Source organism: Cucumis sativus, chromosome 7 (genome assembly GCF_000004075.3).
Source record: "Cucumis sativus cultivar 9930 chromosome 7, Cucumber_9930_V3, whole genome shotgun sequence".
NCBI classification, from domain to species: Eukaryota; Viridiplantae; Streptophyta; class Magnoliopsida; order Cucurbitales; family Cucurbitaceae; genus Cucumis; species Cucumis sativus.
The window spans coordinates 12,703,462-12,775,550 of record NC_026661.2 but is presented as its reverse complement, the minus strand read 5'-3'; the positions used below and the strand labels follow the sequence as shown (position 1 = coordinate 12,775,550).

General features: G+C 33.6%; 4 protein-coding genes, 1 long non-coding RNA gene and 1 pseudogene across 7 annotated transcripts; 5 read left to right on the top strand and 1 right to left on the bottom strand.

Moving 5' to 3' along the window:
* The first annotated feature begins 9,835 nt into the window (after nucleotides 1–9,835).
* LOC101218726 (pentatricopeptide repeat-containing protein At5g65560) lies at nucleotides 9,836–16,548 on the top strand. 2 transcript variants are annotated; one of them, XM_031888918.1, is made up of 3 exons: nucleotides 9,836–12,338; nucleotides 12,444–12,895; nucleotides 13,020–16,548. In XM_031888918.1, the coding sequence occupies exons 1-2, from the start codon at nucleotides 9,998–10,000 to the stop codon at nucleotides 12,764–12,766; spliced, it is 2,664 nt and encodes an 887-aa protein (XP_031744778.1). In that variant the 5' UTR covers nucleotides 9,836–9,997; the 3' UTR covers nucleotides 12,767–12,895; nucleotides 13,020–16,548. The 2 variants fall into 2 exon arrangements, with proteins under 2 accessions (XP_031744778.1, XP_011659080.1); XM_011660778.2 differs by having other exon boundaries at nucleotides 9,837–12,895.
* A 4,342-nt stretch (nucleotides 16,549–20,890) lies between these two features.
* Nucleotides 20,891–24,717, top strand: LOC101218957 (OBERON-like protein). The gene is made up of 3 exons (XM_004149368.3): nucleotides 20,891–21,157; nucleotides 22,116–23,258; nucleotides 23,954–24,717. Exons 2-3 carry the CDS (start codon nucleotides 22,124–22,126, stop codon nucleotides 24,535–24,537), a joined length of 1,719 nt encoding a protein of 572 aa, XP_004149416.1. The 5' UTR covers nucleotides 20,891–21,157; nucleotides 22,116–22,123; the 3' UTR covers nucleotides 24,538–24,717.
* Nucleotides 24,718–25,305: 588 nt separating this feature from the next.
* Nucleotides 25,306–26,232, bottom strand: LOC101220860. The gene has a single exon (XM_004149376.3). It carries the CDS (start codon nucleotides 26,174–26,176, stop codon nucleotides 25,583–25,585), a length of 594 nt encoding a protein of 197 aa, XP_004149424.1. The 5' UTR covers nucleotides 26,177–26,232; the 3' UTR covers nucleotides 25,306–25,582.
* Nucleotides 26,233–43,826: 17,594 nt separating this feature from the next.
* Nucleotides 43,827–54,738, top strand: LOC101218415 (homeobox-DDT domain protein RLT3). Of its 2 annotated transcripts, XR_004218353.1 has the most exons (17): nucleotides 43,827–44,063; nucleotides 44,493–44,637; nucleotides 44,734–44,979; nucleotides 45,098–45,154; nucleotides 45,254–45,470; nucleotides 46,309–46,409; nucleotides 48,494–48,580; nucleotides 48,696–48,827; nucleotides 49,059–49,199; nucleotides 49,917–50,039; nucleotides 50,162–50,608; nucleotides 51,007–51,429; nucleotides 51,541–52,161; nucleotides 53,267–53,371; nucleotides 53,507–53,706; nucleotides 53,779–53,952; nucleotides 54,209–54,738. XR_004218353.1 is itself a non-coding variant. In XM_011660777.2 (16 exons), the coding sequence occupies exons 2-16, from the start codon at nucleotides 44,596–44,598 to the stop codon at nucleotides 54,210–54,212; spliced, it is 2,946 nt and encodes a 981-aa protein (XP_011659079.2). In that variant the 5' UTR covers nucleotides 43,827–44,063; nucleotides 44,493–44,595; the 3' UTR covers nucleotides 54,213–54,738. The 2 variants fall into 2 exon arrangements, 1 of the variants encoding a protein (XP_011659079.2); XM_011660777.2 differs by lacking the exon at nucleotides 53,779–53,952.
* Nucleotides 54,739–57,508: 2,770 nt separating this feature from the next.
* Nucleotides 57,509–58,953, top strand: LOC105436134 (annotated as a pseudogene).
* A 795-nt stretch (nucleotides 58,954–59,748) lies between these two features.
* LOC116405023 lies at nucleotides 59,749–61,133 on the top strand. The gene is made up of 2 exons (XR_004218082.1): nucleotides 59,749–60,271; nucleotides 60,632–61,133. It is a non-coding gene; the product is annotated as an uncharacterized LOC116405023 (long non-coding RNA).
* Nucleotides 61,134–72,089: the final 10,956 nt, after the last annotated feature.

Here is a 72,089-nt window from a genome sequence, read left to right as displayed (position 1 = left end):
AAGCATGTAACAACCAACATCAACATGACATGAAACATCGATCATAACACAATCCATAAAACATGCATACTTATCATATAACATCAGACAAAGAACTACAACACCTCATTATGTAATTTTACCTACCATCATTGCATAATCAATAAATACATGTAGGCTCTTAATTTTACTTTTGATGGTCCAATAGGAGAATCTCTTACCTAAGAGATTCGCTAAAAGTTATGTTCTTTGTCGAGGACAGTCAAAATTTCTAAATTTAATCCGATACTAAACACAATAAGGAAAAAATTTTAAAAACTTAGTTAACAAAATTACAAATGGCTAACTTCCAAAAGTATCCCAATTAACTTAGCCAAAAATAAGGTTGAAACCAATTCAACCTTGATGGAAAAAATTCCACATATTAAATCTTCCAAAATTTGCTATTCAAGGATAAGAATCCAACTTTAATCCAAATTAATTTATCATTAATTTCACTTAAATGGTAAAACCCACGGGAAGCATATGCAATTAGTTATCCTTTACACCTTAGTCTAATTCAATGCCTACCATTCACAAATTAACAGTAAACTTAGACTATACAAATAATTCACCATCACCAACATATCAGAGGCTATGCCACACTCTGACCCACATGTGATCTTACTCACCTTGTGAGATGTGGTATGACTTGAGTATTCTGATGCGTTTAAACACCAAAATGCTTAGTCTTAAGGTCCTTTAGCTTTGCTTAATCTCCTAGCTTCTTAAACTTAACTAAAAAAACATACTTTAGGTATGAATATTTAACACAAAGAAGATATTAAATAACTCCTTTATTAAACTTTACTAAGCATTTTACAAAAACTTTACAGCATTACATAAACACAACTCTTAAGACTTAGAAAGTAAAACGCCTGGCAGCTCTTCTCGCCTAGCAAGCCCTTCATCCTTTTTCTCTAGTCTTAACGCCTGAAACCTAGAAGGTAAACTTTAAAATGTATGTCTAAAAGACTCGATGAGGTTTTATGAAAACCTTTTAGTGAAATGCCTTTCGTAAGCATTATTTTGCCAAATATATCATTTTGCCAAATACATCATTTTGCATAAATTCATCTTCTCATATGAACATAATAAATCGCACAAATATTCATTTCACAATAACACACATTAGTCAATAGTTATTCCTTTCACAAGGACCTAAATTATTCTCTACGCAAAGACTCATCATCTCGCATTTAGACTAATGAGATGACCTTCTCATCATCAGCATCCAAGAATATCATGATTCATTTCTGGTTGCTCAGACCGAGATGCAACGCACATCTTTTAAACATTGTTTCGCCTCATTTCACCATGCACATATTTTATACATGACTACCTTTACTCTTTATGTGAAGAGGCTTCAAATCATGTAAATTGCTTCGAAGAAACACTCACACTACTTGGTTAATTACTTAAACTTCGAAGACTTTTCCTCTTCTTCTTCTCGCACAGCTATTTTGGCAGTACTTCAACAATTTAATTTTCTCTTCAGATTTTCAAAGTAACAATACTCCATAGCCTAACTGAAGACCTCTGTAAAGATTTAAAATAGCTTAGTCACCCTTAAACTCTTGTCAATTCGCCAGCTCCTACTCCTAGTGGTATACGTGTAAGCTTAAGGTTTAACATCATCATGCTTAGCTTAAACCTTCACACGTAGCCCATTAAGTAAACTTAGAAAATTTCTGAAAAGTTTCCTTACTTCTTCTCGTCTAATTATTCATCTCACGTAGTACCTTAATCGCATATTAACACTTAAATGTTGAGCACTATTATGTAACCTTTCCTCAATGCATACTTAACTTAATTAACACACTACTACAAAACTGGCAATAGTTGACGCTTAAAAATTGTCAAGTATCTGTTTACTTGACGCTTTTGAGTGTGTCAAGTAATCCAGTGTCAAGAATAAGGGAGGTTTACTTGACAGTTTTTATGCGTCAAGTACACTTATAGTTGACAGGTAAAAAACATCAAGTATATAAGATTACTTTATACTTTTTACGCGTCAAGTAATCCAGTGTCAAGAATAAGGGGTTTTTTTGTTTGACAGTTTTTACGCGTCAAGTAAATATATACTTGACGGTTTAGGCCCAATGCGAGACGCGTCAAAAGAATCCATGAAGGAAAACTCTGCTGCTCATGATGGCATGAGTTTGACGAAGGTCGGCAAGTCAGCGCAAAAGAATGTGGGTCGTTCGTTGGAGGCAACACAACCTGGTGTTACGGCTATGAGGAAATCATCTACTGACAGGAGTCCAACAAAGAGTGTTGGTGACGAATAACATGTATTGTCGCGTCTTGTTGATTTTCCCTGTATGAAGAAGGATCCTTAGACTCATAACATTGCAGAGAAGTGGAAGCGAAGATCAAACACTGTTTGAGCCAATCTAGAGAGAGTCTCGAAGCGACCGAAAAGATGGGCAGATGGGAAGCATCGCCCCTTGGACCTTCATGTGGAAGGTCAGGATATCGTGACACCGCGACCTGAACAGATGCAGTTTCCGAAGATACAAAGATCTCCACCTCGTGAGAAGCTCACGAGGGACAAGTAGAAGCTGAAGAAGTCCTCACTAAGGAAGTGAGGACAATTAGAAGACCCATGGGGAGGATACACAAGTTCGTGGTGAAGCAGAAGAGCCTCCTCATGGAAGAAGCCTGTGGAAGACGTACCAAAGACCGTGAAGCGTGGAGGCAGAAGATCGAAGGATTCCAGCTTTGCCGATCGACGGGGACGTCAATTGTTTAAGTGGGGGAGTGTGTCACGGACATATTTTTCCAATGTGTGTTTACCTTTGGTTATATGCTCCGATTACCCCCAATTTATCTCATCTTTAGTTTGCATAACTAGTTTAGGTGTTTGCTTTTCATTCTACGTCATAAAGCTTGGGTTTGACGTTTCGACATTTTCATATGCAAGTCTGCCAGAGCTGAAAATGTTCAAAATGTACTATAGGGGAGACATACCAGTTGAATCCCGCCCGAGCATTAGTTGTACTCTTTACAAGCAACCCATTTTCCTTGCAATTGACAGTCTTTAATGCTTATCGTAACGTCTATTTCAATGTATTTCTTTTTTTCCTGCGTTTTATAAATAAAATTTTCCTAGAACGCAAAGGAAGGTTACGACATACGTCGACGTTACCCACAACTCTTGGATTTTGATCGGTTGACTTGTTCGTAGAGTTAGAACAAGTGTCGCACAATCGTCTGTCTCGAGGTTAAAACGCTACGATTGTGACACTGGGCGCGACCTCCCTTCGAAAGGTGTTTGTATGGGTCAATAATAAAGTGAATAGGGGAAATGTTCATAGTAAGTGGGAGAAGGACGCGTGTCAACGTATCCTACAGTTTCCTTTATTAGGTTGCACCGTGAGATTTCTATGGTCCACCTGCGTGTCATCTTAGAGCGACCATCCCTTTGGAAGGACTGATTATAGAAGTCGGAACAACGCAAACTCTATAAATGGATAAGGTTTCTTGGGTTAATCTTCAACAGTTGTCTATCCTTTCGATAGTCTATTGAAGTGTACCTCTGGGATCTGAAAATAGTACGGTCACACTTACGAGATGAATTAATTTAGTTAATAAATCTTTGATCGAACAAGTATAGCTAAGAACTATAGGAATATGAGTTGTGTAATTGGTTAAGACAAAGATAACTAATACGGTCAATTATTTGTTATTTCAACATATTTTCTTCAATTGTTCAACTGTTTTAATATGAAAAATTAACCTGTGAAAATTATGCGACGTAAAAGTCAAACCTGAATATGATTCTCATTATTGATGTCAAATATATGAGATTTGTTGTCATTTTTTACATATCAAGAATTTGTTTTACTCTTGACACGTTTTGCATGTCAAGTGTTTTTTTTTAAATTATATATTTTAAAATATCTTCATAATTTTTCGTGCACTTGTTTTGAAGAATGATCGTCTAGTAAATAATAGCCAAATCTAAACAATAATTTAATCTTTTTTTGTTTTTTAAATCGTTATGTTTACTTTTTTTTTTTTTGTATTTTTTAAAAGACGGCCTCCTTTTATAGACTTCAAAAAAAATATTTTATAAATAAATTAAACAATTATAATTTTTTTCATGAACTCTAAATAATTATAATAATATTAAAATAAAATAAAGTATTTGTTTATTATTATTATTATTACCAACGAGCAAAATCATGCATGACATTCAATAAAAACAAAACAAAAAAAATGAAGAAAGAGAAAAGGGTAGGAGGAAAAAAAAAAGAAAGAGAAAATGGTAGAAACTCACTAAAGACAAAAAAGGAACCCTATTTACCTAAATATTTTAAAACTCACCCCATTTTCCCAAATTTTTTTAAAAACTTACCTCAATTATCCAAAAGACCCAATTAATTTTGAATCATATCCAAAATTAAATTTATATAATAAAGTTTCACAAACTTTATATTATAATGTATCACTATACATTAAACTAATTCCCAAAGTAAATTTGAACATTTCAAATTACAACCAATATAAATAAATCTCATTGCCCTTTACGAACTAGGAAGGGGACCTAATGGACCTACAAATCAAAAGCTACAATTATATGAGATTAATTGGCTAAACTCATTAACCACATTAATCAATATTCGTCTACTGTGTGTACACTCCACTCAAGACTCACAACTGAACTCTTCTCACTGTAAATATATTTCTGTGTCCACGGATATAGACCAATAACAGTAAGTTAGTCCTTCACGAGTACTCGTAACACCAGCTGGGTCAATCTACCGTTTTACCCTTAGGTTACCTCTAATCCTTAAATATCAGTGCTCCTCCAATGAACAACCTGTTTATGGTCCTACCAATAAACTGAAACCTCTCTCGTGCCATAGAGAGGGTAGAACCCTTTGTTCAAGACCTGAACACACCATTTAAATGAACACTCATCTACTTACCCTAAAGTAGGCAATGAGTGAATTTCATCTTGTGTAATTATGTTCCCAGCTCCCCACTCGGTCTTGTCCCCAAAATGATAAGCTTATTGAGTCAGTGATCTGGCCACTCTCACATGTACAATTCAAAGGGAAATCTCTCGCAAACAGAAGTTTATAACACACTCAAGATTAAGACTAAGTTACCTAGGTCATCCTAGTGAAATAGAAACCTAACTAGTTAACGGAGTTACATTTAGTGGTTACTAATTTGCGGTCTGGTCTTATGCAAACTCATTGCATAGGATACCCTCACTCTCATGTCAACTACACGAACGCGTTGAATCATTGCATTTATATCAAATACAAAGTGAGTTGTATCAATCGTGTTACCAGGATAAGGTTCCCAGCCTTATCCCTATATTATAGACCCTTTAAGCTGATCTTGAACATTGATCCTTGTATGTCTCTACATACTGTTCAAGAGTCATTAAACAGCTTAGGATGTTATTTTATTGGATTTGGGTTATTAAGACAAAACTAATAATTTAATCAATGAAAATTATTACAATAATAACACTTTATTAATAACGGTCAATGAACTATATTTACAATCTACGAGTTTTTGGACATAAATCCCAACAGGTCTTTTCCTCCATAGAAAAAGAGTGGCCCACGTAGAAATAAAGCTAAAATCTTTTATCAATATTCTTTGTGCTCGCCTTATGGCGCCTTCTTGTTCGTAAACTTAGTTGAGCCACTATGCTTCTCCTTCGAGATCAAATGACTCAACCGTAGAGTGGGGGTGAAGACTAAATACCGCTACGTGGGTTACTTTTTCAAGCTCAATGAGTGAGGAAAGATTCTTTTCCACGTTTTAGAGGGTCGACGACGTCTAGTACATAAAACCTAAAAAAATCTCAAAGGACTAGGATTGGGAATAGACTAAAGAGTGAATTTCTTTATGAACTACAAGAATTGTAGCTCTTATTCATTGATCTGTCTTAGGCCTCAAAGGAAGAAAGGAAAGTTCGTTGGAGCTCATTTCATAGCGGATGCAGAAATTGTTGAAGTGCTTTCTAAATCCACAGAAAAGCATAAGGACGGTAGCCTACACTACCATGTAGCAGTAAATCATAGTAGTGCTAAAGAAAGCCTTATCTTTATGCCTGAGAAGAAGGTCCTTGAAAGAGTGGGACGGACCCCAATGTAATCTTTCCTTTGAGGAGGTACAAAATTCTTCCATCCATTAGATTACGATCACTGAAAGTGAGTAGTCAAAAGTACTATTTCAAGAAGAAGCTTTCCCTTGGATCCGGATTGAGTAAGGAATATCTTTAACGATAGGGTCTGTCTTTCCTTATGCAGTCATTGTCTTAATCACAGTTGTTTTCATCTCAGATCAATCACAAAGCATAAGAGAGGCGGACTTTGAGAATGAGAGGTTAAATGAGGAGACCCCTTAACTAGCCCCTTAAGAAAATCAATGAAGAATGCAATAGTCTTTTCACCTTGCTGTTGAAGGATTTTCTTTTGCTGCTGTGGTTGATTTTGCATAGGGTTTCTCTTACTTTTCCAGAATTGAGATCCCTGAGAAGGTGCTACTGCTCTTCTTTGACTTTCTTTAGTTGGAAAGGAGATGTGCCATAAGACAGGGATATTCTTGAGAGAGGATCCATCACGAAAAAAGGATTATGATAATAAGGGAATTTCTCTCTCTTTACGATGGTGTGTGTTTATAACTATTTTGGATTCTTGATTGATCTCTTTGTTTACAAGATTTCAGAAGAGGTTTGAATAACTCGATCTACAGAAGTCGCTAAAATAGGGTAAGTGGTTGCAACTCTTTCTCTTTCAGTGGCCTTAGACATCAACGACTCTTTTATTTTTGTACTCAACTGTATGTGCCCTATATATAGAGGTTGGCAGCCATAAAGGAGTTTCATATATGTTAGAAGAACTAGAGTGAGAAATCCATCCGTTTTAGTTTTCTTAGTCTCAGAAGCCCAAGTAGCGGTAGTATCTCTTTTAGAATAGGTCAAAAACTCATCAGATTAGGGTGCTCTCGGGAAGGATTGCTTAGACCGGTTGGACATCTTGAAAGCTCTGTTGAAATAGGGTTTTCTCATATGTTGCGATTTTTAAAAAATAAGTTCTTTCGGAATGGGGAAGAGTTCTTCCATGTCTGAAGAGGTTATGAAATATACCAAGAAGGTTATCAGCAGCCCATGCAGGTTAGAAAGAGTGAGACCTACTACAAGAAGATCTCCTTCCACAATTGGGCGAAACCGAGTACTATATCAAGATCGAAGGAAAATAGATGAAACCTATTCTTAGCCCAAGTAACTTTTATGCTGCCTAAGCCACTTATGAGCCGACAATCTATTCTTATTCAACTTATTCTAAGACAAAGCAACTACTTATTCTTCGAACCACTTATAAGCCGATAATATAGATCAAAATAGAAGTTATGCTTTCTTCTTAGTAGGTTTAGAATGAAAGGAAAGTCTATCTTTAGGAGTGAGAACCTACTATTATTTTTATTTGGAGATTAAGGATGCCTTGGTGAATGAAGAAAATAAAGATGCAGAGTATGAAGTTTAAAGAATATTTCATGAAAGGAGAGGAGAAGATGGAGCGTTCTAATGGATAGTCCTTCGATTCCACTCAAGCACTCAAAGACCTTTGGCGGTGTGTTGTTTACAGTTCTTTCACTTTTATTGTGTAAAACAAGAAAAAAAGAAGAAGCTTTTTCTATCCTTCACATGCACTGGCTGTCTCTGAGGCATGCCTATGAATGATTCTTTAACCATCCGTTTTCTATTTCTTGTCCCGTCAACACATCACTTTAATAGTGGTATTAATTTTTTTTTGGCTTGTTGCATCATTAGCTTTGATACTCCCTTCCTTTATATATATAGTCCCCCTTCCTCATTTGATGTTGTTATGCTTTATTGGTCACTCTTTCATCCACTTTTGTTCATCTTTCAATGTGACATTCCATATTGGTATGTATTTTTGTTGTCTGTATTCAGTTTCTCCATCGAATGTTTTTCACTGTAATGCATATAATGTGTGTTGTGCATTTTTGCATCCATGATTTTCTATCGTATGTTGCATTACATTTTATCCATGCCCTTCATGTCACCGCATTTCATATGGATTCAATGCCCTTTATATCGCCACATTTAATAAGGTCTCTTTGCATTGGAATGTTCGTGATGAGTTTATTTTTGTCATTTGAAGTTGGATTTCATATAACTGAACAAACCTCCGTTCTCTGAGGCAGAGTACAACAATGTTTTACATTTTGTATAATTTTTCCCATTTACCTGTTAACCTTTTCATTTACCAACTGTTGTTACGCGTCGTTAGGTACGAACTATAAGGTACGCTCTCACACATTATCTACATTTTTATTTACAGACATATATTCTAATACATGGTGTCTTTATGTATGTTTCATCACTGTCTTATGCAGTGCGGTCGAGTACATAGAGTACAGTTTCGATGTACTAGGCAAACATCGACATTTTCTTAACGTAGGTCATTTTCTGTTGAAGGTATATGACTTCCCTTTAATATAACATGTATGAACACTATATATATATATATTTTATAATATGGGACATTCATCTGACATTGCATAAACTGAACATTTGGGGAAATTACTATTTTGTATGAGGAATCTTGGTCGAGATCTATGAAATTGCTTCGAGATTTTATTGAAGAAATCTCGAGATTTGATGCGTTTCACATGCATTTTGTGGGGTAATCTTGGAGACGATTTTGCCCAAGATTAGATTGAGATACATCACAGAATGCATGCAAAACCCTTATTTAGTATAGAATATTGATTGTGCTTTGTTACATGTGTTTTTTGTTTTACAGATGCCTTTTATCACAAAAATCAACTCTAAAAACTTTTTCTTAGCCATCCCTTCATGTTGTTCGCACTTAGCGAAGATAGTGTCAAACATAAAAAAAAAAAAAAAAAGAATCAACACCCAAGCAAATACACATGTTTAGAAAAATCCTATTTGGTCATTTTCTGGATGTCGAGTTGGTGTTTAATGGACTGCTTTGTCACTACATCCTCTTGAGAGAGGTGGATGACGAATAAGACGACATAATCTTTTTTAAATTACTTGGTCAAAAGACCTCCTTTGGGCGGGAGGATTTTGATACCATCATGGGGTTGAGGTTGAGGCCGTGACGTCCCATTCAGTTTGAAGAGGATAAAGCCCTGAGGTTAAGACGGTTGTACCTAGACGATAGGTCCAATATGAATGGATCAAAATTGGACAAAGAGTACTTGACCCTAAATTTTGAGATCGATGGGAATGCTATAAAGATGTTTTTCTTCTATTTCATTGAATTGACCATGATGGGGAGGGAGAGGAGGTATAACGTGGACTAAGAAATTTAAACCCTGAACTAAAAACTAAGTCCTAAACTATGAAATCGATCAAAGTAATTCATCTCGAGAGATTTAAGTTCGATGATGATTTCTTGAAATTTCTCGATGCAAAAATAAGAGAAATTCCTTCCATTGTAGGAGCAAACTTGTTTAGTTCTCAACCGAAATGAGCACATAGTTTAGGGTTTAGGGTTTTGTTAGAATATCTAATATTCGGGTTTTCAAGGGTATTTTGGTCATTTGATAAAAAAACCCTTTATTTTGAAATTTAAAAAAAAAAACACAAAGTCTTTTTAAAAAATTTGTGAAGAATTTCGATGTCGAGATCGGTCGATAAAAATAGAATTACAAGTTTTCTAAAAATGTGCTACTTTTAAAATATAAAACGAAAATGAGGTTATTCTAAAAAATTTCCGAAGTTTTTTTCTTCTATCAAGAGCCGTTCAATTTGGTATTGAAATGTGACATAATTTCCTTTTTTAAACAAGATTTTAACGAAAAGGAGAGCCTCGAAATTTCAGCAGATTGGCGGCTGCGACAATTGCCACCTCGCTAATCTCTCACGCTCTCTATTTGCACATTCCCGCTGCCCCATCTCTCCGATATTTGTATCCTTCACAAACTTCCTGACTGTTCAGAATCCAATATGTTAAAACACCACAAAACCTCACCTCGTATGGCCTCACATGCCCTTTTTTCTCTTCGGGGTTCTCACCAATCCTTCAATTTATCATCGGAGCCTCATCCTTCTTCACCTCTTCCAATTTCATCCACCACTAACCCCTTTCCTGAATTAGTCTCTAAAATCTCTACCATTCTCTCCAGTCCCAAATGGGAACACAGTTCGGAGCTTTGCCACTTAAGTCCCAAACTCAAACCCCATCACGTTGTGAATATCCTCCAAACGCACAAGAATACGGATTCAGTCTTGCGCTTCTTTTTCTGGATTTCAAGGAGGAAATTTTTCAAACATGATATGAGCTGCTTTGTTTCGATGCTGAATAGATTAGTCCGGGATCGTCTTTTTGCGCCTGCTGATCATGTAAGAATTCTAATGATTAAATCCTGTAGGAATGAAGGAGAGGTTAAGAGAGTCACTCAGTTTTTGAGTGAGATTAATTCCAAATATGATTTTGGGTATACTTTGTGTAGTTTTACTACTCTCTTGATTCAGTTGGGGAAGTTTGATATGGTCGATTTAGCTCGAGATATGTATATCAAGATGCTTAACAGTGGGATTAGGCCTAGTTTATTGACATTTAATACAATGATAAATATTTTATGCAAGAAGGGAAGGGTGCAAGAAGCAAAGTTGATTATGAGTCATATTTTTCGTTATGATGCCTATCCAAATGCTTTTACATACACATCTTTGATTCTTGGGCATTGTAGAAATCATAATTTAGATTTGGCTTTTGCGATGTTTGACCGAATGGTGAAAGACGGGTGTGATCCAAATTCAGTAACTTATTCAACCCTTATCAATGGACTATGTAGTGAAGGGAGGTTAGAAGAAGCAATGGATATGCTCGAGGAAATGGTTCAGAAAGGGATTGAACCAACAGTATACACATACACCATTCCACTAGTTTCATTATGTGATGCTGGTTGTTCTAGCGAGGCAGTAGAGCTTCTAGGAAAGATGAAAAAGAGAGGCTGTGTTCCAAACATTCAAACATTTACAGCATTAATTAGTGGTTTATCACGAGATGGGAAATTTGAGATTGCAATTGGTCTATATCACAAGATGTTGGCTGATGGATTGGTTCCAACAACTGTCACATATAATGCCTTGATTAATCAATTGTGTGTGGAGGGAAGATTTGAAACTGCTTTTACCATCTTCAAATGGATGTTGAGTCATGGCAGCTTGCCAAGTACACAAACATATAATGAGATAATTAAATGTTTTTGCTTAATGGGAGACATTCAGAAGGCAATGGTGATTTTTGACAAAATGCTCAAAGCTGGTTCTTCCCCAAATGTAATAACTTATAATACACTTATTTACGGATATTGCAAGCAGGGAAACCTGAATAATGCAATGAGATTGTTAGAAATAATGAAGGGAAATGGCTTGAAGCCAGATGCTTGGACTTATACTGAACTTATTTCAGGGTTTTCTAGAGGGGGAAAATTGGAACATGCGACTTCTCTTTTCTATGGAATGATGGAACATGGGATTTCTCCAAATCATGTTACATATACAGCTATAATTGATGGATATTTCAATTTGGCAAAAGTGGATGATGCTTTGGCATTATTTTGGAAGATGGTGGAAAGTGGAAATCTTCCAAGTAGTCAAACCTACAATGTGATGATAAGTGGTTTCTCTAAAACTAATTCCATTTCTGAAGCAGAGAATTTCTGTGGTAAAATGGTGAAGCAAGGCTTGCTTCCAAATGTCATTACCTACACATCGTTTATTGATGGGTTGTGTAGGAATGGGAGGACAGGTCTTGCATTCAAGATTTTTCATGAAATGGAGAAAAGAAATTATTTTCCGAATTTATATACTTATAGTTCCCTAATTTATGGTTTATGCCAAGAGGGTCGGGCTGAGGATGCAGAAAGTTTACTTGATGAAATGGAGAAAAAAGGAATAACCCCTGATGAGACAACTTTCACTTCTCTTATGGATGGTTTTGTTGCACTTGGCAGAATTGATCGTGCATTTCTCCTTTGTCGGCGAATGATTAATGTTGGCTGCAGACCCAATTATCGGACCTTTGGTGTATTGCTGAAGGGATTGCAGAAGGAAAATCATTCGCTTATGGAAAAAGTTGTACCCCAGAATGAAGTCACGCATACTTGTAGTTCTGATGAGAACTGTATTAGCACAGATATAGTGTACAATCTCCTGGCTAGATTGACTCACTATGGATGCGAGCCTAATGTTGATACTTATACCACTTTAGTGAAAGGCTTGTGTGGTGAGGGCAGATGCTACGAGGCTGATCAACTGGTCGTGAGCATGCAAAAGAAAGGTTTGCAACCTAGTGAAGAAATTTATCGTGCTCTATTGATTGGCGAATGTAAGAACTTGAAAGTGGAATCTGCTCTTAATATTTTTTACTCTATGGATACATTAGGTTTTCAGCTTCACCTATCAGATTATAAGGCTCTTATATGTGCGCTTTGCAAAGAAAATTTCATAGAAGAAGCTCAATGTATATTTCAAACTATGCTCGAGAAGCATTGGAATAGTGATGAGGTTGCTTGGACAGTGTTACTTGATGGATTACTCAAGGAGGGGGAAACCGATCTATGTTTGAAGCTTCTTCATGTCATGGAATCTAGAAATTGCACTCTCAATTTCCAGACATATGTTATGTTGGCCAGAGAACTATCTGCACTAGATTGTGCAATTAAAATTCCTCAAATCTCTCAACAGTTGGGAATTGTGAAAGATTAACAGATGCAGTTCTTTAAACAAGAAAAATGTTCTCAAGCTTCTAATATAACAGTGGACCGTGGTCTAATAGGACCCAATATGCCAATGAATTTACCGGATCCAACTTGAATGCTGTTATTTATTAACGTGGTAAGCAAAACATCCTTGACAACCGTTACAAATTTTGTGTTCGTTGTTTTTTCTGTTCTTATGGTTTTGCTTCAGTTTCACTTTTATTCCTCTCATTGAAACATATTTTGCTTTATTGTTGCAGAAGCAAACCGTTGATTTTCTTAGAGATGATATTGCTCTATAAGAAGCTTCTAAAGGTAGAGTTGGTTTCTTCAATTGTTGTTTAATTGGCAAGCTATTAACCATGATTCGTACAAAGCTTCTTTTGATCATAGATGCATTTTGACCAATTCATCTTGTGATTTGATGAAACTCTTTTACGGTCTTCCAAGAGGGGTCTTAATGGTAATAGTAAGGGTTTTGGATGTTTGTGGGAAGTTCCCAAAGCCTCAAGGTAAAAAGGAGGCTTGATACTGGATTCAAGCCTCTGGGTAGAAAGAAAACTTAATGGATGAAATTCTTTTGGATGTGTTTTAGAGCTAGTGTTGTTGGTGCACTGTCTTCCCATGGAGTGGGTCTTGATGCCATAGGTTTGTTTTTTTTTTTTTTTGATAACATATTCTTTCTAGCATTGAGATTCCAAGAATCTCTATGTGCTCAATTTTAAGGACTTCTTATAATTCCATTGAGGATAGATTTTGAGTTTAGTGTAAAGTTCAATAGTGGATAGTTGTGTTCTTTATAAAGGGTAACTCATTGAAACGCCCCACGTTTGAAAATTAAACTAATTTTGGAATAAATTTTGCCTTTTTGTCTCTTATTTCTAATTTAAAATTTTGAAAACAGGTTCGATTTAGTAAATGTTCAAACTGATATTGATCATCAATGAGTAAATATCGGTCGGTCGGTTTACCACTAAGAAATATTTTTTTCAAATTTCTCAATTTGGAACTTTTTCAAACCAACTTCAATTTGGTTAGTTGGTTCAGTTTTTCAATCTATTATGCTCACTCCTGGTTAAAGGTATTACTAACCAAATCCTTCCATGGAGCAAGTCTCTTCCATGTTACTAATAAGAGTCGTGATCAGCTACAGGATTATTAGCCAAATGCATGATGTCAGTTTGTTTTGTCTAAGAGTTAAATTATTTCTTGTGCCTCAATTTTTTGGCACTTTTTCAATAATGTCCCATGAGAGAACCGTGAATAAATGTATATGTACATACAAATTTTCTGGGTCTATATTTGACTCGAGTATAATTAGTTAATTGATGTATCATTTCAAACACTGCAATTGTCCTATATGCACTGTCTATAACCATACTTCTTAAACTTTTTTATGCCTCTCAAAATATGACGTCTGTGTTTGATGGAAACAGACGATCCTGATATCGTGTAGTTGGAATAGATAAACTAAATGGTTTGTTTGAGCCATTTACTGTTGTCTTAACGCCATTATAGATTTAAGTGATTTTGACCCAAAAGAAAGAAGATTCCAAGCTGATTGCCATCATTAAATGCAACTCATGAAGTAATCTTAAATTTTGGGCTGAAGTGATAATTCCTTTTCTTGCAAATATTGATTTAGGTTTGACAATAGGAACTTTTTAGCTAATGGGTGTTCTTTCTATGAGTAAATTATACTTTTGGTTCCTAAGAATTGAGTTTAATTTCTATTTGGTCTACTCCTTGAGTTTAAAAAATAGTTCAAAATGGTTCTTAGACTAAGTTAACTGTTAGTTGACCAAATGGAAGTTAAGCGATGATGGGTTAAAGTTTAGGTATCATTTTTAAAATGATTTGGCAAAAAAGATATTAATTATATTGATTATACTAATCTCTTCATCTCGGTTCTCTCCCTCATCTCTCTCTTTTCCCTTCAATAAACAGCCTTCTACAACGTTTTCCAAATCTAGAACAAAACTTCGTCATGTAGCAGCTATATGTGACAAAAAAGATCTTCAAATTGAAGCAATTACATACTGATGTATAAATTTAAGCTTTGGTAACCACCAAAAAAACTCAGTAAAAAATATCCAAAATATAACTTTCAGAAACCCATATATGAATTCAATATTAATTCAAATATTTCATCACTAATCAAAATCAAGCCACGTTACACAGATTTCTTAATTCAAATGTGTATCTCCAGTGAAAAACTCAAAACTAGATTACATCAAGCAATACAGTTTGTTGAAGTCTTGGGTTGCTTCCATTTCAGATTTGACGTGGAGCAAAGTTTTTGTTTCAGATACTCCAAAACTGATATTGAAACAAAGTAGAAAATGAAAATGGTTAGTAGAGATGTCTGGAAGGAAGACAACAACATTATGTTCTTGTTCTCTTTCTCTCTTTCATGTCATGCATTGCATTATGTTGGGGGCCCTTATTAAAAGTCATCTTTAATCCAAAATATTCCTCCTAAACCTAAACCTAAACCTTGTCTTCTCTGCACATTCTCACTTCCCCTGGCCCTCTTTTTACAACCCTATTCAAAAGCCATGAAAAAAAAATAAATCTTTGTTGTGAAAGGAATTGCAAGAGTCCAAAAACATGACACATACCATTACCTAAACTTTTTAGTTTTTATTCCTTAAGCTTCTTTCCAAACACTACCATCCATTTTTAGTTTGGACTTGTTACATACATTTTCTTTCCATCAAAAGTCATTTTCCCTAAAATATTCACCAACCCAACCCTCTCTAGACCAGCCTTTTTTAAACTCTTGCTATTTGGATTTTCTTACAAGCCAGCTGATTCTCTTCGGTATCACATCACTAATCAATCAGAAACGACTCTGTTCCCCTATTCTAATGATAAGAGCAAAACATTCTAATCCTAATATCTTATAAGTACACATTGATCTCCATAACTATGTAAACTTCACATACTATAAGCAGCTGCAGCTTAAACTCCCCTTGAGTGTATTCTCCAATGGGTAGACACAATAGTGAACCTACCATGGTTGGTACCTCCATAGCGCTGTTACAAGAGAGATTCAGACAATTGCAGAAAAACAAGCAAAGGAGAGAGAGGAAGGAGCTTCTTAACCTGCTATTCGAATCTAATAGGGTTGACGCCTCGATAATGCATTTAGAACCAAATGGCTCGTCGACCTCAAGAGATTTGGATTCCAATTCCCTCTCCCTTGGTTTGAACTTGGAGAATAATGCAGGTAAGCAAGTTGATATTGATATCCATGAAGCCAGGTCGATGCCAGGTGACACCAAGTTTGAGCTTGGAAACTCATTCATGGTGAGTACATTTAGAAGTTTCGATAGTCCAAATGTCGATACCACTCTTCATCTATAGATAATTTATTCATCTAGTATTTCTGTTAGTTTTATTTGCTTGGTTCTCTCCCCACCTAAGAATGAAAAAATGTGTTGAATTGATATTCCAATGTGATCGATATGCATTCTATTGATGATGTCCTGGACACTTTGTAAGATGTCTTTTTGCTTGGTTAGTTTAGCTCCAGGAATGTGCATAATGAGAAAGAGAGGGAAGGGAAGTGATGGAAAAACAACTCTTAAATGAGACCATCTCTTTTACCAGTTCCATTATATGTTTACATCTCTCTTTCTCTTTGGGTATCTTAGTTTCAGCATTCTTCTTAGCATGAAAGCAATGTGTGAAGGTGTGCATAAGTTGGGTTGAGCTCCATTCTCTTTGTATTTTTATTTGAAAACACAATTATTTATGCGTATGATTTCAATTTTAAAGTGTTAAGAGGTGTATTTATCACATTGAAACTATCTAGACAGTACAAGTGAGAAGGGTGTCTATGAAAATGGCTCTGTTTGTTATTTTATTTTCTAAAATTTGGTTTTCAGTTTTTCACAAGTGAACTTATTTGTTTAGAAGCCTATTGTTTTTGAAACTTTGAAAAAAAGAAAAGGAAAAAGAAATTTAAATAATTGTTTTGTTTTTATCATTGAACTGCTAGTTTTCTTGAAGAAAAATTTATATCTAATTTACAAGTAAATAAACCTTTTCATTCAGCACACTTTAGATTTGCCATGTGCAATTGTATGTCCTTGCTGGTTGCTACATTAGCTATCTTGTTAATGGGTTTTATTAGAAGAATGATTACAAGAAGTTTATCCCTAATTCTGTTTGGGGATGTTTGACTCAAAGAATTGGTGTAGTTGAGAACTTCACATATTTGGCTCAAAGATTTGAGGCTTCACGACTCTTTACTCATTAACTTCTTATACTATAATTCTAAGTTTACTTCATTCCTTGCACTTCAACCAAATACTTCACAAATGAAATTTTAACTCTTCAAGGCTCCAGAAATGATATTCTCGTCCTTTGTACTATTTTTTTTTTTTTTTTTATTTACAATGATAAAAGTTGAAATTTGATTGTATAAGTTAAAAATGTTGTGGTATGTTTAATTTTTTTATTAATGACAAGGAAACAACTATTAATTAATTAAAAAATTGAGTTTTTTAAAAATATAACATAATTGCAAAATGTTTACACCACATAGAATACTTTCGAAAACGAAAAAAATCCACAGACCCACTATTAGAAATACTAAAAATAAAAATGTCCCGTGATTGATTGACATCTGTAATATACAATCGTTTAGATTTGATCGTTCAATTTTTTTTAAGTTGACGACTGTTTACGCTTGACTATTTTTGGTACACAGGTTGTTTTAATGCTAAATCTTAACGAGTTTTTCAGTATTTTTTTGGTACACGATCATTTAGATTTAATTATTTAAATTTGGGTAGCCAAATTTCTAACGATTTTTTTAAGATTCTTTATACACGATTGTTTAGATTTGGCTATTTTTTATACGATCATTTACCCAAATCTAAACGATGTTTTATTACGAGCCAAATTTCTAACGATTTTTTTAAGATTCTTTATACACGATTGTTTAGATTTGGCTATTTTTTATACGATCATTTACCCAAATCTAAACGATGTTTTATTACGATTTTAAACAACCAACAGATTGAAATAAAAAATAGAACTTTTATATTTGGTACACGATCTTGAACCATGTAACAGTTTGAAAAAGTAAAAAACAAAATAGTAGAAGAAAAGAAGTATACAATCTTAAACTAATATGGTATTATGTTGGAGCTAATATGGCAATATTGTATTTCATAATTTTTACAAATTCACTTTATTCAATTTCATCCTCTACCCAATATCAAAATTTCCCTTTCCATCTCTTTCAAGTATATCCGATAAGTCCAACAAAATTTGTGTTCATATTTCTTATGTAAATTTTGTCATATATATTTCATGTTTAATTTTCCTCTAAATTGTTTGTAAACTAAATGTTCCAATATTTCAGTCATCTTCTTCACATTTTTGTTTCTTAAATATTCCACCGAGTGCATATAAATGTTGGGTTGGGGATTTGAACTCGGGACCTCCTGTCCACAGAAACATACAGGTGTCAGTTGAGCTAAACTTATGTTGACATGATGGTCATCTTCTCCAACTAATTGTTTCATGTTATTAATTTTCCTTCTTTAATTATGTAATATAGTGTACAATATATAATGAACTTGTTTTTTTAAGTTTTTGGACTTTGGATAATTTATTCTTTTTTAAGATAATGGTGCACACCCTACGAACGTATAACATAAAATATATCATATAGTTTACAGTATATATCATATATCATTAAGCATTAAGTATTAAACATCACATAGATAATATATAATTAAGCAGCATACACATAATATTTCATATATGTTACAATATATATTAAATATCATTAAACATTAGACATTAAGCATCATATACATAATATATTCTTAAGCAATAGACACATAACATGGTTAAGCTAACCTTGAGCTTACACGTGCACAAATAAGAGAGGAAGAAGAAGAGAAGCCTTAGAAGTTTTAAGTGGCTAAGTAGAGTGAGTGTTTTCTTTAAAGTTTTTAAGTGACTTCCAATTTTCTTTATAAGTTCTTGATGATTTGAATAATGAATTCAAATATGAAAGTTTGCAAAAGAGATTTATATGAAAAGCTTATAAGTTTAATTTACATCAAAGCATGATTTGATTATTACAATCAATGGTTTTCAAACTATTGGTTACTTCCTTTTTAAATGAGTTAATTTTTATGTGCACATAAAGAGTGAATGCCACCATGAGTGAAATGGACTACGTGGTGATGAAATGCTAGTTAATGCGTTGAAAACAACATATTATATTTAGCTGTCTAATGAATGTTAGAGCAAAATAACAACTTTCTTTTTGAGTGTTTGCAAATGTCCTAGAAGTATATCTAGCTTTGGATCTAACAAACATATTGGATGCTTATCATTTGGTATCGTAGCATTTTGCTATCATACTTTGCCGACTATTAAGGTGAATTTATCTTTACTTGTTACAATTTATTTTTGTTTCCAAAATTTCTTTGCGTGTAATACAACTTGTCTTCAAATATTCTTCAAATTGCTTTTGGATCATTAAAAAAGGGGAATTGTCAAAAATAGCAAATTTGACAAAATATTTACAACCTATAGCAAAATTTCATATTCTATCAATAATAAACATTAATAAACACTGATATGTTTCTATATAAGTGACATTAATAGACATTGATAAAAGTTTATAAGTTTCTATAATTGATAGAATCCAAAATTTTGTTATAGCTTGTAAATATTTTAATTTATTTTGCTATTTTAAAAAATGTTCCTTAAAAAAAGTTCTTAAAAATAAGAAAGAAAAAAAATTTGGAAGATCCAAAGAATATTTTTTCTTTGTTCAATTTTTTTATATTATGGATCATAAAGCTTGAGTTACATTCCAGATTTAGTTTGGGAGAGTTTTTTATTTGAATTGATTTACATTAAACTTTTGGTGAAATTGCACAAACAAAACAAAAAAAAACCAACCCTTACATCTTTGACCTAGTACTAAAAGTTTACCTTTGAGTGATAAAAATGAGTGTCCTTGAGTGAAAAATTGGTGAAAAGTGTGATGAGATCCTTTTATTAAATTGAAAGTATCACAAGGTGAAGGAGTACCACGAGTACAATATCATACTATGGCCATTCTCCAAGTCATTCAAGGAATGATGGAAATGTTGAGTCAAGATAAACAAGAAAGGAGAGCACAACAACAAAGATAAGAACGAGTCTTGCAGAAAGATGAGGAAGTGATTGATTTAGTTGAATAAGAAAGACAAATTGGAAGAAGAGGAAACATGAGAGGAAAAGGAAGAAATAATCTTATGCAACCTCGTAGAGTCGAAAAAGTGTTCACGAAGATAGAGTCAACATAATTAAGCTCAAAATTCCACCCTTTAGTGGAATGACAAATGCAGGCGCATACTTGAAATGGGAAAGGAAGATAGAATATGTGTTTGATTGCAACACATTTAGTAACAACAAGAAGATGAAACTTATCATTGTTGAATTCACTAGCCATGTTGGAAATTGGTAGAAATTAAGATCGTCATCGTCAATTATATAAGTTGGAGGGGCTGGAACATTGAGCTCATAATAACACTTGATATGTATGCCAAACATATTCGAATCAGTGTTCATTCTTTTGTGTAAATGTCTAACATGTTTAAAATAGGTAATATCATTTCTAACCTTCAATCATTTCTTTTGACCCCTAAATATTTTTTAAAGGAATGATCCCATCCTCCACCAAATTATACAAATATTCATAGCGTAGCCATCTTCGAACCCTACACTGAATGATCAAGAGAACATTCTACTAACTAAATGATTCAAACTAATGTTAAAGAATAAACATAGTACTTTATACACGATCATTTTAAGATCAAGAGCACTTTCTATTAACTAAATGATTCAAACTAATGTTAAAGAATAAACATAGTTGTTTATACACAATCATTTTAAATTTTATAAACAATCGTGTATAAAGAACTAAACGATCATGTATAAATAACTAAAAGATCGTGTATAAATACATCAACGATCATTTATAAATAAGGAAATTGGTTGGAGAGAAATGAAATATAACTTTGATTTGAATAAAGAATTTGATTTGTATAGAGAAAAATAAGAGTGTAAATTTACATGGCAAAAAGGTTGGTTATAATTAAGTATTGAGAGAAAAGTTTTTTCAATTTAGGTTAGTTTATGAAAATTTCCCCCTCTTCACCCATTTCTACTCGAAAAGACCACGTCTTTGTTGTTTATTCTCTGTAAAATGGTTCGCCGCTTCAACCTCTCTCGGCCCTTGTTCGTCCTTCCTTTTCAGGGCTCTAAAATCTGCTAATTACCCTTCTGATTATGAAACCCAATTTGACCCTTTTCTGATTTCTTGCTTTTCTCCCAGCCTTTATCGGCTAAGAATCTCGAATCCGTTTGGTCGGTAAGTTTTTTCTTTCCTTATTTGAGTTGGGAAGTTGATGAATTGAGTGGATTTTATGGGTTTTTTTTTTTTGTTGATCTTTGGAATTTAATTTTGCTTCTGTTTGTTACCGAGGCTTTTGTTCATTCTTGTTAAAGTAGTAGATTCTTTGAGCTTTTGTTCACGCGATGCTAAGAGATCTAGGTTCTTAGTTCATATGTGATTATTTGTAGTTGATCTAGTTTTCAACTCGGTTTGTTGCTTGTATATCTATTTTTCTTTAGGAGTTTTGTTGTGGATATGATTTTTAATCGTTTTAGAAGCATGGACTACTTATATTTCCCTCCCTGATTACATTTTGGAAAGGGCTTTTCTGCCATGGCTAAGTGCATCAGGTTTTCTCTGGAAATATCACTGCCTGAACCTGAAATCTTAGTGCTTTTTTCTTATAATTTATATGAGATGAATGACGTTTGGTAATATTTTAATTTTTTAGTTTTCAAAAACAAAAACTGATTTTTTAGTTTTCAAAACTTGGCTTAGTGGTTTGAAACGTTTGTAAAACGTAGATAATAAAACAAAGTAACTCATGAAAGTAATGTTTTAGTTGAATTTTCAAAAATGAAAAATAGAATACCAAATGGTTATTAAATGAGCCTTAATTGTTAGGTTTCTGAAACTTTTTGGTTCTGAGGTTAAAAGTTAGCTAGGAGTGTTTAGTTCCTCTAATTTTTGCAAGCCGTACACAATTGAATTTAGTGTCCTTGCATGATTATCTTAGGAAGGGTCTTTTTGAAGGATCAAATTACTGAGCCTTCGCTTTTGATGTGGTGAAATGACAATTAGGAGTTCTTTATAGAATATTTCTTGCACAGGTAAAGGGTGTAATGTAAATATGTTTTCTTATAGTGAGTATATATACTTGTATAGTGAAGGTTGATGGTGGTTATTTATTCATTTGATCATTCTTTTTTTACAGTAAGATTAATGGGCGCATCAACTGATTCCAACATTCATCACCAGTCTGCAACAAAGTTGATTCCCATACGTCAACAGCCTCAACCTGAGGAACTTCAGACATCCCTTTCATTAGTTCCCTCAGACCCCCGACATTCACCTGATGTACCCAGATCTAATTCTGTCCAAGTTCAGGAGTCTCCTACTGAGAGTGCCAGTTCTCAGGAAACTTGGCCTATTGGTGATGGAGTGATGGTAAAGAAGATGGAAAATGGAAAGGCAGATAATGACTTTGTGGAACAGTCAGTCATTCATCATCTTTCTACTGCTGATAAAATCTCCCTTCGTGACATAGCTAGAGATAGAATTGAGGTAATTGCAGAAAAGATGCATCACTTACCAGAGGATTTTTTGGAAAATTTGAAGAATGGGCTTCGAATTATTCTTGATGGAAATGTCGGTGCACAACAGAGAGACGAGATTTTTATGTTGCAAAAGCTTGTTCAGTCTAGAACTGATTTAACTGGAAAAACATTGATAAGAGCTCATAGGGTGCAGCTTGAAATTCTAGTTGCCATCAATACAGGAATTCAGGCCTTCTTGCATCCAAATATTAGCCTTTCTCAAACTACACTCATTGAGGTTTTTGTGTATAAAAGGTGTAGAAATATTGCTTGCCAAAACCAGCTTCCTGCTGATGATTGCACTTGTGAGATATGTACTACCAGAAATGGTTTCTGCAATCTCTGCATGTGTGTAATATGCAATAAGTTTGATTTTGAAGTTAACACTTGTCGTTGGATTGGTTGTGACTTGTGTTCTCATTGGTCTCACACTGATTGTGCAATTCGTGATGGAAAGATTTGCATGGGGTCCTTGGTAAGAATTGGAACAGCGCGATCTGAAATGCATTTCAAGTGCCCAGCTTGTCATCGGACATCTGAGCTACTTGGTTGGGTTAGAGATGTTTTTCAACATTGTGCACCTTCCTGGGATCAAGAGTCTCTCATGAAGGAGCTTGATTTTGTCAGTAGAATTTTTCGTGGAAGTGAAGACCTTGGAGGGAGGAAACTTTTTTGGAAATGTGAAGAACTCAAAGAGAAAATTAAGAGTGGAGGTCTGGAGTCTGCAGCGGCATGCAGAGCAATATTGATGTTTTTTCAAGGTACATCATTGATAAGGTTTTCATATTTTTGGTTTCGCTTGATGATCAGTAGGATTAAATTTTGTGCATTAGATTGTCAAAGGGTGCATGATTCAGTTCCATGTAGAAAATGAGAAACTGTCTAGTATAGATTCATTGGTTTCATTCTCCAATTTAAAAAATGAGCATGATTACATCATTATCTGGCTCCAAGATAGTTGTTTTTGCTGTTGATGAATTCATTAGGCAGCTACACTATTAAGTGTTTTGGTTTTCAACATGGCCCTATATCCATATGATACAAACAACTAAAATGGAAGAAGATTTTCTGTTAGAAGTAGTCTTGTACTCTTCGCGAAAACTCGAAGGGTGGGATCTTTTAGCTTATTCTTTTCTATAGTTGCAAGGTTTTGTTATATGAATAACATACTGTTTGAATGATTTTTTAAAAAAAGATAGTTAACCTCTCTGCATTGTTGTTTTTATAGAAGTAAACAAGAAAATTTCATGGATTTTTCTCTTTGGTATGCCATGAATGATCTGAGATTGATGTTGGAGTTCAAGTAGCAATCCATTCCATTTGGGAGGAGCTCTTTTGGTATTTTGCTTTTCTTTTATCTGGGCAGTTGAGCTAGTTTTGAGCTATATTTACTTGGTAGCTTTGCAGTTTTACTAGTAACAGTAATAAAAATCTATCGTCCTTTGTCTTAATGAAGAGAACGAGACAGACTCCATGAGTAGTATTGAAAATGGGGAAGGAGGAAGGTTAGAGGCTCCACAGGAAGCATGCAATCGAATCACTGAAGTGGTGCAGGAGGTTATAAAAAAAATGGAAATAGTTGCTAATGAGAAGATGAGAAGCTGGAAAAAGGCTCGTATGGATGTTGAGGCCTTCAACCTTGAGGTTGAAGACAAGGCCAAGGAAGCAGAAGAGATAAAGCTTGACAGACAGAGAAAAAAGCTACAAATCGAAGAACTGGAGAAAATTGTTAGACTCAAATGTGCAGAAGCTGATATGTTCCAACTTAAGGCCAACGAGGCAAAACGAGAAGCCGAGAGGCTACAGAGGATTGCTCTTGCAAAAACAGACAAGTCTGAGGAAGAATATGCTAGCAATTACTTGAAACAACGTCTGAATGAAGCTGAGGCTGAAAAACAATATTTGCTTGAAAAAATTAAGCTACAAGAAAGCTCCAGACCTTCACAGAGGAGTGGTGGGGCTGATCCATCTCAGATGCTTATGTATTCAAAAATTCAAGATTTGCTTTATAATGCCTCTAAGCCTGACTCAGCTAAATGAATGAGAATTCTTTGGGATTAATTCCTTATGAATTCTAAGGTCTAGGAGCACAATGATATGTATATATTAAAACGTTGTTAGCTATGTTGCTTTGTTGTCTGATAATATATGAAGCTGTTTCTCACCGGATCTTCAGATACTGTGTCGTAAAAGTAATTAAGTCATTCCTTGTTTCTATCATGTCTAACTTAAGTAGATTGTTTATAACAATCCAATATTGTGTTTGATGCTGGGAGGGTGGGTTGAAAAGTGAAATACAAAAGCATAAATATATTTTAGTTTAAAATACTATTCTAGTCTACATACTTTAAATAATCTCTTGCATTTTGAAATTTTCACATTTAGTCCATCTGTTAGTCTAGGGGTTAGTGCCTGACGTTAAAACCACTTTCTTCCATCCAACTTTCTCTCCCCTCCCATTTTTCCTTCCTTTTAACTTTCTCACTCACAGATTTCGCCTCCCCCATTTGCAAGCTACTCACTTCGTGGAATTTTAGGATCTATGAAGAAATTATAAATCTGCACTTTGATAAGAATCCAAAATTTATGTAAATGGAGATTCTAAGAAGCAGTGGGTGTGAGAAACAACTTTAGGATAGACTTAACCATGGTTTTCCATATTCTCTGCAGCAAACATAAAATTTATCTTTCCATCAAATCATATATGAAGCTTTTGAAGCCACCATCAATTGATTTCTTACAGCTTCAAACTCAATTAATGGTAAAAATTTAATTATAAGTGAGAAGAATACGGAGATGATCAGAGAAGGAGAGAAGGGATGCGTTTTCTTGGAGTAAAATCCATCTGCCTAACAATCTTGTTCCCATTTCTAATTGGCTCATTGTCGAGTGGTTTCAAGAGCATAGTATAAAACTTTTTTAAGCAATGGAAAAAGACAGAAATCACTTACCCATTACAACAAAATACAATGTCTTATTGGAAAGGTTGCTTAAAACTAGGAAGGAACTATCATCTAGAGAATTGCTGACAAAGCTGGGCGTTTATTTGAATGAACTAAGCTATGTTGATGGGAGGTGGATGGGTTCAGTGCAGTGAACGGTTCTTCTTCATTGCTCCAGACTGTAAAGATTTTGCTCCTTTTATTTCATTCCTTTGAACTATAATTTCAGCTGAACTTTGCTTAGCAGGTAAAGTATCTGAAAAGGAAGTTTTGTCATATGAAATTGCTGTGCTTATACCATGACATCTTATAGACGAGGTTAAGCACACGTTCGGGGTAATGATTCGTGCATTGTTTAGGCAAACACCCATCTTTCTGCAGTTGGTTATTCTGATCATTCTGTTTGGGATGCTTGATGGAACCAAGGTGCCATTCGGGAAGTGTAAAAGATTGTTGAGTAGTAATGCTGTGGGGATAGAATGGCTCAAAACGAATTCTTCAAGTCGGTCCGGGGAGATATCAGCTTGAGAAAGTTCCTGATCAGTAGGCATGAAGAAGGTTATATTTGAATTCTGCAAGGTTTTAGTGGTGCTGTTCAAGATCTTGAGTAGTATGGCAAAGCCATGGTAAGATTTTAATCTCATCTCGTCCATCGCTGCTTGCAGGTCGATTTGGTTGGTCATCGTAGCATGAGCTTTGGCGACTAAGAAGAGAAGAACAAAAAACCAAGGCGCCATTTGGGGTTAGATTAGAAGATCAGAAAGTGTATTCAAGATGCAGATATACTGAATCAATGGAGATTTTTGGTGAATTTATAGCAGGGCAAACAGGTTTAAGCCATTTGAAAAAGGTAGATGAGTTGTGTTTTTCACCATACAACATGAACGATAATAGTTAGTTGGGAGAGGCAGTTCATGCCTCAAAATGCTTTTGTTCTTTAATCATTACAGTTTTCGTTGAATAAAAATGCATTTTTTGATGGCCAGCTTTGTAGAAAAAGAGCCACAATTAATAAAGGAATGAGATTAGGAATTTCATACCAAAAGTACAAGAATGAGAAGTTCCACATCAGCAGAACTTTGCTCCAGCCTCAAGAACCACAACTAGTTGGGCATAAATGCAAGAGCAGGTTTGTTGTTTCCCTATTTGAGAAATTCAATTTTAGTGAGACAATAATAACAAAGTGGTGAACAATATACAAAGTATAAATTAGTAGATCAAATGATGATATATATATATTTTACATAATCCTAAAAGTGGATATTGCTTTTATGCTTTTACTTTTTATACTCACATAAGTTAACCAACTGACACTGTAAAGATCCTTTGCCCTTAACAATGCTAATTTATTTATTCTAAAATATGATATATAAAATATTTTCTTCATCTCTCAATCCACATCACACACTATGATTATTCATATATTAAACCTGTTTTGTTTGCTTTCAAACTTGGCATACTGCATACTACTCTTATATTATAGACTAAAATAGTTTGCCATTTTCTCATCTGTGAAATTACTCTTTATATATAACAATAACCTTTAAATTATCATTCTGTTTAGTCTCTTCTAAAAAGAAAAAAAAAAAGAACATCCCTCACATTTTATTTATTTAACGTGTAAAATGAAAAGATAAAAGATAAATTCCTAATCCTAAAAAAGGGAAGTGTTGAATGAAAAATTCTTTATGCGACAAAAACCAAGCTATGCGATATAGCTATGATTTAAACGTTAATTTTTTATGTGATGCGAGAATACTAAGCTATGCGATATAGCTATGTTTTCAACGATATGCAAATGAAAACTTGAGAGTCTTTCATGTTTTAATTTTTCAACTATGTAATATTGATCATGACAATGCAATAACATGAGCTACGTGAGATAGCTACGCGAATGGTTAGAATATCTGACACATATGTTGACATCCTAGGCGAGATGGTCAAACATGATGGAACATATTAAAGTTATGATTTTTATCACATGGTTAAAAAACATCATACCGTTTAGTATTTCATAAGTCAACATAACCCCTCCATAAATAAAAAGGTTACAAATTAATATCCAACGGTCTATTGATTTCCTCACACTATATATACTTTCCTCATTCTTTCATTTGGTACGCACGAGAAATTTTCACTAGCAACAAAAACTTTCTTAAAATCTTCTTCTTTTGAGCTTATTGAGCATTTGTGAGCGTTTGTCTGAGGATTGAGATTCCAATTGATTTTTGTGCAAAATCAATTGAAGAACAAATGTTGTTTTATCCTAGGGACGACGAGACTATATTTCTGTTTGCACAAAGGAGCAGAGTCGCGAAATGTCTTAAAGAGAGCGTGATCCACGACTCAGACATCTTCTAACTATTTTTTTCATTTTGAAGCTTTTCGTTTTGATCAGTGGGCGCTTCTCAACTTGGCGAGATAATCGATATGCGATTTGATTACGCGAAGAACGATACATTAAGCTAGATAAAGGACGAAGTGCAACAATGGAAAGGATACAAAATTTTGTTTTATGTTATTCTATTTATCATATAATTCTAATTCTAAAATTGAAAAAGAAGAGTATAAAATAAAACCAAAATGTACAAAAGACACATTATTTTATTCATGTTTTTCTTATTACTCACCAAACATATCGTTAAATAATAAATTTTGAGACCAATCACAAATTATCACATCATTTATTAAATTAATCATGAAAAGTGCAAATAATTGAATTTGAGACTAATTAAAATTGACATGTGTCATAAATTAAAAGTTGAAAACATAAATTGGTCAATTCCAATAATGTCACATGTTTTCATCATAACCGTTGGATCAAGTTAATTATTTTGGTTCAATTAAATATTATTTATCGGACTAAGTTCAATTAAGCCAAAAAAAATAAGCTTAATTGAGTCCAAATACTAAATATAACCCAAATTGATGTGGCTAAGCCCATAGGACTGGTCCATGAATCAACCAGACTCAAGTGCATAAAGTTCACCAGAGAACTCTATAAATAGAGGAGTTCTCTTCAATTGTAAGGGGTTGGAAATTATTCAGGTCTAGAGAGAATTCTCAAGCTAGAAGACTCCTAACTCCTGAAGTCGACCATCATTGAATACTGAAACTCCTCTGAAGATACAAGCTTGCTTTATGAGACTCCAACTTCTACAAGCTTTCCAAGACTCCAACTTGAAACTCCTTTGAAGATACAAGTGAGACTCCAACTTTTACAAGCTTTCCAAGACTCCAACTTCCCTCGAATATCAAAACTCCTTTAAAGATACAAGTTTTCTTCAAAGGCTCCAACTTCAAGAATATCACGTGCTCCGCTTCTTCCAAATCAAGCGTAAGCATCCAGTCGCTAAAGAATCATAGGATCAAATTCTAGAGATTGAATCGCATCGCATCAAATCACAAAAAATACAACACCACCTCAAGTTCAACTCCACGAATCAAAATTCTCCAGAAATCTCGTGCGAACATATACTTCTCAATGATAATTTGCATGAGCATTCATTTAGAGATGAGATGTTCAAATCTTCCATCTACCCATTGCTGTCCTCCAAGGAAAAAAAGTGAAAGAATGCATCAATTTGATATGCACCTCCACCTAATCAATTGCAAATAAAGACGAAGGAAAAATTACTTACATAATTATCTACTTCAGTATTAATGCCCCCAAACCCTTAAGGGTTCCACGCATTACGCGAGATATCCTAAGGTGTTTTTGAAATTGGTAATGAATTCTAATGTTGCTTCTGTAGGAAAGAAGACAACCACACTTTTTAAAAACTAAATAGTTTTCACTTTTCCCTTTAAACACAAATTTGGAATTTGGTTGTGAATTCGAATGAAGATGTATTATTTTACCTTCGGATGACAATTAAAGTATCTTAGTGTCTCTAACTCATTCACAAACCTTAATTGATGACTCCAAAATAGTCCAAGATTATAGACAGAAGTTATAGTTGGATTGCATTTTCAAGTGATTAAATTAAAAGATAAATTATTTTGGAAAAAAGCAACTACTTAAAATAAATTTTGAAAAAATGAAGTTATAAAATTATGTGGTTTAGGATAAACACTTTAAACCAACTTTTAGAAAAATAAGTTTTGTGTGTTTAATGGTTAATCTCAATAATCTGTATGAAACAATCCGGCCAACACCTTCATCTATCCTCACCAACCAACATTTGACAACCATCTCGATTAACTGTCGTCGGCCAACTTTCTTTCACCTTTTTTTTTTGTGGTTGTTGCCTATCAACTTTTTGTTGATCATTTTGCAGTGACCGTTGTTGGCTTATTGTTGTTCTTTGTTTTATGTTAACTGTTACCGATCAACTTTTTTCAATCATTTTCTATGACTATTATCGGCCAACTGCTAACAACTATTTTTTTGTGATTGTTGTCGTCGCGTGCCTGAGATGACGCGGAGCGGCCGACGTCCTCAAAAGAGCTAGTTTAAAAAGAAAATAGGAGTCGCCACCAATCTTTTTTATGGTGTGATTGGACACCGAAATAAAGTAAACAATTTTAAAAAAATGGTCAGCGAAAAATAGAATTGAGTTCGAGAGTCATTTGTGTGTGGGGAAGGTATTAGCACCCCACAACACCCATTTAGAAAAACGGTGGCCAAATTTAAAATCTTGAATTGAAAATATTTTTTAATTTATTTTAAGACTAATATCTTATTTTACACCTCGTTACTCCAATATTTGAAGCAATGAGCTCATAAAATAAGTGGAATAATATTCAATCAATTATACTATATATTGAGAAAAGTTTCTCACCTTAAGAAAATGAGAAATTATTACAATTTCTCAAAGTCTATCATGAGCTAGTCTTCAAATAAAGATTTTTAAAAAAAATATTGATTAAATTCATTTTTTCTTGGGATCAAATCTCGGACTTCCAAAGATATTGATCCCTCACCTTAAGAATTTTAAGAAATCGAACTCCCAAATTTCTTAGATTTCATCATAGAATTTTTTTTTAGCGAAATAGAAATGAGTTATTAAAAAAGTTGATTAGGGCAAACTTATGAAATATAGATTTATATTTTCAACATTTTTTAAAAAATTAAAAATGATAGTTTTAAAGTAAAAATTTCTAAACTGTTAAAAAAAGAAATTTAAGAAAGATTTCAAAATTAGGTCAATAAGAAATAATGCACAATGGAATCAAATATATCACATGACAAATTAAGCAAGTAAGATAAGATTTTATTTTTTTAAAAAAATATTGGGAATCGATCTTGGACCCCCAAAGAACCGATTCCCTCACCTCAAGAATTTAGAAATAACGGACTCCCAGATATTTCTAATTTCATCGTTGATTTTTTTTTTAGAATGATAAAATGTAAAGATGAATATGATATAAAAAGAAAAAAATAATTGATATAAAATACCATGGTAATATTGCAAAGTACAAAAAATATTCATAAGTTTAATACTACGTGATAATAATTATTATGCATACAAGGAAAATAAGTTAAATAAATAAATAAAATTAAATAGAAACCGTAGACAACGAAAATAAATAAATAAATAAAAATAAATAGAAACTGTGGACAACGAAAATAAATGATTTTCAAATCTAAATGATTGTGTACAAAAAAATCTTGAAAAAAATACGTTGAGATTTGACTCCTCTAATATAAAAGATCAAATTTAAACCAAATCTAAATGATCGTGTGTCAAATCTAAACAATCGCATACCAAAAATTCTTGAAAAAAATTGTTTAGATTTGGCTATCCAAATATAAACAATCAAATCTAAACGATCGTATAAAGAAGAATAGCTAAATGTGAATGATCTTTTCGTTTTCGAAACTGTACTATATTGTGTAAATATTTTTTCGTTTTGTTATATTTTTTAAAAGATCTCTATTTTTTAATTTAAAGAATTTTGGTCAATATGAAATGCTATCTAGATATGGTACTTTTATGTTTGTTTGGGATCATATGCTTAGCTAAATTTGGCAGTCTCACCTAATTAAAACTTATTTGTGAGAAGGCACATTTTGTGGTTTAGCATCCCTTTGCAATGAAGTTTTCACGTGGCTTTAACACAAATTGCCTCACATTAATAGTTGTATTGAATGTTTATTTCAATTTCTAATTAACAATTCATGGAATGAATGATTTTAATCACGTCTGTTTTACACCAAAGGATGCATCTTCCCACTCTAATCTTTGGAACTATTGGTTGTTTGAAAGTATTAATAGATTGATTTCTTCTTATTATTACAATTTTAAAGTCTCTTGAAAGAGCCTTTATGTTTATTGAAAGTTTTGGTAGTTTTTCTCTATCGAAAAATATTCTAAAGTTCTGTTTATTATTGGTTAGAATTTTAGTTGGCGCTTCCAAAGTGAAATTATTAATTAAAATGTTGGGAAGAGAGTTTTTTTTTTAGAAAAGAAAACTAATGAAAATTGTTAGGGGTTTTGAAATGCACGGAGAATCGAAGGAAGGAAAATGAATTTATAACATGAAAACAGTAGAAATATAATAAGTGTGGTATTACAAATTACATGCACAATACACAATAAAAAATGTGTTTTTTTTATCACATTGTAACTTGTTGGAAAAATAACGTGAATGACAATCAAAGTGACTTGGTGCATCGTGACGAATCATTGTCCTAAAAGTAATTTCAACCTGCCCGTGGTGCTAATCGTAATGTCGGTTTCTCCCCAAGGTTAACATAGCTCTGTACTTTTGACGTGCACTCACCGAAAATAGGAATAGAAACAATAGCAAAACTTGCTCACAACTTTAGTGAAGATGGAGATGTTTTTAATGAAGTGAATGAGAATTTGAATGAATGAATAACTCGGTTGAAGGAATGTATTTATAGGAGAGTCCCACCAACTGCCATTCAGAAATGCAAGTGTAGGGATGGTGTAGAGGAAAAGTCGGCAATCGTGGAAGAGTGTCATATTCGGGCGGACGAATAGGAACGACTGGAGAACTGGCTCGAATGTCGAGCGTGGCAAAATGAAAGTGGATTGCGTCACTGAGTGACACGCGGCGGGGCAAAAATAGACACTTAAGGAGAACCAAAAAATATTTGGATAGGTAATAAAAATTACCTCCTTATTTGCGGTTACCTAAGCCCCCGCCCGCCCGTCCGACCGGATGGACGCAGCATACGTGGTGACAAGGTCATACTCTCACCACCAACACAGTTTATAATTCCCTTGTAGTACTTAGTTATTTATGCCCACTTACTTCTTCCAGTCCCCTACAAATGACTGCAGATGCAAAGTTATAAGATAGACGAGAGAAAGTTTGTTCTAAGCAAGGATGAGACATTATGGTTAGACATCAATATCCGAAGATTTAAATTGATGCGTAGTGAAGTAAGGCAACAACCTTGTTAGAGAGAGTGAATTAGTTCTTGAACTTTCTATAACACTAGTTGAGACCCTTACGACACGCTTTATCCTTAGTTTTGACCATTGTTTCTACAATATGGATTTGTTCCTTTATGGCCATGCACATAGAATGAACCTCGGTTATCGTGAAAGCTCTAGAAAGAGATCATTTAAACTCTTTCATAGAAGGCGACCCCACCCTTCACAATCACGTTATATACTCTATCAAGTTTGTCAAAACAAACCACTCAAACAGAGTTATGGAGACTTCATCATTATCCACATAATTATGGACCACTCAAAGATTTTAGTAACATCCATCTAGTCCATTAAAAACTGTTTGCACAATGGGCTATAGACCATCAAGTCTACCGCAGACCACCCAATAAGAGGCTATGGACCATCAAGTCTATCGCAATAGACCACCCAAAATCAAGTGTTATAGATCTCCGAAGGGCTTTAGGCCAATGTTTACTGAGCAATCTAGAATCACTTTCCTTGTTAGTCTTTTGGTTAAGGATCAACCAGGTTCTTCTCAGATCAAACACACTCTAAGGAAATGGTTCCTTCCTTTAGCAATTGTTTCACAGCTCCATGCCTAAGACGTATATGTCTTCTTTTGCCATTATAAACGTTGTTCTTGCAATACTAATTATGGCAGCCTGTGAATCATAGTGTATGGACATAGGACAGATGCCCCTCACAATGGTACATCTCCTGGTAGACTTTTAATCCACTCAACCTCTTGTCATGCCAGTTCTAATGCTATAAACTCATATTCCATAGTGGATCTTGCTATGCAAGTCTATTTTGTAAACTTCTAAGATATTACTCCTTGCCTAGTAGAAATATATACCCACTAGTAAAGTTTACCTCATTGTTATCTATAACCCAATTTGCATCACAATATCCTTCTAATACGGCAAAAAATTTACTAAAATGAAAACACTAATTTTTCGTTCCTTTAAGATATTTCAACAGATGACGTAAGACATCCAAGTGGTATTTGTTAAGATTATGTGTATATCTATTTAATCTACTGACAGCATAAGCAATTTTGGGTTTAGTGTGTAGTTCATTAAATACATAACACTGTCTATGATCTTTGCATATTCAGGTTGAGACATACCCTCTCCTTTGTTTTTCTTAAGATGTTTACCAATATTGTAGGAAGTTTTTACTAGAGAGACATCGAAGAATCAAATTTCTTTAGTATTTTCTCAACGAGTGTGATTGAGACAAGGACAAACTGTTTTCATTTTTCCTAATTTTAACACTAAGAATTATGTCTGCTTCTCCTAGGTCTTTCATTTCAAAGTGTGACGACATAGACAACTTGGTATCTTTTATTAACTCCATATTCGTTCCAAAGATCAACATGTCATCAACATATAAACATATTAATATGCACTTAGCTCTAGACATCTTTAAATAAACACATGTATTTGAGGAACTTACCTTAAACCCATTATTTATCAAAGTATCATTGATTTTTCCATACCATTGTTTAGGAGTTTGCTTAAGACCATAGAGAAAATTTTTAAGTTTGTATACAATGGCTAAGAAATTTGAATTCTTCTAGTTTAGTCATATAGATTTTTTCTTCTAAATCACCATTTAGAAATACAGTTTTTACGTCCATTTGGTGAATAGGAAGGTTGTATATGACAACTAGCGCAATTAAGGCTCTAATTGTAGTTATCTTAATTACAGGAGAATATGTGTCAAAGTAATCAATACACCTTGCTTTTGAGTATACCCTACCACCACTAATCTTGCCTTGTACCATTCTACTTACCCATCTAGTCTTGTTTTTATTTTGAAGATCTATTTACACTTAATTGATTTACTTTCTTTGGGAAGGCCTGCTAATTTTCATGTTTGATTCATGGTTAGTGAATCCAATTCACTCTTAATAGCCTCCTTCCACGTATTGGACTCTATAGAGCTTAAGGCCTTTTGGTAAGTTTTAGCATCTTCATCTATTAAAAACAAGCTAGTGAAATTGCAGTTAATTTCATCGCACATTTCTACTATAAAGGTGCTTAGGAAATCTGGTCCAAAACTTTTTCCAGTTCTCTATCTTTTACTTCTTCTAGGTTCTAATTCATATCTTACGTTAAAATTAAGCATCAAACTCGGGTGTTTCACTAACAACTGTGGGGTTTTCTAGATCGTGCATATTTCTAGATAGGTAGGGAACATACAGAGATCTCTTTAAAGGAAATACACGCTTAAAGAATTCAACATCCCTAGATTCATTTATGCTCTTATCATTTAAACACATAAACCTATATGCAACATTGTTTTGAGCATAACCGATAAATATACAATCAAAGGTTTTAAACCCTACCGTGGATTACTTCAATATAGGAAATGGTACCTTAGCCAAGTATCCCCACACCTTCAAGTAGTTGAGATTCAGTGTCTATCCCTTCCAGAGTTCGTAGGGATTTTTATCTAGTTTCCTGTGGGGAACCCTATTAAGAACAACACATGCAGACAACACGACTTCCCTCTACATATTGTCAAATAGACCAGAGCTTAATAACATAGCATTCATCATTTCTTTAAGAATTCTCTTTTTACGTTCCGCTATGCCATTTTGTTGTGGTGAGTATGGAGTCGTGAACTCATGAATAATACCATTTGATTCACAGTATTCTTTAAGAGTTCTATCAGAGTACTCACCACTTCTATCTGATCTTAATCTTTTTATCTTTTTGCAACTGATTTTCAGTTTCTACCTTAAATTTCAAAAATATGCTACTAACTAACTTCATCTTTTGATTTTATTAAATAGACCTTAGAAAATCTAGAGAAGTCATCAACAAAAGGTACATAATAATTTTTACCCCTCTACTAGTAGTGTTTTTTAAATTAGTTAAATCATAGTGAATTAATTCTAACAATTCAGTACTTCTAATCACAACAGGTTTGAAAGGTTTCTTAAAATACTTATTTTCTACGCATACAAGGCATTCACCAGTTTCATGTGATTCACGTGCATTAATTAGCTTTAAATCTTTAAGCTTCTTAATTGATGCAAAATTCACGTGTCTTAGTCTACCATGCCACAGATCAATAGATTCAACTATGTAGGCGAAACTAAAAGCATTTGCATTTATGAAAACAATATTAAGTACAAAAAAAAAAAAAGAAAAAACCATTAGACAGATACCCCTTACCAACGAATTCTCCGTTTTTGGTGAGGACAACTTTGTCACCTTCCAGTATAATCTTAAGACCCGCCCGATTCAACATACTCTCAGACACCAAGTTCCTACATAGGGAAGGGACATACAAAACATTACTTAAAGATAAGGTTTTTTCAGAAGTTAATTTTAAAATAATCTTCCATTTTCTGATTACTTCTACCGTGGTTGAGTTTCCCATGAACATGTATTCTCCATAGCAGTGTTCTTGTAAACATGGAGAAGTTCTTGATTGGTGTAGAAGTGTCTTGAGACTCCCGTATTCAGGATCCAGTCAGTATTATTTCAATTAGGTTGACTTCCACAAGAGCAGCTATGATTTCATCATCTTATTCAACAAGATTAGCTTGAGGTGCAGGTTTCTAGTTGTTTGGTCTCCCCTTCCTTTGATTCCAATGGTAGGATTTATGTCCTTCCTTTCCACAGACATAGCATATGAGCTTCTTCTTCTCGATTTATCCCAGGTGCCTTGAACTATACCTTTTCTGAGGTTCTCCCATTCGGCATTTTATCTTGTTTTGACATGTCTTTGTTTACTGTGGAAGATTCAACTAAGTTAGCATTAACTGAATTTACATTTTTGGAGGCTAACTTATCTTTCAGTCTATTGGCTTCTTTGCACACATGTGGCTGATCAATTCTTGAAGTTTCAGATCTTTCTTCTTGTGCTTCAAGTGATTTCGGTAAGTTCCTTATGTGCTTTCTCAGCACCTTTAACATATCCTAAGCCCTATTACGATCCTCAAAATGACACAGTGTATTCATGAGTTGCTTCTACTTTTTGCCTTCATCTTTGGGAGCTTCCTTTGCGTAATGTCCCAATTAAAGATAATGCTCAAGGAATTGCAGTGTTTGCATGTGCTTTGCTTAAAGGTAATTAAGGTGTTACCGTGCTTAACTCTGTACGTGAATTCATGGCAGCTCGTCCTAGTGGTATCTTAAGACCAGAGGCATTATTAGGCCAAAAAAGAGTGGGCCATTTTCTTTCTAGATTGAAATCCAAAGAAGATAAACAGTCGTGCCACGTTGAGAGCGGTTTGGAAGGATAATCCATACGAACTCCATTCGGAAATCTTGGATTGGTTTCAAAAGAGTTATCACAACCACTTTGAAGACCTTTGGTCAAGAGTGGTTCGTGAAGTAAAATTGCTCCCAAAACCTCTAATCGAGAGGTTTGATAAGGCCAAGAAAAAGAAAACAAATTTGATGACCGAATGACCTTTTATTAAAGTGTTCAGAGAACTTGAAACTTGGTATATATTTATGTAGCAGATATGTGGTTGAAGACAGACGAACATATTGGATTTATAAATAATTTTGGATCCAGGTTTGCCTTTTACTTGAGGTGAGTTCTTCACTTTTTTGTATCTTACTTTTGTTTAAGCGTAGTTATTGACCCTCGTAAAACAGGGGCTTAAGTTTTCATTCACAAATATTTATTAGTGTTACATGTGCCTCTCTCATATAAGTTGAGAGGTTAACTTTTAGATTTTTAACTTTGTCTCATGCTTAATTCTTTCTTAAGAAAATTGTACCCTTCAAACTTTAGAAAATGTAGTTCTGTTATGATTAATAATCTTTTGGGGTTATAAATCCATCCATCCAACAAAGATTGAGTTCAACTTTTATTTTTTTCCACCTCAAAAGGATCCAAGTGCTTGTGTATTTTATAGTATGGATAATATATGTTACTAAGCAACATTTTTTTGTTAATTACTTTAGTTTTTGGTGTATGATGTTTGATTTTTAGGCCAATTTACGTTAATCATTCCTTAAACTGACTCTTAATTTTGACCAATGACAATTGTTGTCCCACATCACATCAATGATAAATAGGATGTTTGTTATATGACCTTATAAAAAAGGCAGACTAGTGACTAAAGAGAACGACCCGACTGATTTTGAGGATTAAAGAGGAGGAAAAAAAAATGCATGATCTTAATGTTTGGTATGCAAGATTTTAAGCACAAATTTCAAATAAGTCATTTGATAGCTCCACAAAAAGCTTACCTTTCCTGACAAAAAATTTGTTAGTGCTAAGAGAATTTAAAATCTTGTTAGTGCTAAGGGAATTTAATGTTTAAATGTGTACTATTGCAGGACACTAAGTTTAAAAGATCGTTTGAATGGTTCGGGTGAAATTCAAGCCAAAATAGGCAATCTAGGGGTCAATTTGAGCATTTAAGATAAAAAAGATACAAAATAACAAGATTGCCCACCTGTAAGATCGTTGCAAGACTAGGCAACGGTTCGGAGCAACGCTAAAAGGAGATAGTGCATGCAGCTGCAACGTTTCAACTCTGTTGAAGATGAAGGATGCTTGGTGTTGCTCGACACTGTGGGGCACTGGGGGTTAACACATTCAATGTCCAACAATGTGACACTCTTACTTTTAGTATATATAGTTCTGTTTCATTTCTTGCGAGGATTCTGAGATTAATTTCATTATCTTTCTTCAATTCTTTAGTTTAAATTTTAATTGATTTAACATGTATTAATGATTTGGATTCACTTAATCTTAACTACATGTCTCGGTACATAATCATTAATAATTGTGTTTTCAATTGCGTTATGAGTCATATGACAGTGTGTTTGACACTGATTTATCACTTTTTCACTAGCGATCACCTTTGAATAAAAGTATAGTGTTTGGCAACTTAAAATTAAGAAACAATTTACAATTGAATTTTCAAGCATTTTCTCTCTAGTGATTATCACCATCTTATTTTATATATATAGTTTTTTAAATATAATATTCTTCTATTTAAATTTCTAAATATAAAATACATGTTTGAGTAATTTGATAGTTTTAAAATCATTTTTGATATTAAATACGATAATCCAAAATCAATTATAAAAATTTGTTAAACATAAATTTAGTTGTCTACAAATCAATTCTAACTAAATCTTTTTTCTAAAATGAGTACTTCGACTATCATTTTCAAACACTGATTCATGTGCGTTCTTTTTTTCCAACTTTTCTTAGGACACATAATTTGTCTCATTAACTAAGCTTTTCCAAATAGTTAGTCGTTACAATTTTAATATGAGTTTAGATTAATGTAGAATGTCGGTTTAACTCGTAGTATTAAGATGTGAATCTTAATTAATAATTTATTTTCAATATAATTGAAAGTTGAGGGATTCTAACCACAAAATTTATGGTGCTTACCTCACGCGAATGACAAGTTTAGCTCTTCTCATTTTAGCAAATACAAAAAACAAAAATACAGTTAAAAGATTAGAAAAAAAAGTGGTTAATATAATCATTTTTAAGGGATCATTTTAAATATAGAAAAAAAAAAGAAAAATATTTATATTAGTCCAACATTGGAAAAGGAAAAAGCCTACCAAAAAGTCTAAACCCAAGGTGTGAAATACCAAAAATACTGAAGTCTGTATAACTTTTTGTGATTCTCAACGCACGATTATCGGTTACCATGTGCAACTTAACAGGTCTTGGGCAATTATAATAATCTATCATTTTCTGTCCCAGACAGATAGAGATGTCCCTATCACTATCTACATGAGATACATATAGAATGTGATAATGCTTTTATCTATCTTAGATAAACTAAAAACTATTATCGCTATCTATTTAAGACAAAGATATAATTCTATAATTGTCTATCTGAGATAGATAATGGTAGAATACTTTAATAGTTTTTCTGCTTGAAAATTGACGATACCATTAAAAGTATTTATGACTCAAGAACATAATAAATAAGAAAATATGATTCATAAACTCTAAGGTTAATCCATTTGTTTAATTTTACGAATTTTTCTTGGATCGGGGACAATGATAAAACTAGATCTATTTCATTTTCTACCCCAAATAGATAAAAGATAGATTGTTGTCACTGTCTATTTGAGATAGAAAGAAATAGATCATTATCATTGTCTATTTGAGATAGACTTCAATAAATGAGTTTTGATGGTTTGGTTGTAGTTCTTGGTTTGCTGTTTTGTCTAATTATGCTGAGATAGACAGAGATAGTGAGTGATAGCACTCTATCATTGTCAATTTGAGATAGGGAATAGAGAGTGATAGTACTCTATCAATGTCTATCTGAGATAGACAAATATATAATATTATCGTTGTCTATTTGAGATAAATAGTGATAGTTATATATAAGTGTTTATATGACATAAATAGAGATTGAGTACTATAATTGTCTATCTCAGATGGACAGTGATAAAATACATCAAAATCAAGCCTCTTACATCTATAATTGTCCTTTGAATTCTGCTTAATTTATGTGAGATAGAGTTTTATTAAATTCTTATTAGAAAGCAACTTTGTTAATCAAAAAATATTTACATAAGACAAAATTTCATAAACAGAAACGTCAAACCATTTGTCTACATATGTATTATAATGTAAAAATAAAATAATATATCAAATATATTATCTATGTCTATCTTAGATAGAGGGTGATAGGTGTCTACTAGTGTCTATATGAGATAGACAAAGATAAAGCTCTATCACCTATCTCTCTAGGTACATAAAGATACCTCAATATATGTACTTACACCTTATTTAGTTAGGTGATGGTAATACCAAAAGGTGAAAAGAGAATGTGATAGCTTTATCAGTGTATATCTCAGATAGACGAAGATAGAATATTATCTTTTTCTATCTTAGATAGATGGTGATAGTCCTCTGTTAGTGGCTATCTGAGATAGACAAAGATGAAGTTCTATCACTGTTTATCTCAAATATTATCAAGAGATTGGAATACTTGATAGTTTTTGTGCTTCTTTCAGTTAACTAGTAGAAAAGTGGTCTACGACGACAGTTATTTACTGTCGTAAACAACAAACTTTACCTTTAAAATGAGTTTGATAAAGGACTTCAAGCGTGAAAGTCCAAAATCACAAACCTAAATAAGATACCACCAGATATGTACCACATTAATTGATCAAAGCAAACACACACTAGAGAGAGGGAGTAGGAAAATGGGAAGGAACTAGCACAATCACTAAGAACATGATTTAAGTATCAACAAAAAGTCAATATTCTCCAAGCAAAAACATGATAACTAATCATAAAAAATTATGATTATGTTTTAACTAATCAAAATTTTATTCAAAGGGTCTTATCCCCTACCTCAAAAGAAAGTTAACTAATAAAATTAGAACCATTAAAATAAAATCTAGTTCACCAGGATTCCACTATAATAACATTCTAAAATGATTTCCTCCTATGTACATTCAATAATCAAGATTTCCTCCCATGGGCATTTCATCAAACAATTGGTGGGCAACACAAAAGAAAGAATATTCATTTACTTAGTGGCAGCCAGAAATCTAGAAAAATTAAGGAATAAATACAAAAATTTGTGAAGAACATATCTTAGATGCAATGTTGAGAATTGAGTTTCAAGTTTAATTGAAAAAATTGACAGGAGCAAGAATTCGATTCTTCTTAAATTTCGACCATGGGATTTTGTATCCAGAAACCACTTTGCAATCTAGCAAATAGCCTAAAGCTTTATTCAAATGCAATCTAGCAAATAGCCTAAGGCTTTATTCAAATGCAATCTAGCAAATAGCCTAAAGCTTTATTCAAGTAATAATAAGGGATGAAGAAATTACAATTGCCTTTTGGAAATGAGGATAAGAGGTGGAACGAATCTGAGAAAGGCGAGATTTGGAGGCTTCAATGGTAGACTCCAAAGAGTGGTCGTAGCCCGTTCGTCATGTAGTAGAAGAGGTACGTCATGTAGTAGAAGAGGTATAGGCGGCGTTGGAGTGGGGAGATGGCCACGAGGGGGCAGTGCCGATGATGGACCTCGTCGTCGTGTGGAGAAGGGAGTTCAAGGAGTTCGGAGATTGGGAGGCGAAAGGGAAGAAATCTGAAAGGGGAGGCGAAAGGGGAGAAAGGGGAGAATGCAGAAAGGGGAGGCAAAATGGGAGAAAGACGAAAGAAAGGGGAAAGGGGAGAAGGAAATAAGTTAAATATCCCTAAAAAAGTTATTATTTTTTTATATTAAATATATTATTTTATTATTATTTTAATTCTATTTTATGACATCAAATAACTGTCGCGAAAAATATTTTCCGAAAATTTCCGTCTTTTCCCACCAAAAACGCGTTTTTTTCCCTTTCGTGACATTTTTTTTTCCTCCCTCTATTTTGTGATATAAATAAATGTCATAGTAGAGAGTTTTTTCTTCTAGTGGTTCCATTAAAAATTGATCATACCATTAAAGATAAATATTTACAACTCAAGACCATAATAAATCATTATATATCATTCATAAACTCTAAAGTCAATTCATTTGTCTATACATATACTAAAATAAAAAAAGAATGATTACATCTTTTGATTAATTGGTTCAACTTTGCAAGTCCTACTATTGTGACCTTAACAATTATGATTAGAACATCTTGATGAAGTTTTAAATTCACCTGCAGATGAAATTCTTTGCAATTCTAGGTCTTCTCGCTTGATGTTTAATAATGGGAGGTAATGTTTTAATGACATCATCTTCAAATCACTAATTCAAATGAACTCCAACAAGTCCAACACAACCACTGTATGTTGTCGACAATGTTTATTTATAATAAAACTTAGCTACCTAAGAATAAGTATCCAAATTAAACATTTATAGAACAACAATTGCATGTGTACATGGAATTTTCTCAAAATTCCATACTCAACAACTACAAGATCAAGTCTAGCTTCACTATAAACGGTTCATTTCCATCCATTATCTTGTAATCTATGTTGCTAATGGGATCAACATAATGGATAAATAAAAGAAAGACAATAAACAATAAGTATAAGCAAGTATTCAAGTCCATTTGAGATAAGCATAAATAGATTGATATTTAAAGTGAATATGAAACTAATCGTATAAATTTAGAGTTGGCATTTGAATCTCAAAAGGAATGCACCAACTATACTTATGGTCCTCACATGCATACCCTTGATTCTTGATACAGCTAACCTCAACTTCAAACAAATACCAAAGGGCGATAGTATTTAAAGACATAGAAACTTACCGTCACCATTGCCAACATTGAAGGTTTTCCCCGTTGATTTTTGTTGTTAATATTTCAAAATTACAATTAAAAAAAATGACAACAACAGGTTTGAGCACCAAAATACTCAAATTCAATACTATCCAATAAATCAAGTACAGTTCAAAGAGACAAAATGAAGGACAAAAAATTGGATGAAAACATGTCAAAGAGTTGATAATGGAGATTAAAATAATTTTCCAGGTTGATGAAATCGCAACAATCATATAATCATATAAAACGAAGATAATTCACGAAAGAAAAACAAAACAAAACCTATTAATTAAACAGACAAACAATTAACAATTAGAAGGGTGTTAAAACATTAAATGTCTATTAACAAGAGGAGCAATATAATTTGAAGAAGAAGAATAAGAGACTTGGGCGATGCCATAGCGAAAAAAGAACTTGGGGTTGATGCTGCCTGTAACCGCCGCCCATGAGGAAGAAGAAGACGTACCCTCACATAGCTTTGTAATGGAAGTGAATAGGAAGGAGGAATTGAGGTGAAGTCTGATTGTGTGAGGTGAAATGGAAGATGTCCATTGGGTGAAATTAAATATTGAGGGTATTTCTATAAATAATAAAAATTATTTATATGTGTGTGTGTAAATTTACCTATTTTTAATATTTTAAACCCAAAGTGACTTAAAACTAGGGTTGAAAAAAAGTATGAAGGGTATTTTAGACCAACAGTGGATAAAATTGGGATATTTTTCTTTAATTGGTTGAAATTCCGGGCAGAACCGGCAGAAGAGACTCTTAAACCAACAAAGATATTTATTTTGTAAAACCCAAAACCCTACTTCCCTTCTTCCACTCTCATTCCCCTGTTTGTTAATTGTTATCTCTTACTTTCTTTAAATTTCTCCTTACTCTGTTCTTTCTTCACATAACACCCTTCGTTTCTCTTCCGCTTCAATTCAATCACTCAGACTCGAAACTTACTGAATTCAACCAACCTTCATCATTTGAGGAACAACCACTGTTGCATTTCTGCTTCACACGTAATTTTCATTTTTCCTTTCGTTTATGCTTCTGGAATTTTTGTTCGTAATGACTTGGAGCTAATACTGGAGTCGAGACGAGGGATGCCAACCCAAAACTGAAGTCGGCAGTGTTAAATGACTGAGTTTCCAGTATATAGAATTGTAATTTTGTTGTATTGTTGTTTTGGAGAATACGTGCTTTGTGTGTAGGGAGTTGTTTAATATTAAAGGATTCTGAGGAGTTTAGATTTTGTACTTTATTGATTGTGTATGGCCCCGTTGGGTTCTGATGATTTTTTTGTTTGTGAGCTTCAAGAAATGCCAGAAAGTAAAAATTTTCAACTTCTACTTATTTTTTACTTTATTGCTTTCTCTACATCGGTTAGATTGTATTTATTAACTAACACTCGGTTTTTTTGGTTGATTGGCCTTTGAATTTCCTTGCAGTATCTATCTAGAGAAATGGAACTTAGAAGGAGGATACCTCAACGGGTTCAATCCCTACAATTATACTGTACATGATTTTTGTGGGAACTGACCAAAGAAATTCATGATCTTCCAAGTGAATCAAAGAGAAGCCAAAGCGAGAAAGGTATTCAAAATGTTTATGATAGTTGACCTTGCTCCAGCTTTTTGTCATCTTCCATATCCATATTTTTCTCACATCTTTTATGCGGTATAATTTTAGGTTTCAAAGCAAGATAGTTCAGTCCCAGCAGATTTCTGTGGGAAGATGGCTGCTCCGATTAAAACTCATGGTATTGGAAAAGGTCTGATGACGGTTTGGCAGGCAACGAATCCTGATGCTGGGGATTTTCCTGCTAGAACCATTTTTGGTGGCCAAAAATTTATGGATGTATCTCCAGTTTCAACTTCTTCATCTGAACATTCATTGCGGCAAGGAAAACGACCACCACGACAAGCTAAAATGAAGGTAACTTGAGTACTTATTGAGGTTTTTATTTTTCCTTTATTATATCTAATTTAGAATATTACAATACTTGTTACCTTCAAATAAAAATGGTTGCTGATGGGATGTTTCCAATAAACAGGGAAGGGTGGGATCCAAAGTACAGGGAAAGAGAAAGCCATTAATTAAAACCAGACGGGTAAATTAATATAGTATATATATATTATATATATATTATTTATAAGTTTTCTTAGCAATTTGTCATCCTCTGTTTGCTTGGGTTCCTGTTGTATTCCAGGTGGAATGTAATGAAGAAAATAGTCAAAAGCAATTATGCTATGAAAAATGTGAACTGGCTTGGGAAGGAATTAAATCTCAAGAATGCATAGACCAATTTGCTGTACTGGTAGATGATGAAGAGTTGGAGCTGAAAGAGTTGCAAGCAAGAAAACATATCATCACTTCTTGTGATCACTTCATGACAAATGGTGTTAATAGTTGCTCACTTTGTAAAGGTGAAGGAAGAACCTGACAATATTTATCAATTACACTCTTAGACTTTCCTTTCAATGGCATCTTTAAGCAAAAAACTGAAAGCTGATGATTATTCTTGAAGATTTTATTCTATGGTTCTTAATCTGCTAACTTGTTTGATTTTAAAACTTATTGAGAGTTCAATTTTTGAGCTACTTCTAGTAGAGCTTTTTGAGAGAAATTCCCTATTTATTCTTGGCATCCACTAGGTGTTCCTTGGTTCTGTTGGTCATCTATTTGTTCATTCATTACTCTTAGTCCAGCTGGTTTTTAGTTTTTCCTTTTTTGGAACTTGAGGAGATTCGGGAGATATTTTAAAGGTTATGAAAGACGAATTTTGTGGTAAACTTACCATTATGGTTGCTTAGCAAGACATACTTAACTATCTAGCGGACTTGTTAACGGAAAGTTGGTAAATAATTGAGAAGTTCTAAGAATTTCTGTGTTGTCAAAAGAAGTTGGTTGATTTTAGATTTACTATTTAATATTTTTTATGTGCCCGTTTTCCAGTTCCTCTCTAAATAATGGTGTTATATCACTGAAAAGGTTGCAAGCCCTTTTAAGTTATGATATTCTTCTACTGTTAATTCATGATAGCCACTCACTTGACAGTGGATATTTAATTTTACTTTTGGTCTCTTTTATGGGCTGTGTGATACTCAGGTGAACTTCTTGTCCACCTGTTGTTGCATTTCTGTTCCTTTTTAAGTTAATGACAATGAATGAAATATCTGTTGGTTTTGGAAGGAAAAATTGTTTCTATTTAAATATGAAGGAGATCCTTGGAATACCATCTCTAATAATATTTTATATTTTCAGATATGCTGGCCAAGTTTCCTCCAAATTCTGTGAAGATGAAACAACCATTTGGCATGCAGCCTTGGGATTCATCTAGAGACATTTGCAAGAAACTATTCAAGGTTCGTATAAAAAATTATGGCGTTGATTCTTGTCTGTTTAGCTCATTGCATAAGCAGTAGGTGTCTCCAGAATGGCCCATCCTCTCCTCAATTGGAAATGATTTAATTGCTGGCATTGATAATAATTTGGTTTTTCTCTTGGAAACATCCTTTGGGATGAACCCTTTTAATCTTTATTTTGTTTTTTTACTTTTCTTTCACATATTATGATAAAAATCTTTAGGGTTTAGGGTTTAAGGTTTATTAAGATAAAAATGTTAAGGATGGTATTTATTATTTATTTATTTCTTCTTCTTATTATAATATATTTTTTGCTTCCTGTTATGGTTTTTCTTTCACTACCTCCATGATTTTCTTCTTTATGGTGTTTTTTAATCATTAATTTCGCCTGCAACTGGATGTCCGGTCCATAAAGTACCTGTGAGTCCTGGTTTTTTGCATGTTTAGAAAAGTAGCATTTCTAACCCAGTTTAGGGAGAATGAGTTGAAGTCATTGTAGTCACCTATCCACAACTCAATATTCTGTAGGTCTGTAGTAAGACACTTGTTTTGTTGAGTGAGAATAGTTGAGGTATGTATAAGCTCTCTTGAACACTTGTGAATATCTTTTTTCTTTATAAGAAACAAGTATATTCATATAACAAAACAGAACAACCTAAGGGCAAGGGACAAGAGGGCCCTCCCCGGAATAAGCTAAGGAACTAAGAAATGATAGCCTTCTAGTTGTTGAAAATCATTGAAAGGCTATAATTACAAAAATGTTTGGTGTAATTCATACACCACCAAGAAGCTGTGTGTTGCAACACAGTCCAAAAAGAATCAAAAGAATTATATCTATCTTCGAAAATTCTACTATTCCTTTCTTTCCAAATGCACCACAAAAGGGATCGAGTCGCACATTTCTATAGGATGTTTCCTTTTGGGCTATAACCTCTAATGTTGAGTCCTTCAATCATCCAGCTATCAATCTTACTATGAACACTTGTGAATATCAATACAAAAAAGAAGAAAAGGAAGTACCTTTTCTTCTAAATAACCTTTCCATGAAGATGAAGCATCTGTAGCATAATTTTTATTGGGTTGTCTTTTTATTTGTTTTGTTGGTATTATCTTTTGAATATAAAGAAGCAAATTTCGTTGAATGACTAATAAACAAGAGAAACCAAAAGAATTATAACATGGAGATGAAGCATCCGTAACATAATTTTTATTGGGTTGTTTTTTTATTTGTTTTATTGGTATTATCTTTTGAATATAATGAAGCAAATTTCGTTGAATGACTAATAAACAAAAGAAACCAAAAAAATTATAAAAAGTTCCTCCAATTAGCACAAATAATTACAAAGACTTATTGTGATGATTCTTCCTCTTGTTTCATGTTTCTAGATCGAAAGCTTTTGTACTTCCTTCGCAATTTTTGTTTAATTTTATTATTATTATTTTTATGTATCTATGAAATTTTGTTTCTTTTTGAAAAACAAGAACAGCAAAAATAAAAGCTTGATACGTGATTGGATTTGGAAGTTTACATGTCAGTTGAAATGGTTCTTCCTCTTGTTTCTAATTTGAATGTGCTTTTTGTACTTCTTAGAGATTTTTTATTAGTATTTATTGAAAGGAGAGACAACGAGTTCACACCAATTTACGTGGAAACCCGAGTACCGGGAGAAAAACCACGATTGTTTGTTATTATTTTCTAATGAATAAAACAATAGGTACAAGGGAGAATAAATAGAGTATACAATGGAATAAAAAAGGAAAAGATTTAGGAAAATAAGGAAAACATTCCCATAATCTTTCCAAAATTATTCTAGGATTCTAACAAGGAAAAAGCAGAAAAAAGGAAAGAATTCCAATAGTATTATTAGTGTAACGTGTCTTCTTGTTGTTTCCAATAAGAATGTGCTTTTGTACTTCCTTGAGAATTTTTATATATTATTATTTTATTTTTGTGTATCAATGAAATATTTGTTTCTTATAAAAAAAACTTGAGTAAAAATAAAAGCTTGATGTGTGATTGCATTTGGAATTTTATCAAGTCAGTTGAAATGCGATGATTAAATTTTTGGCTCTAATTTTTGCAGGTCTTCAATTTTCTTTGTACATATGCCACAACATTAGGCGTATGCTCCTTTACCCTTGATGAGTTTGCTGAATCATTTCATGACAAGGTTAAATATTCTCTTTAAGCTAGTCCTTTCCTATAAAAATGCTTACTGGTTGGGATTTTAAATTTTAGTCTTGACGTTTGAACCTTTTTCTGGTTTTGTTTTTCTTCCATTGCAGAATTCATTCTTACTTGGAAAGGTTCACGTGGCCCTTCTCAAACTACTATTTTGTGATATTGAGGCAGAATTTAGCAATGCATATTTGACTCCTCTAAGCAAGTCTTGCAAATTTCTTGCATTAGTTCATTCGGTTAGTATTTCGTGATTAAATTTAGGCCACTTTGACAAAGAGACCAACTTTTATTGAGAACAAATGAAACAACTGGCATTTGGTCATTAGCACATTTTCTAAGTGCACTATGAATCTAAAATTGCTTTGCTTTTTTTTTTTTTCTGAAACGGAGACAAATAGAATTCCTTTGCTTTTAAAAATAGGAAGATAGCATCTGTGCTTATATAGTTCATTTTCATCACTCTGAAGCTTGGAAGTAAAGATTTTGCTCTTGAGGTATGGAAGAAATCATTGAACCCTTTAACATGGACTGAAATACTACGTCAAGTGTTGGTTGCAGCTGGTTTTTGTTCTAAGCAAGATGCATTGCAGAAGGAAACCCTTTCTAAGGTATTCACATTCAGTTTTCTTACTTTTCTGCTTCAACGTTGCCAGATGTTCCATATTTTTTCATAGGAGCCTATGAAACTTAGTCTCAACGGTTGGACTTTGGAGTAGTTCACAATTTTACTATTTTTGATGTTCGGGTATCTTTTTGTTTTTGGTGATGGAAGTTTGGTTTGTTCATATCCTATGTGATTCTTGTTCATCCATAGTTCTGTAACCTTCCTTTTTCGGTGAAGTTTTTTAGATTTAGTATTAATATAGTTATATAGGTTGTATACTCATCTACAATTAAAAGGACATTGGACAGGTTACTTCTGTAGTAAATTGCCCATAAAGTGGCAATGGAGATTTGAATAATGGTTATAATATGCCATTGTGTGACTTGGCAGTACATAATATTTGAGGATAAAATGCCTAGGATGGAGGTTATGTTTAGCTTCTTATCATATTAGATTTGCTAGACTTGCTAAGCATTTCCAATGTTCTTGGATTGATACAATTTTAATCCAATCCAAATAATCCTACAGCTCAAAATAAGGCCAAGCAGAGAACCTAAGAAATGCAGCCCGAACCTTGGAGATTCAGAACCTAAACCACTCGTCCTTTTGTTTTGTTTTATTACGAACTTAATGTGGGCAAGTTTGATATTGTGAATAGTTCATGTTGTTCTGTTTCATTGTAAACTTTCATGAGTACCCTTCATTCTTGTTCTTTTTCTAGGAAATGGACCTTGTGTCTAAATATGGTCTGCAACGTGGGACTTTGAAGGGTGAATTATTTATAATTTTATCAGAGCAAGGAAACAATGGGATCAAGGTTTCTGATTTGATAAGGGAGTCCAAGGTATGTAACAATGTTGAGACAAATGTGGATTACTTCACTGTCATTATTATAATTGTTGAAAAGTTGTGCATCAAAGTTCAAACGACCATGTTGATCCATTTGATATTGATCTTTTCTTGAAGATTGTGGATCTGAATGTTGCCGGCACTACTGAAGAACTAGAGCTTCAAATATGTTCCACTTTGTCCAGTGATATAACTTTATTTGAAAAGATATCTTCATCTGCATATCGTCTCCGCCCTAGTCCTGCTATAATGGATGTTGATGAATTTCAGTCGGACACTGATTTTGGTAGTGTAGATGATATAGCAGCTAGTGCGTCAATATGCAGCAGTAGTTATGATTCTGAATGTGATTCAGAGAAATTGTGTGCTCAAAGATTTAAGATTCAGAAATCCAAAAACGAAAACCCAACTGTTTCCACAGAGATTGATGTAAGTCATCCAGGTGAAGCGTGGCTGTTAGGACTGATGGAAGATGAATATTCAGGTTTAAGCATTGAAGAGAAGTTGAATGCATTGGTGGCTTTAATTGATCTTCTTTCTGATGGATCAAGTATTAGGCCAAAGGTACATTATTCTATCTTGTAAGGGTCATTTTTCATTGTATTTTCATGTTTACATCATAAATTTGTGATTTATGGTTAATCGCGAAAAACATTGATGATAGTTTGTATTTATGTCTTAAAGTTCAAAATCTATTTTTACCTTCGTGAGATTTTTCTTTAAGAATTTCTCTGGTATTTAGAAAGTCATAGAACACCTACTATGCCTCCTATTATGTGAAAATTTATTTTTATCTGGGAGAAGTTATTCTTTGCAGCTTCCACGGACAGTTTTCAAGGCTACTTTGTTCCATTATACTTCAGCACTTGTGGGCAGTGATATATAGAAGCCTGTCTATTTTATATTTGCTTGTTATGCTGTTTAGTTTAAGGTATAGTACTCAAGACTTTTCAATATGATAGGGTTTGTCAACATCTTGTGGCATTGTTGATTATGCTTCCAACATTCAACATTATGGTTCTGGAGCAAAAATAAAAAAGTCTTCTGTCAGGGGACACAACCTGTCATCAAGGTCATTCTTGGCTAGCTCAGGACAGTTGCGTAGTGCAAGTATCAGATATGCTTCATTGGAAAACCATCCTATCGATTCGGCCACAGCAATCTCAAAGTTCCAAGAGAATTCAGGAAGTCAAGTAAAGGGCGCAGACAAGATGAAAAATGCTATTTACTTGCATTCAATGCAATCTATCTTCTTAGGTTCTGATCGTAGGTATAATAGATATTGGCTTTTTCTTGGTCCTTGTGATGCAACTGATCCTGGTCATAGGAGGGTTTATTTTGAATCTTCGGAGGATGGGCATTGGGAAGTGATTGATACAAAAGAGGTACCACCTTGGAAATTTTATGACAAGCTTTCCTTTCACAGAATCAATATTTTCCAAACTTAAACACAAGTGTTATACTAATTATTGTTCTGTTTTCTATTCTTACTTTAGGCTTTGTGTGCCTTGTTATCTGTGTTGGATGATAGAGGTAAGCGGGAAGCTTTCCTCATTGAATCTCTGGAGAAGCGTGTGGTATTTCTTTGTGAAGCCATGTCAAATAAGAGCACTAGGAATCTTGTGAGCAGGAGTTTTACGCAATCTGAACAATCTGATATGGACAGAATAAGAGAAAGCAGTTATTCTCCTGTGTCTGATGTTGATAATAGCCTATACCAAGCCGAGACTACTGGTGATACTTTGCCTTTAAGTAGTACTATAGTTCTTGAAGTTAAAAGAAAGGGAGAAGAAGAAAAGCAAAGCTGGAATCGTCTCCAGGCATTTGATTCATGGGTATGGAATTTCTTCTATCATGCACTTTATGCCGTAAGGCATGGTAGAAGGTCTTATCTTGATTCACTTGCTAGATGTGAATGTTGCCATGATTTGTATTGGAGAGATGAGAAACATTGTAAAGTTTGCCATATTACCTTTGAGCTTGACTTGAACCTGGAGGAAAGATATACCATTCATAGGGCAACGTGTCGAGAAAAAGGAGATGATAATGTATTTCCAAAGCATAAGGTTTTATCATCACAGCTCCAAGCATTGAAAGCTGGAGTTCATGCAATCGAGGTATTTCATTTTATTTAGTTCTTTTATTTTCACTAGGCTGGTTCATGCATCAAGGTTAAAGTTTCAAAGTTAAATTCTTTGCTTATCAAGTCTTGCATGGGAGAGTAAACATGCACGATCATCTCCAAAGACATTCTTCTCTTGTGTTGCACACCAATTGTGCGCTCTAGGAAGAGGATCTCAACATCTATTTTGGGATGTTTTCATTTTCTCTCCTTTTAGAGCCACATCTTCATAACTTTTAGTGCAGCTCATAATAGAGGTTGCTGCTCTATGATCGAGGGGGTGCTTCATGACCCTCTTTTTTGTGATAAAGAAAGAATTACATGGCACAGGCTTGCTTTTCTGCCATTTTGTTGGGGATTTGGCAGAGCAGGACAATAGGATTTTTAGAATGGTTGAGAGATTTGTTGATGAGCTTTGGGACTTTGCTAGATTTAACTCCTCCTTATTGGTTGTCTGTTTATCGATTTTTTTTTTTGTAAATTCCAGCTAATTCTCATTCTTTTAGACTGGGATCCTTTCTTGTAATTAGAGTATTAGCTTCTTTTGGGGGATTTTTTTTTTGGTATGCCTTGTACGTTTTCTTTCTCATATTTCTCAACTATTAAAAGGGAAAGGAAAAAACAAAAAACAGTTTCCAAGTATCATCTCTTGTGGTTTTTACTGACATGACTTTTATCATACAACTTATGAAGAAAGTCAGTTTGTTTTCCCTTTTTGGCTTTTTATACTTTTATCTTCTGGAATCACAAATGTGATCAATATTATCGGATGTCCCTGGAGGAAAGAATCACATATTTCATTAAAAGACAGTCATTCTTATAACTGATGTTGTACTCTGGGATAAGAAACGATATAATACTCACAAAAAGTAGGAACCATTTTAGGGCCAGAGTAGATGAAATCTCCACCAAAAAGGCTATAAAGAAAACAGGACTTACAATATAGGAGCCTTCCAACCATTCTTTAATTTGTTTTTGCTCTCCATGGTTCCGAATATTTCTATTTGCAATACCACTCGTTTGGAATGTGCTTTCATGTTTCAGTTGTTGCGTTTAACTACTTGCTAGGTTTGAAAATCATTTCTTGCTATTTTCTGCAGTCTATAATGCCTGAAGGTGCTATGATTGGAGCTTGGACTAAATCTGCTCATAAGTTATGGATTAAACGGCTCAGGCGTACTTCGTCTATGGCAGAACTTATGCAGGTCTTTTTTAAAATACTAATGTCTTATATTTTTAACTTTTTTTGTTGCAAGTCCTTTTTGTTTGTGCCTGTAGTCATTAGGAATTGTAGTATCAATAATATGCAGGAAATATAATTTGGCTTTTTATTTTGACAGGTGGTTGCCGATTTTGTTGGCGCCATCAATGAAGATTGGTTTTGTAATCTCCCAGAGGACTCTTCGGTTTGTATTCTAGATACTTTAGCGTCTTTTGCATCCTTACCCCAAACAACCTCTGCCCTTGCATTCTGGTTGGTTAAATTGGATGCCTTCTTTTATTGCTATGTGTGGAAGGACCCGAAAAGCTGCCCGCAGAGGTAAGTGTTGATCCTTCGCCAGTTTCTATACCTCTAGGTTTAATGCCATATCACTGATCAGAACACGTACAGAACTATAACGACCTCTTGGTGAAATTCCTATTTGGCTGGAGTAAAAAGAGAGAATTGTCGTAGGGTTTGATCTAGTAGCTTGGAGAGCTGAGAGAGCACAGTTCGATCTAGCACACTTCATTCATTTCTACACATCATTGTTATACGAGTTCTCAATTTTACGTGAAAGATGTTGTAAGTAACGTCAATTTTTATACATTAGTCATCGCACAATTTCTATCTTATTTGAACAAAAAAAAAACTCCAACAAGAGTATTTTTGGCAACAAATTTCAAAGCTGAAGTGTAAAAGTGAAGTTTTTTTTTAAAAAAATTTAGAGGCATGATTGAAACCTATCCAAATTTTGGAGAGCTTTGGTATGTGATTCTTCATTTGAAGTAGCTTATAGCTAGGTTAATAATCTGTTTGTTTCCTTTACTGGATATTTCAGGTAAAAAGTCGCCCAGAGATAGATGACAATCCAACCCTATTTGAAGAATTTGTACAGCTTACCTGCAAAACCAAACCATAGGTCAGCACTTGACCAAAACATTTTGTAGCTTGTTGGCTAAGTGGGGCATCGATGGTTAGGTTCAACTCTTTTTGGTGCAAGAGAAGATGGGAACAAAAACAGATATGGTTACAATTCAATGTGTGAGGTATTTTAAAACCATATGACCACTGTTTATCACTTGCAATGGGAAGAAAGGCAATGCTCATACTAGGGGATTTAAGACAGATTTTTGGTGCAGCTGTCTTGAGCATTATTCATTTATAGATTCATTAAGTTTTGGCATGGCCTTGGCCCAAGCAGTGAGCAATTGTTGTAGTGTTCATGTGGCCATATCATTGTATGTAATACATACACAATTTCACCTCCAATGATTTAAAATATAGAGGTAAAGAATTTTTTTCAAATGTGTATTTGCCACTTGCCTGGAGGACCCACCCATAATAAGATAACCAACCTGCTTCCCTTTAGTATTATAGTGTGATGTGTATTTTCTTAATTAAATGCTTAGGTTTCCTTTTGTTAACCTTTTTTTTTTTTTTTTTTGGTTTTTTAAAATTAAGCATATAAATACATTTTCTTATTTTCTATCAAAGTTTTAAAATAGTTTTTAAGTTGGGTTAGTTTTTGAAATTTAACTAAAGATGGGCTTTCCACCATAGTAGTCTATAATAGTTCTAATTCCATTAATAGCCTATTCACTATTTTTTCCGAATGGTATTAAGAGTTGGAATCTTACATAAAAATCAGGTCTAAATGACATTTCGTAAATGGTATATAATTTTGATTTTTTTTAATATAATTTAAATAACTTTTTTTCAACGTTATGTATGGCAAAAAAACGTCATTTATGGAAAAAAAATATTAGAAAGACACCACATAGGGAAGTAATTTATTCCAGTTTCAATCTTTTAAGATTTTCAATTTGTTATACCATCAACACTTTTGAACTGGGAGTGCACAAATGGAAATGATGGTGCATGTTGAGTTGAGTTCCTTTCCAATACCTAGTTGATGAACTTTTTCAGAAATTTTAAGAAGTAGCACACTTTCGGTTTTATATTTAAAAAATAACATTTTTAAAAGGCTCGTAATTTTGTTTTTCTTGGTCAATTTCAGTTCTCGATATCAAGATTTTTCACAAATTTTTAAAAACTCTTTTAATGTAATTTTTCGATTCATCTCGATCGAGTTCGACACCGAGATTTTGTGTTTTTGTTTTTTTAACTTTAAAATAAATGATTTTATCAACCGAGATCAGTGTAATTGCCCTGAGATTCGTTGTGTTTCACATACATTTTGTGGGGTAATCTCATTAGCCATATCAATCAATATTCGTTAACTGTATACACTCCATTAAAAACTCACAATTAAACTCTTTTTACTGTAGATATATTTATGTATTCACGAATCTCGACCAATAACAGTAAGTTAGTCATTCGCAAGTATTTGTAACGCCAACTAGGTCAAATTACTGTTTTACCCTAGATTACTTATAGTTCTTAAATATCTGTGCTCCTCTAATGAACAACTTGTTTATGTACTAACCAATAAATAGAAACCCCTTTCATGTCATAGAGAGGGTATGACTCTTTGTTCAAGTCCCAGAGACACAATTTAAGGAAACACTCATCTACTTGCTCTAAAGTCAGAAATGAGTGAATTTCATCAATTATTTTCTCAGCTTCCCACTAGGTCTTATCCCAAAAAATGATAAACATATTAAGTCGGAAAACTAGCCACTCTCACCCGTACAAATCAAAGGACAATCCCTCACGAACAAAAGTTCGTAATACACTCAGGATTAAGACAAAGTTACATCTTATGGTCATCCTAATGAAATAGAAACCTAACTAGTTAACAAAGTTACATCTTATGGTTATTATTTCGTAGTTTGATCTTATGCAAACTCATTGAATAGGATATCTCACTCCCATTCCACCTACACAAAATGAGTTGGATCATTGCATTTGTATCAAATTGTATAGACCTATTAAGTTGTATCTCATCTATTGATTCTTGTATGTAGAGAACAGTTCAAGACTCATCCAACAATGTAGGATGTTAGTTTATTGAATCTAGGTTATTAAAATAAAACTAATGGCCAATAACACTTTGTTGAAATGAGAAAAATAACACTTTATTAATTACAATCAAATATTACATTTACTTTCTACAAGTTTTAGGCCATAAAACCCAACATCTTCAACATGATTACCTAATCACAAAAACAACCAAGCAACACTAAGTTTGACTTTCTTCAACCTTAGAAATTTTTATGAATGACAAAATCTAGGCCTCACTAAAGCCATGTACCCTCGAATCATTATAATAGTCTGGTCTGATTGCGAGGTAATCTCCATACAACTAGCACCAATAACCATGTGTTCCGCGTTACAACAAAACCTCGTAACCAGTGTCCATAGTCTTCTAACATGCATGCAGATGCCCACAAAGGGCTAAATCACTCCTGTATGCAGTCCAAAGTCTAACATATATGGCGATGGGTCCCCAAAAGACCTACAATCCCAATCCTCTCCGACCTCGTGCAATACCTCACAAGTGTCGAGAGTCTCTAATCCATAAATTCCAAATCAATGGCCTAGGTACACGTTTGAAAACATAAAACATTCACAATAATTATCTCAACTGCTTCCAAACCAATATGTCTATATTAAATTCAACTTTTGTAAATAAGTTTTTTCATCGTAATGTTTCAAAAGTACAAACATTTATTAAGCCAACAATTATCAATAGTTATTTTAGATAAACATAATCAATAAATCATTCTTACGTGAGAAAACAGTTCATAAATCATTTTAGACATATAAACATTTCTAAAATAAGTTTAGAGTTTGAAGGGTCACTCAGACTCAATAACTTAACTTCTTGGCCTATTAATCCTTTCTATTTTCTCTTGTCCCAAAATAAAAGAATTTAATCTTAAATTAATTTTCTTATCCAAAAAAATGCCAACTTTACTTAAAATTCTAAAAAATAACAAAACAACCCAAAAAGGTAGTGTCATGCCAATGAGCATGGGAGGAATGCAACACGCGAGCACGCACATGCCCTTATAATGTTTGGACGCGTGCTTGCCTTGCACTCAACAAGTAGTGCGCCCATGGCCGCGAAGCCTTGCGTCCTGATGCTCAGTCACCCTTCAATGTCAACCTAGAATCCTGAATAAGTCTAAAATGATCTCTCAACTTCAAAAAAATCATATTTTTTATCCCACCTTCAAAATAAAATAATTCATTCTACAAACATGCTTAAAATTGTCTTAGCTAGCTTACCTCCAAATTTGAGCTTTAAATTTGGAGTGATGCTTTCTATAACCTTTAAAGAGTCCTCACTGCTAAAATCCTTAGAAAACTGTGATCTAAGTAACTTTGTCTTGTATGGCCAAAGGTATCCTTGTTTCACTCCTCTAATTTTTCTGTCGATGAAGTACAACATTGCACTACAATGGTAGTTCATGTAAGATATTCTGCAGGGTTGAGGACCCGAATTGATGTTGGAGTTGTCAATGAAGATAATGGGGAGAATCATTACTTTGCAAATGTTGCAGACATTCATTTGTAAGGTTAATCTAAACAGTATCGTTGATGCTAACCGACAAACTATGCTAATTTAGGACATCTAATTATCTTATTGCATGAATCTTTTTGCAGGAGTGCAAAGGCTGGGTTTTATGCTGCTAGATACAAGAAATTTTGAAACTTATGCTATGTGATTGTTGCTTTGCAAGGCTTCGTGGGACACCAAAATAGAGATTTTAAGATTAAGGTCAGCATATGGAAAGAAACTCTAGAATTTTTAATTTATTTTATGGAATAATTGTGGTGTGTTCCTTTGATAGAACCGATCCTATCAGTCTCAAGGTAGTTTCAAACTGTAGACCATTTTGGAGGGGGCGGTGACTGTATTTTTACCTTCTTTATTTAATTTCATCTATGTAGAATGCCATAACTCATAGGTTGATTACGCTGAATGGGAGCTGTATCCACAAGTAACTGCTCTATGCATTGGAAATGCTAAATACTTTGGCGGTGGTATGAAAATTGTGCCAAATGCCGATCCTTCCAACAGGAGTCTAGAGGTATAATTCGTTTCTGTGGGATTTTATTTGATCACTTTTTCCTTCCTTGTCTTCTTAATTAACTATGTGATGCTTTTCTTTGCAGGTAGTAATTCTTCAGGATTTCGTATGGTATGACTTTATTCTGAATTTACATAAAATATACAATGGGACATATTTGACGGTGAAAAACGTAACATCAAGAAGGTTAGTCATCTCTTTAAAAATTATAATGTGCCTAGATTTTCCCTTTTGTATTTCAATTTTCTCTCTCCAACTGTCAGTTTTATGTTGGAGACTTGTGGAAGCAGAGGTGAAGAAACTATAATTGAACTGGATTTGCATGGAGCATGGTGATTTTCATTTCTGTCAAGTTTTTGCTTGAGAAAAACTTACACTCAAACTTATATGGAGATGCTTTATTTACCTAGCAGAGAAGCCCTAAGAAAAGTAATATTGTTAAACCTTCTTACTTCTGGCATTCTGATGTATCCTCAACCAAAATTAGAAAGTTATATGATTATCCTTTTTTCCTTGTTAAATCTTTGTCAACGTTGATGAACTCAATTAATCGATATCAATGTAACTCATCCATGGTTGAACATATGATTGAGCATGATTTCACATTTCAGCTCCACCTCATTAAAACTCATTGTTTGGCAATGATGTCCTTTTCTCAATCAAAACTTCCTATTTCTGCTTCTGGGCTTGTTGGTCTGCAATGCAACTATCATCAGTTTATCATTTTGTTGTTCAAGCAGCGTTCATTCGATCGAAGTGGAAGAAGTTTCTTGCAGCGGCAACATATATGTTCAATTCGATGGGGAACACTTGGGGTTTCTTCCAAGGAAATTCCATATTCTACCAGCTGCCATTGAAATGATATGCTGAACATGAGCTCCCTTTTCCAGCAAGAGAAAAACAATAGGTAAAAGCTTCATAGCAGTAGCATCCTTATTTTTCTCACGTGGACTCCTCTCTCAAACTAGAGTAGACAAAGTAAGTTGTTATTTTGCTTTTTTTTGTATCAAAAGCTTCATACTTTCATCCATGACCAAAATTAGAAAATAATGTTCACAATTTTTTGTCTCATTAAATGAAATTTCACATTTTTTGAAAATTTTGGATTATAATTATTTGAATTTTTTTTTGCTTTATCACTACTGAAAATTTTGTTGCTTTACTAGTTACCCTTTTAGTTAATGGTTTTTATTTGACAATTTTTTTACCTTTAAGTTTTTCTCTTTTGTTGCAGAAATTTTATTTTTTTTAGTCTAAATTTTAAAAACAAAATATTTGTTTTAGTTCTCTTTTTTTTTTCTGCGTTTTAAATGGGTTTTATGACAAATAATTCAAATGTTTTTAAATGGACTTTATGACAAATAATTCAAATGTTTTTTAAATGGGCTTTTCTTCTCTAACTCCTTTCTACTTTTTCCCTCCCTGCTTCTCTCTCTCTCATTTCAAATTTCTTCCCCCACTTCGTCTCTAACTACTGCCTCTCTCTCTACTTTCTCCCTCCTCTCCCCTTCTCTCACACTCTCTTTTCTTCCTCAAAATAGCCAATTCACCGCCATCTTCTTCCCCTACCACTAACAACATCGGATTTCTCAACTGTCGATCGACATGAAAATCATGCCTGCCTACTTGACAAAACCTTTTTCAGTCTACCAATAAAGGAAAAAGGATTACTGGTGACATGAAAGTTGTGCTCGATGCTCTTTTTCGTATTCCACTGCGTGTCGTGGTCTTTCCATTCCTGGTTGGATGACTACTATGGACAGAGATCACAACTACTCCCAGTCTCTTGTGGATCACAAATAAGTACCAAAGGATGCCCCGGGAGAGCTGGATCACAAATGCTTCCAAATTCTTTGTTCATAGACTAATTTGAAATCCTTCCAATTTTATGGTTCTAAAAGGTAGAATTTTACCACAAAATCCAAAATTGTTCTTTGATTATTAATTCACTATATTCAACTTTCTGTCGGTTATTTACAATAGCATTATAGTTTAAAGATTTGAAGTAGCTTTACCTCACCTATATAACTACATTTAAATCGAATATTTGTGGTTTCATGGAGATTTTTTTATTTTTTTTATTTAAGGTCTTGTAGTAATACCTTTACTTTCTTTTAACATCACAACATTCCTCAAAACTTGAATCATGTGTTAAATTCTTACTTCATTCAGGAAAATATGGATCCATGCTGTCTTTTATATCCATAAGATACCGATTAGATTGTGTTAATTATTGTTTATAAGAAAAAATTTGTGTGCAGAGTTGCAGTAGGTAAATCTTAATGATTGGCAGAAAATTGGTTTGGGATATATTATTCTCAAGACAGTATTTGTTATCAGTTTACTTTCCATTGGGTATTTGTTCTTCCTATGCTTTATTCTTATCCCATCTTTCTCCGTTTTAGTCTCCATAGGATGGATTTCTGTGGTGTAAATTTATTCATCTAGTTTGTTTGATTTATGGACGCATTTTGGTATGGTAGAGCTTCTGCATGAGATCACAATTGCTATTACCAAGTGGTTATTCCATCAATCACAGATTCAGTGTATTCAATGAGTTCTCAAAAAAAGTGAAAGGAGAAGCTGACAAGTATCTTCCCTTTCCTTTAGAATTATAATATATTCTTTCATGTTTATTTGTTTTAACTTTTCTGCCGTGTTTAGGATATCTTCTTGTCAAATTGAACATTCAACGTATTTGTAATTGTGATGATTTTGGAATTAATGTTTGGTCAATTTCTGTACAGAATCATTAATTTTGAAGTGTCGAAACCTTCTTATTTAAAAACATGTTTTTGAGGTGAAAAATTATGCAACAAATTCGTAAAAACATATTTTTCTTATACTTCTCCCTCTTTGGAATCATAAAAAACAACACCAAGGAAGTTAGCTCTCGAAAAAGAATATGAACACATACAAAATATCTAATTCTCCCCCTATCAATATGCATTCGGGTAACAATATCAATTAAGGTATAAAATCAAGATGCATCACAACGAATAATTCCAAAAACTTTCTTCATTCAACGGCTTGGTAAATATATCCACTAATTGATTATTAGAGCTCACAAACTCAAGAGTAATATGACCATTTTATACATGCTCTCTAATAAAGTGATGCCTAATATCTATATGCTTAGTTCTAGAATGATGAATAGGATTCTTAGTCAAATTTATGGCACTAATATTATCACAAAATATAGGCACATTATCAAATTTTAATCCAAAATCACAAAGAGTTTGTTTCATTCAAATAATTTTTGCACAACAACTAGCAATCGCAATATATTCCGCTTCGGTAGTGGATAAAACAACCAAATTTTGCTTTTTACTAAACCAAGATACTAAGGAACTACCAAGAAATTGGCAAGTCCCACTAGTACTTTTACGGTCAAGTAAACTACCGGCAAAATTTGCATCGGAATATCCTACCAAATTAAACTCAACATTTCTAGAATACCATAATCCAACATCAATAGTTCCAAGCAAATATTTAAGTATCCTTTTAACGGCATGAAAATGTGATTCTTTAGGACAAGATTGAAATCTAGCACAAAGACATACACTAAACATGATATCGGGTTTACTAGCGGTCAAATAAAGTAAAGATCTGATCATACCTCGATAAGTCTTTATATCCACACACTTACCCTTTTCATCTTTGTCAAGCTTAGTGGTAGTGCTCATAGGAGTTTTTGCAACTTGACCTTTATTTAATTTGAATTTCTTGAGCAAATTCCTTGTGTATTTTTCTTGACTTATGAAGATGTCATCCTTGAGTTGTTTGATTTGAAGACCAAGGAAGAAACTAAGTTCTCCCATCATACTAATCTCAAACTCATTATGCATACAATTGGAAAATTCTTCACACAAAGATGAATTAGTAGAACCAAATATAATATCATCCACATAAATTTGCACTATAAGCACGTCATTATTTTTAACTTTAATAAATAGAGTATTATCATTTTTTCCCATCTTAAAGTCATTCTCAAGTAAAAACTTGCTAAGTCTATCATACCAAACTCTTGAAGCTTGTTTTAAGCCATAAAGAGTCTTTTTCAAAGCCCAGAGGTTGTTCTACGTAAACTTCCTCCAGAATATAACCGTTTAAAAAAGCACATTTTACATCCATTTGATACAAAATGAATGTTTTATAAGAAGCAAAAGCAAGCAACATTCTAATAGCTTCTAATCTAAACCGGTGCAAAAGTCTCTTCATAATATATATCGATCTTCTTCTTGACAATAACCTTGAGCTACAAGTCTAGCTTTATTTCTAATGATATTTCCATTTTCATCCATCTTATTTCTAAAAACCCATTTAGTTCCAATTATAGATGCATTATATGGCCTAGGGACTAATTTCCAAACTTTGTTCATTTCAAATTGATTTAATTCTTCTTGCATAGCTAAAATCCAAAACTCATCACATTCGACATCTTTAAAACTTCTAGGTTCAATTTGAGACACAAAAGCAAGATTACTAAATAAATTAAGAGAAGAACGATTTTGACACCTTGTTCGGGATTGCCAAAAATAAAATCCTTGGGATGGGATAAAGCATATCTCCACTCTTTAGGCAAGGATGAAGAACCCTCTTCTTTCTTTTCTATGGTGTTCACATCTTGCATACTTGGAACAATTTCTTTGCCTTTGTCATTAACAAGTAAATCTCCAAAGTCTTTTTCTAAATCATCACTACAAATAGACTCATTAGAAACATTATTCCAAGATTCATCAAATACAACATGAATAGATTCCTCAATAACTAAAGTTTTCTTATTGAAAACTCTATAAGCTTTACTAGTAGAGGAATATCCTAGAAAAATACCAACATCCGTCTTAGAATCAAATTTTCCAAGTTTTTCTTTGTTATTCAAAATAAAACATTTACAACCGAAAACTTTGAAATACCCAATATTTGGAATTTTTCCATGCCAAAGTTCATAAGGAGTTTTATCTAAAGAGGGTCTAACTAAAACTCTATTTGAAACATAGCAAGCGGTGTTAACGGCTTCCGCCCAAAAATATTTAGGTAAACCATACTCATTCAACATTGATCTAGCAAATTCTTGCAAAGTACGATTTTTCCTTTCAACCACACCATTTTGTTGAGGAGTTCTTGAAGAAGAAAAATTATGGGAAAAACCATTTTCTTCACAAAAATCTTTAAAAGCATCATTATCAAATTCTCCTCCGTGATCACTCCTAATTTTGGAAATAAAAAATCCTTTTTAATTTTGTACTCTTTTTGTAAAACTAATAAAACTTTTTCAAAGCATCATCCTTATGTTTTATCATCAAAACCCAAGTAAATCTAGAAAAATCATCAACTATCACAAAAGCATAATAATTTCCTCCATAGCTAGCAATTCTAGAAGGGCCAAATAAGTCCATGTGTAATAGTTGTAAGGGTCTAGTAGTAGAGATCACATTTTTAGATTTGAAAGATGACTTAGTTTGCTTACCCATTTGACAAGCATCACAAACTTTGTCTTTTTCAAATTTAAAACTAGGAAGACCTCTAACCAAACAATTTTTAGAAATATTTGAAATTAAGTGCATGCTAGCATGTCCTAGTCTTCTATGCCATAACCAAGAATCATTATGCAAAACCGAAAGACATTTATCAATAATAGAATAATCATTCAAATCAAGAGTGTACACATTTTCATCCCTATTTCCAACAAACAAAACTTTTCTATCACTAACATTTTCAATTATGCAATTTTTTTTCTTAAATATTACTCTAAATCCTTTATCACACAATTGACTAATACTAATCAAATCATGCTTTAAATCATCAACCAAATGAACATTTTCAATCAAAGTAGATGAATCATTTCCTATATTACCCTTACCAATTATTTTACCTTTCTTGTTGTCACCAAAGGTTACCATGCCTCCATTCTTTTTGGAGAAAGAGATAACTTGGATCGGTCTCCCGTCATGTGTCTTGAGCAACCACTATCCAAGTACCATTTATTTTTCTTGGAGGCTTTCAAACAAACCTAAAAACAACTAAGTTCAAGTTTGATCATTTGGTACCCATACTTATTTGGGTCCTAGAATGTTAGCATTTACATATTTAGGGATCCATTTCATTTTTTTATAGACATTACAAGCACTAGAGCTAGATAGGTAACAAGAATAAGCTTTATGTCCATACTTTCCACAAGAAAAACAAACAACATTATGCAAAGATTTATTTTTCATAACAAATTTATGTACTCTACTTTTCTTCGAAAATTTTTTCCTTGGAGCATTGTAAAACTTTGCTCTTTGTGAAAAATTTCTTCTTGAATAAGTATTTTGAGCATACTTCAATTTAAAGCATTTAGGTCTAATGTGACCTTCAACACCACAATTATGACATATGGGTACAAAACTAGATTTAACATGATTAGACACATCATTAGGCATGTTAAGCTTAGACACAATAAGTGATGCTTGAACAAATATAGTTTTAGAACTTGAAGGAGTAGATGATTCATCAATATAGCCTAAACCTGTAACGACCCAACTTTTCTACCTAAGTCGAGGTCATTAACTTTTGACAAAAGACCTTGGTTGATACAAAATGAAATGTAAGGCATTTGAAAAACATACAATCGAGGAAAAATAATTTTAAGTCAGACCTGGTTTCAAATATTCAAAACTTAAAAAGTATTGTTTAAAAAAAAAAGTTCGTAAGCTAAGTTTCAACACAATGTTTAAAACCTCAAAAAAACATAAAGCGGAAGTAAAATAACATGTTCCCCTGGCAATCACGCTTCCTTCCTGCCCCTCGCCGGTTTGCCATCTTTGTTACCTTTGCATGAAAAAATTAAACATAAAGGGGTGAGTATAAAAATACTCAGTAAGAAATCCACTACTGGTCCCGTCAGGGGAAAATAAATTGTTAACGTCCTATTGGGATACCCTGCACAGTCAGTCTTGTGATCCCATAGAATATACGTATCAATCTAACGCCCCGAGGGACGTACAGTTCAGTCAAGTGTTCTGCATAAACACATATCAGTCTAATGCTCCCGAAGGATGCATAATAATTGGTGATCCCATGGGACACCTACAAGGCACACATCCCAATAAAAGCTAACAATTTTCCCCTCAGTCCGTTATAAACATCTTAACAGTCATTATAACCCCATTCCATTACTTCAACATATATAGTTTTCTTACTTACATTCTAGCTGTCAACCAATCTCACTTTAGTCCAAAGATCGTTGGCAACGTTTTAATACACCAGCAAAGACCTAACACCCCTCAGTTTACCAGTACAAGCCACAGTTTAGCATAACCCACACCACCCAAACAAATTAAATTCTCAAGTTCACATCCAAAATTTGAACCATCAAAATAAGGAGGTTTAGAAATTTTCACTTTTTTGTTATTTGTGTTTTTTTGAATATAACTTTGTTTAGTTTTCGGATACGTGTGTAACACCCCAAAATTTAAGGTGTTTATTTTTACACGTCGTTTTTTAGGAGGCCTACCGCCATTATGTGGCATAGGGGTTTTTTTTAAAAAAATAATGATCAAATGGCCTTATTATCGAACATTCGTTTTTATAAATTGTTGGTTGTTATTTTATTACTTTAGTTTGAAGAATATTTTATTTGGAATAAAAGAAAAGAAACCATGAAAAAAAAAAGATTTGGAAAGAAAATAATAATAATAGTATATTTTATTATTATTAGTTTTAAAATATATATATATATATTTTTTTTTTTTTCTTCTCCTTCCTCACGCACGAGTGACCACCACCCCCCCCCCCCCCCCCCCCCCCGCGCGCGCTTATCTTTTCTTTTCCTTCTACCTCTTCCCCAGCCGGCGCCCACTTTTCTTTTCTTTTTTTTTCCCTCTTTTCCGTTCCGACGAAATCCAGTCGGCCACACCGTCTCTCCTTCCGACGAAATACAATAAAATGAATGTTGTAGATCTATTGGCTTTTTTTGTAAGAAGGTGAATGTTAAGAGAAATGATAGCTACAGAGGCTAGAGGTTTGGATGAAGAAGAGGGGATGGGGAGGTTATGTAAAAATTGCTAGGTTCTTTTTTTTTTTTTGGCTTTTTCTTTTTTTCTCGATGGATGAAGAAGATAGGAATATTTATAGCCAAAATTATTTCTTCAAATGGCTAAAACTTCAAATTGATAGGTTTTTTGAATTTGAAAGAATACCAACTTTGATCTACTCCGCGGGCATTCAACCTTTGACAACTAAAACTATCACGCCTCTACCCTAAATGCATCCCTCCCTTGAATTTTCGAGCGTGAACATGACCTGGACAACTCCATCACTCCTAAACTTGAACTTCAATGCCTAACATGACTTTTTTCATTCGACACAATGTAGAGACTCACCTTCTCTCTACGCGGTCTCCTCGCTTAGCTTATATGGGGAAGATGAACTATTTATAAATTGTGGAAGTTAACCTTATAGAACCCAATTTGAGATTGTTTGTGGTGGGCATCTTCTACAGTCATGAAATGTTGGTCCCCCATATGTTAATAAGAATCCTCAAGCTCGCAACAATACCAAGAGGTGGAAGCAAAAATCAGATGTCGTCCGGGCCGGTTGAGAGGAAGCTTCGAAGGGGCAGAAAAAGTGGGTAGATAAGAAACATTGCCCCTTAGGTTTTCGTGTGGGAGATCAGGTACTTGTCAAACGGCAACCTGAATAGACTCAATTTTTGAAAACACTAAGATCACCACCTCGTGAGAAGACACGAGGGACTATCAGAGGCCGAAGAAGTCCTTGCTTTAAGGAAGTGAGGAAAAATAGAAGACCCACGAGGGGGATACACAAGTTCATGACGAAGTGGAAGAACCTCCCCGTGGAAGAAACAAGTAAAAGACGTATCAATGACCGTGAAGTGCGGAAGTAGAAGATCGACGAATTTCAGCTTTACCAGTCGACGGGAACGTCAACTGTTTAAGTGGGGGAGTTTGTCACGGTCATACTTGTCCAAGCCAGATGCTCTAAATACCCACAGTTTATCTTATCTTTATGTCTTCTAGTTTAGGTAGATGCCTTTCATTTTAAGTCATAAAGTTTGGGTGTGACGTTTCAACATTTTCATGTCTTATATCTAGTTATGGAATTGTAAGGCAATAGCCTCATTTAATGTGAAAAGCACACATCACCACAACACTTCAACCTTCAATTACGTGAGCACATATTTTTGTCAACATCCGACGTCGTAACAATTTTATAAATTGTTTTTTTCACTGTCTAGGTCAAGATTTATCTGATTTTAGACGTTTACACTCTTTTTCCTCTAAACCCTAAACATGTTGACAATGGTCTAGGGTACTCATTCTAGCTTAAGTTGGTTATAATTTTTTCCTTTTTGGATGTATTTGTGATTTCAATTTGGATTACATTATTTGGTTCTTGTTTAAATTTATGTTTTAATGTGAATACGCATCATGTCATCGTACGCTTGGTGATTACTACTTTGATTACAGCTTTTGTAAAAGAATTAGATTAAAACTTGTTGCAAGTTAGTTTGAATGAGCATTGATCAATCTGACCTAGAATTGAACTGCATGAATATTTAGTTATACGATACATTGAAATTTAAAAAAAATACTCAATCTTAATGAATTTGATATAAAATTAAATTTTATGCATCTTATCAATTCAATTAGTGTCGATTAGTTAACTAGAACGAGTAAAAGTACCTTTTCCAATTGATTTAGTCAGGTGAAAGCAACTTTTGGAATCTAGTAATGGGAAATGAAAGATCAAGTAGTTTTAATAGGAAAAATCTATTTTGACCCAGCTAGGCTCTTTTGATTTTATCGAGTTCAATTGTCAATTTACTCTTCATGCAATTTTATAATTTTTCTACACAACAATCTCAAACTGGCCTCCTCATTTATTACCCTCTGGTTATGAACTATTTTTTAGAGAAACTAATATATTTGTAACGCCTGATATTAGGAAAGAGACATGAATGAACCGGTATCACATCTAATGAGAGGGATCTTGAAGACATGAAATGAGTACATGAAAGTAATGTTAAGAAAGACTTAAAAGAATTAAAAGTTATTACTTATACCAACAATGTGCACCTTCCTTTACGACGACTTGATCATAGGAGCTTCAAAGCTAAACGTACTTAACTTGGAGTAATTCTATGTTGGGTGACCTTCTGATAATATTCATAGGATGCATGTGAGTGAGAACAAAACATGCTGAAAGGATTGTGTTATCAATAAGACTATTTCTTGTGGATAATTTAGTTTAAATATTTGATCTGAATTTAGGTGACAAAATCTTGTACGGTCTAATTGTCGTTGCGAGGGACATGTATCTTGATTTCTCTTTGAAAGAATTTTTAGTCTTTTGTTTTTTTTTTTCAATTTTTCTCTCTTTGTATGATCGGATCTTCCCAGGCTCGAAATTTCTTGTAATTATATTTTGCAGAACTTAGAAGTGAAGAATTCTGTGCAAAAGGCAGATTAGAAGAACAGTTTTCTTAAAATAGACGTTGGGATTATTGCTCAGCCTAAACGAGAGTGTACTTTGAGGGATATATCTTGCTGCTATTGACCTTACACAACAGCCCCTCCGATGAGTGTGTAGCTCAACTAGGCATCCGAGTTTGTTAGTGATATCACACAAGGTTACTGATACAAATCCCTCAAATCCCAATTAATATACACTAAAACAAAACACATTTAAACATGCAATTATAAATATTTGAAAATATGAGATATAACTATATTTTCAATAAAATATATGTATTGTGTAATATCTGCATAAACTATACAATCTTAGTGTAAGATAAAACTTATACACAATTTATAACATAATACATATATTAATAGATTAATTAATAATAGTTGAGGTTTTGATGTGACTAGTGATTACAACTGTTTTATAGTTCATAAACATGTTATATATCAAACAAAAATTGTGAGCAACTATGTAAATTGAAATCTAATTTATCAGCCTAATTATATAACACATAAACATTGAAAAACATGAGCATATACAACTCTAAATTTTATAATGAATGAAGCTTGTTTAAAAAAATTTGTTACACACCCTATAATCTTTTTTCCTCTTAGAATCAAAATGAATATTTTTTTTTTTCAAATGAAAAGGCTAACAAGCAAGAACACAAATATACCAAAAGAGGAGGGAAAAAAAGACTCCTGACATGGTTTGCTCATGACATATTCTTAAGAGATTGAAAAGTAAAGGAAATTTTGAGAATATGCATTGAATAGTGATGATTGTTTGAAACTTACATGAAATAAACTTTATGCAAAGAATATTTTCAAATGAAGTTGATAGGCTAAGGGCTTAGAGACCCCCTCCTACCCAAATGCAGAATCTTAAGGGATACCCCTTTTGAAAGCAATATAATTCTCCTTTTATTTACTGACTATATTCCCTACTATTGTGGTTTTTACAAGATGATTTACTTTGACTTGCAGTTTCTCATATTAATAAATAAAAAAGAAATTGAATAGCACACTATGTTGACATACATAATCACTATTGAAATTAAGGGAAAAAAAGTAACAAATATATAAGTTAATAGGTTTTCTTTAGCTCAACTTATACTGTGATGTCCAGTATAAGATAAATTATCTTGAATGACAAATATTTAAGATTCCGGGCTTCAAATGGCACAATGTAATAACTTGTTTTTAGCAACACCACTACTACAATTTGGGACTTCAATGACACAAATGGAATAGGAAAAATGGATTTAGAGAAGAAAATGTGCCATTAAAAGGCATGTTTTTGGCGCAGTAAAGACATAACTTTCGAATTCATGAATTTTTTTTTTTTACATTTTTTAAATGTCATCCTTTACTTAAAATTTTCTTTAATTTATCTGTTCATTAAAACAAGAAAGGGGTATTTTATAAAATACCCAAATTGAAACCCCTTCACGTGAAAACCCAAACCCCTTTACTCGGTGTCAGAACTATATTTGACTTATTTTTTTATAGCATAAACACTCCTCATATATTTCACCACTTATTTGTTAAATCTCCCATTGTATAGGATATGATGATTAGACATCTGAACGAGTCCAATGCAATGAAATAGTTTAATTTGGAGCTAAAACAAGATCAAAACGTGAAGAGTAGCATTTTTGTAATTTTTCAGATGTGCCTCGGCGCTGAAAGGCAGTAGTTGCATTAAAGGAGTAGCGCTAAAGCGCCCAACTTAGCGCCACAGATCCCATGTCGGTGAGCCCAAGCGCTGCGGTGCTATGAACTTTGATGGAAAATCAGAGGCGTGTGCGACTTTCCCCTACCCACCGACTTAGTGGCTTATTTAAGCCCACTTTTCCCTTGCAATTTATAATTAGCATCTCATTTTTGGATTTACATATCCTTAGAGCCAAATTTTGTAAAATCTCTGTCTACCAAATAAATAAAATCCTGTCAATTCTTCTTCAAGAAATGGCAGACTTCTTTGTTAATTTCTTTGGAGCTACTTTGGACACAATGAGCAACTAAGGTTCTTTCTTTGGTAATGGATGTTCTTGCTAATTTTTCTTGAGATTGCATGTTTTTATAGTTTTTCTACCTGATCTTTGGTTGAATTTCTTTCTTGCTTTTATGTGTATGAATGCATGCTTCCTTAAGCCTTTTATTTTGCATCTCAAATATATATATATTTATATATATTTATTTATATTTGCATGAAATCTAATTGTGGAGTACTTATTTCAATATATATATCATTGATACATTGTAGTTAATAAGTGGTTAATTTAGTTTTTCTATCATTTATTTTTATTTTTTTGCATTTTTCTCTTAAAATTTTCAAACACAAAATTTAGAAATATTTGGGATTATGTTATTTTTAGATTCTTTAGGTAAGGGGTCGATTCTTTGGGGAGTCTGATAACTTATATTAAAAATACAAGTTATTATAACCTTTTAGGTAAAATAATTAAGTCTTAACGCGAGAAAAAAAGAAGAAAGCGCGTAGCAAAGTATACAAAATAGGATAGTTACGCATTACAAGTATCAAAAGAGTAAAACGTTTGTTTATCATGGTTTTCATGTCTTAAAGCAAGTTTTTAAGCAAAAGAAAGAGGAATAGTGAAACGACAAACGTCAAGCGATAAGACACGCCTCAACCAGGCGATAAGTGGAATGATATGCATGTTAAGCCATCTATATCGATAGAAGGCAAGAATGGTTGGTGTGGATGTTAGAAAATGTGAAGACATATGCGGCGTCGTGTTGCAGGGTCCGATAATTAATGATGCACTTAGATTATGTTAAGTTCCATGAGTCCTCACCTATTCTAAGGTTATCTCCTCCAAACAAAGTGTGCGAAATTCTCGAGATCAAGCTCAACTTCATCCCTTAGCTCAACTCAGTTCTTGTATCTTTCATTTGTAATCTAAATGTAACACTTCAGGTCGCCTAGGATTCGGACCAACATTTGGAATTCGGATCCCCGATATTCTCCTATATCCTCTTCGACCTGGCAGCATCATCCTTACTATCGATCCTTAAAAGCTTATTAGAGTGAAAGTTATCCTCACAAACCAACACAAGTCCTTTCAACATGCTTTGTTCTCACTCACATACATCCAAGGAATATTCTCAGGTGGTCACCCAATATAAAATTGTTCCAAGCTAAACACGTTTAACTTTGGAGTTCCTATAATCAAGCCACCCAAAAAGGAAAGTGCGCCTTGTTGGTATAGGTATTAAACTTTTA

What these genes read in the sequence shown, in the direction of transcription:
- LOC101218726 (XM_011660778.2), top strand. Translation starts at nt 9,998, where the DNA reads ATGTTAAAACACCACAAAACCTCACCTCGTATGGCCTCACATGCCCTT.
- LOC101218957 (XM_004149368.3), top strand. Translation starts at nt 22,124, where the DNA reads ATGGGCGCATCAACTGATTCCAACATTCATCACCAGTCTGCAACAAAG. An exon ending in AATATTGATGTTTTTTCAAG is followed by an intron (nt 23,259 to 23,953) that starts GTACATCATTGA and finishes GTCTTAATGAAG; the next exon opens with AGAACGAGACAGACTCCATG.
- LOC101220860 (XM_004149376.3), bottom strand. Translation starts at nt 26,176, where the DNA reads ATGGCGCCTTGGTTTTTTGTTCTTCTCTTCTTAGTCGCCAAAGCTCAT.
- LOC101218415 (XM_011660777.2), top strand. Translation starts at nt 44,596, where the DNA reads ATGATCTTCCAAGTGAATCAAAGAGAAGCCAAAGCGAGAAAG. An exon ending in TAGTTGCTCACTTTGTAAAG is followed by an intron (nt 45,471 to 46,308) that starts GTGAAGGAAGAA and finishes TTATATTTTCAG; the next exon opens with ATATGCTGGCCAAGTTTCCT. An exon ending in AGAAGGAAACCCTTTCTAAG is followed by an intron (nt 49,200 to 49,916) that starts GTATTCACATTC and finishes TTCTTTTTCTAG; the next exon opens with GAAATGGACCTTGTGTCTAA.